The 72,089-nt window shown below is 40.5% G+C and overlaps 1 protein-coding gene across 2 annotated transcripts; it reads right to left on the bottom strand.

Moving 5' to 3' along the window:
* Window positions 1-23,450: 23,450 nt before the first annotated feature.
* Window positions 23,451-39,709, bottom strand: LOC128506584 (uncharacterized). Of its 2 annotated transcripts, XM_053477108.1 has the most exons (8): window positions 39,442-39,709; window positions 38,988-39,296; window positions 38,417-38,749; window positions 38,103-38,159; window positions 30,314-30,370; window positions 26,578-26,676; window positions 26,357-26,394; window positions 23,451-26,001 (listed from the first exon to the last, which is right to left on the bottom strand). In XM_053477108.1, exons 1-8 carry the CDS (start codon window positions 39,488-39,490, stop codon window positions 25,738-25,740), a joined length of 1,206 nt encoding a protein of 401 aa, XP_053333083.1. In that variant the 5' UTR covers window positions 39,491-39,709; the 3' UTR covers window positions 23,451-25,737. The 2 variants fall into 2 exon arrangements, with proteins under 2 accessions (XP_053333083.1, XP_053333085.1); XM_053477110.1 differs by lacking the exon at window positions 38,103-38,159.
* Window positions 39,710-72,089: the final 32,380 nt, after the last annotated feature.

Genomic DNA, 72,089 nt, shown 5'->3' with positions numbered 1-72,089 from the left:
GCTGAGCTCTTATTAACACTTCACACTCTGTTTGTGTTTTCATTTTGCAAAAATACACAGGAGATCTGAAAAAAATTGGGTGTTTCAAGTGAATTATGAGATAGCCTTCAGGATAACCTATCACATCAGAGCAGTGCACTGGACCTGTCAATCAAAATGAAAGGATATCAGTCATTTCTCCAATGATAAACACCTCCACATTCTCTCACTGTTACAGTTCAGCATTAAAATAACTGCAGCACAAAATCATAAAGGTTCCTCCTACTCCACTCTGTAGTTAGATATTTAAAGTGGAATAACTGACCTGAGATCAGGTAGAAGGTGATGATGATAAGGAGCGTGTTCATTCTGTATTGAACTAAAGCTTCACCAAACTCCAACCTACTATTAAGGAACTTTTGTGGAAATGAAATTATGAAAAAAACCTTATCTGTGTAATTTGTACATCTCTGCCTTCAGCGGTCTTGTTAGATAATTTCCTCTTTCTGTGGTATGTGTCCATATTACTAAACTGTATAGTCCCTCCCACTGAACATGTTGAAACACAGTGATCTCTCTGCTGATAAACCAAGAGATAAATCATCAAATTGTGTCATTTAAAAGCATGGACCCTCCCCTTTCCTACTCTCTCTCCTGTTTTTCGTGTGAAATTGTTGCTCAAAACCTTCTGTGATCTTGCTGTTTTTAAAAACACCCTTGTTGGGTTATTTCCTTTTTATACATACACTGATATAAGTTTGCCATTTGTGTATAAGACGTATTTGTGTGTGTCACACCTGTCCGCTCACCGTTGTGCATCTGCATGTTGTCTGTTCTATGTATACAAATAGTTCAGTTTGTTTCCTCTCCAGGACTCTCCAGGAAGTTCTCAGCCTTTTTCTGTTAAAGTTATCTTTTGTTTGTTTACTTGCCTTTATTTTTCTACTCTGCTGCCCACCTGCTGACCCAGCCTGGTTAAGGTTAAGGTCATTAAGGTTGTTCTGTGAGAGATAAAGAGACATTTGGTTATGGCCAGTTATTTCAAGAATTTTTAAAATAAAAGAGAAAAGTGATACCGGGCGATAGTTGTGAACTTCTGATGGGTCTAGGCAGGGTTTCTTGAGGATGGGAATAACCTTTGCCTTCTTAAAAGCAGCAGAAACATGACCAGATGATATAGAATGATTGATGATGGTTGTGCTGAATGGAAGGAGGTCTCGTGAGATGGCCTGTAGCATATATATGCTTTCGTGAAATATCGACCATTCGCCATTCATTCTTTTGTTGATAATCAGCGATATTTTATAAGGACATTTAGGGGATTTCACTTTACTTAATTGTATACCGTTTTGAGAAAATGTATTAGTTTGTTCATTTTGTTAGAAGCTTTTGTGAAATTATCTCTAAAACAATGTAATGACCCCTCCTGAGGATATAATGCCTTATTATTGTGTTTGAATAAATCAGATCTACCACAGCAGATAATAAACTATGCTATGTCATAACCGAAGCAAACACCACGATTATGCCTCGTTTCGTTTAGTGTTGCTAGGCAACGGACCACGCGCCTAATCGGCGGGAACGTGGTTTACTTGGCCACGGTGTATTATAAACCTGCGGATTGTTTCACTGCTTATGTTCATGTAATAAAAGCGAGGGAAATGTGGAAGTGATGTGTGGCCACTGTTGTAATATATTACAAGTTAATAAACTGATCTGCGGTAGCAGAAAAATCCGCTGAAAAGGGACACTACACAATACGGTATTAGATGTCCCTCATGTCTCTGTCCCTCTGCTGGGGACAGAGACATGAATGTATCCATTCACAGGCTGCAGCGTGTGACCATAACCCTAACCCTAACGCACACACACACACACACCTCCCCTGAAGCAGTTGCAGCATTTTTTCAGTTACAACAAGCACAGCAATGAGTCTACGTCCGCTGAATTTGACAGAAAAAAGCTGTATTTTGTTTGTTTATATTTAGAATTTTTATAAGAATACAATAAGGTAACAGCTTGGTCTGTGTAGTTAGTACCCTGGTATAGAATAAATACATTTTTACATTTACATTTAGGCATTTGGCAGACGCTCTTATCCAGAGCGACTTACAAAAAGTGCTTTAATGTTTACATAAGTTTTTTTTTTTTTTCCCCCGGGGGGTAGGTTAGTCCAAGTACTGGAGAAACAGATGAGTCTTGAGTCGTCGTTTAAAGAGTCTCTGATGTACGGACATCTAGAGGAAGTTCATTCCACCACCTAGGTGCCAGAACAGAAAAGAGACGGGATGAATGCCGCCCTCGATCCCTGAGAGATGGTGGGATGAGGCGAGCAGTGCTGTAGGATCGGAGGGAACGTGGTGCAGTGCGTGGTGTAATTAGCGGAGAGAGGTAAGTGGGTGCTGGGCCATTTTTAGCTTTGTAGGCAAGCATCAGTGTTTTGAATTTGATGCGGCAGCTACAGGAAGCCAGTGCAGGGAGCGGAGGAGTGGGGTGGTGTGGGAGAACTTGGGGAGGTTAAAAACGAGACGTGCTGCTGCATTTTGGATCAGTTGCAGAGGACGAATCGTGGACAGAGGCAGGCCTGCCAGGAGTGAGTTGCAGTAGTCCAGTCTTGCTGAGATCCGGGTGGAAACCTGAGTGTCAGAGGGAGGAAAGGAGAGAACAAGTTGGGTGTCGTCTGCATAACAGTGGTATGAAAATCCATGCGATGATATGACCTTACCAAGAGACCGGGTATAGAGGGAGAACAGAAGAGGACCAAGTACTGAGCCCTGCGGGACACCAGTAGAGAGTCTACATGGGGCAGATGTAGATCCCCTCCATGTTACCTCATATGACCTATCTTTTAGGTAAGAAGCAAACCATTGCCACGCTGTAACACAATTCCAAGGCTTGTAAGAATAGATAATAGAATCTTGTGGTTCACCGTGTCAAATGCAGCTGACAGGTCCAGGAGGATGAGGACAGATGACAGTTTAGCAGATCTAGCAGCATGGAGCTTCTCAGTGACTGACAGAAGGGCAGTCTCTGTGGAATGTGCCACTTTGAATCCAGATTGGTTTGGGTCATTAAGGTTGTTCTGCGAGAGATAAAGAGACATTTGATTATAAACAGCTCTTTCAAGAATTTTGGAAGTAAAAGAGAGCAGTGATACCGGGCGATAGTTGTTAACTTCTGATGGGTCCAGGCAGGGTTTCTTGAGGATTGGAATAACCCTCGCCTTCTTAAAAGCGGCAGGAACATGACCAGATGATATGGATTGGTTGATGATGGCTGTGGTGAAGGGAAGGAGGTCCTGTGAGATGGCCTCAAGCATTGTGGAAGGGATTGGGTCTAATGAACAGGTGGTGGGGTTAGATGACGAGATGATCTGTTGAATCTCATCAGATGACAGGTTGGAAAATTCTGCTAAAGGAGGGAAGGAAAGGTCCTGAGGTTCTGCCATAGGAGTTTGGTTGAGAGCGAAGGACTGGCGGATTGCTGCAATCTTCCCATCGTAGAATGTGGCAAAATCGTCAGCAGTCAGAGAGGAAGGGGCAGGAGGAGTCGGTGGGTTGAGTAGTGAGGAGAAGATGTTGTGGAGTTTGCCAGGATCATGTGCAGAGGCTTCCAACTTTTGTCTGAAGAAGGTAGTTTTGGCAGAAGTCACATCACACGAGAATTTGGAAAGAAGAGTCTGGTAAGAGCTGAGATCTGCATCAAGTTGCGATTTCTTCCATCTTCTCTCCGCAGTTCTTAATTCTCTCCTGTTGTTGCGCAGTACATCAGATAGCCAAGGAGCAGGACAAGACGTCTTCCTTGGTTTAGATGACAGCGGGCAAAGGAGATCTATGGATGAGGAGAGAGAGGAGAGGAAAGTTTCAGTCGCAGGTAAAGAGGAGAAGGAGTCTGGGTCTGGGAGGAATGATAGGGTGTATGAAGACACAGAGGAAGGGGAGACAAAGTGAAGGTTTTTGCGAGTAAAAGAGACATTTTGGTGGTTAGGTTTACATAGAATGGGAAGGGTTATGGTAAGGGATACCAGGTAATGATCAGATTTATGAAGAGGAATAGTAGTGATATCTGTGACTGGGGAAGGACGGCAGAAAACAAGGTCGAGAGAATTTCCTGCCTTGTGTGTAGGAGGGCAGCTGTTTAGAGTTAAAGAGAAGGAGTTAAGAAGAGGGAGAAGGAAAGAGGATTGGAGTTTATCAGATGGAAGGTTGAAATCTCCTAGAACAGTGAGAGGAGTGTTAGCAGAAGGAAAAAGACTAAGAAGTATGTCAATTTCATCTAGAAAGTTTCCTAGAGAGCCAGGAGGACGGTAAATAACTAAGATGTGGAGGTTAATTGGAGAGGTTACCTTAACTGCATGAAATTCAAATGATGAAAAACTGAGATGAGACAGGGTGATAGGCGAGAAGGACCATCTCTTGGACAACAGGAGACCCGTACCACCACCTCTGCCAGTTTCTCGTGGAGTGTGAGAGAATACATAGGCAGAGGATAGGGCAGCCGGTGTAGCTGAGTTCTGAGGAGATATCCAGGTCTCAGTTAGTGCCAGAAAGTCAAAAGAGTAATGGGTAGCTAGGGCAGAGATAAAGTCTGCTTTCTTTACAGCAGATTGGCAGTTCCAGAGCCCACCTACCACCAGTGCAGGACAATAAGACAGTACTGGAGGGTAGATGAGGTTTCTGGGAGATCTGCCTCTGCTGTGTGAGTAAAAGCATCTTGGTCTGTGAGAACTGACAGAGATAGGTTGAAGACACATGCTAGACTGAGGTAACTGTCTATAAAAACTTTTTAACAATTATCTGTGCACTACCTTTGTTGCAGGATATTCTTATTAACCGCTGACACCTTCAATATACAGTATGTAGCTAAGCCCTGCCCACAATTCACACCTTAAGGAAGCCTGAAACTACTCTTGATTAATTACCTGAGAACAAATTGCTTTAGACCTACTTCAATCACACTGCAATCAACACTACCAAACAGCAGAAACTAGGTACAGTATACAGTATGAACTAATTGTGTTTTCAAAAACAGTACAAAAGTTAAAAACCTACCTTACCAGTGGAGAAGAATCCAATTTAGAAAACTCAAGCACACAATGAATAACACAATGAAAATAAATGAATAACACATTCCAACCACCTCTCAAGAGAGTACCATAGTTTTGCAAAACATTAGCATACATTGGAGGGAACTTCTGAGGTGGTCAGTGATTGATGGCACGGTCGTTCGGAGGGGGTTGTGATCACACCTACAGTTCTTCTGTTTCTAGGCTGTCGGTCAAATATTGCTCCACTTGAAATGGAAGCACAAAATTGAGGGGCAACATGCAAGGGATTTCAGCATCTTGACGCACAGTATAAGCTGTTTATAAAGAAGACACTGTTTTTTCATTTTGTAATCTTCCTCGTGTTTACCTTGTACTGTACAATGTATATTCATTTTTTTTTAATGAATTGCTGTAAATAAACTACATATGCAGTTGATTTACCAGAAAGGACTCAAAGATCTGAAACATTTTCTACATACACAAAATAACCATATCTTTCAAATATTGTTCACAAATCTGTCAAAATCTGTGATAGTGAGCACTTCTCCTTTGCCGAGATAATCCATCCCACCTCACAGGTGTGCCACATCAAGATGCTGATTAGACAGCATGATTATTGCACAGGTGTGCCTGTAAAAGGCCACTTTGAAAGGTTCAGTTGAATCACACAGCACAATGCCACAGGTGTCGCAAGTTTTGAGGGAGCGTGCAATTGGCATGCTGACAGCAGGAATGTCCACCAGAGCTGTTGCTCGTGAATTGAATGTTCATTTCTCTACCATAAGCCATCTCCAAAGGTGTTTCAGAGATTTGGCAGTACATCCAACCAGCCTCACAACTGCAGACGACGTGTAACCACACTAGCCCAGGACCTCCACATTCAGCATGTTCACCTCCATGATCGTCTGAGACCAGCCACTCGGACAGCTGCTAAAACAATCGGAGTGCATAACCAAAGGATTTCTGCACAAATTGTCAGAAACAGTCTCAGGGAAGCTCATCTGCATGCTCGTCGTCCTCATTGGGGTCTCGACTTGACTCCAGTTCTTCATCGTAAAAGATTTTGACAGATTTGTAAACAATATTTGAGAGATATGGTTATTTTGTTTATGTAGAACACATTTCAGATCTTTTAGTTCATCTCATTAAAAATGGGAGCAAAAACAAAAGTGTTGCGTTTATATTTTTGTTCAGTATATATATATATATTTATGGGGAAAGATTAAGAAACACATTGAAGCGGAATCTGAATGAAACAATGGTAAGTATAAGTATATATATATATATATATATATATATATATATATATATATATATATATAGCCTACAATATGAATCATACTAAACTGCTATATAAACTGCTTCAAAGCCTTTTACTCCGTGACTGTACAGCTTTTTTTCTGTCAAATTCAGCGGACGTAGACTCATCGCTGTGCTTGTTGTAACTGAAAAAACGCTGCAACTGCTTCAGGGGAGGTGTGTGTGTGTGTGCGCGTGCATGCGTGCGCTGCAGCCTGTGAATGCATACGCACAGCAGAGGGACAGAGACATGAGGGACATCTAAAACCATATTGTGTAGTGTCTCTTTTCAGCGGATTTTTCTGCTACCGCAGATCAGTTTATTAACTTGCAATATATTAATTTTAGGAAAATATTAACATGTGCAGACATTTAGTTGAGGGGGCGCTGCCCCTCTTTCCCCTGAATAGAGCCAGCCTCGATTACACACACACACACACACACACACACACACACATATATATATATATATATATATATATATATATATAGCATGCATCTTTATACATTTGGAATCTGCATCTACATTTTCTGTTGCATGTATAGAATTAGTTTCAGCTGAAACTCATGATCAATGGTGTTGGGGTACTTATGTAGTGATAATTAGTTTCTGCCAAATCATTAAAACTAAAAATAGATTATGAGAGGTGGTTGAAAGGTTTTACTATGAATATAAACAAACAAAGTACAGCTTTTTTTCTCAGAGGTAAACGGAAAAGTGAAGTTGTTCAGCTGTTTAGTGTCACTATGTCATAAACAGGGAAACAACGTGGACTCATCGCTGTGCTTGTTGTAACTGAAAAAACGCTGCAACTGCTTCAAAGTCTTTCCACTCCGTGACCGCTAAAATCCGACACGACACCACGTTAGGCTACGTCTTGACTCATTTGCATACCGACGGTGATTGGATGTTGACCGAGGGCTCAGGGGAGGTGTGTGTGTGTGTGTGCGCGCGCGCACCTACTTCTTGTACTTTTATAAACATTCTAAACGTAAACAAACAAAATACAGCTTTTTTTTTTCAGAGGTAAACGGAAAAGTGAAGTTGTTCAGCTGTTTACACATTCCCCTCGCTTTTATTACATTAGCATAAGCAGTGAAACAATTTGCAGGTTTATAATACACTGCGGGAAGTGATCCACGTTCCCGTTGATTAGGCGCGTGGTCCTTTTCCTTTGTCCCCTTAGAGACTCTGTAGTAGGTTTTCTCAGTTGAATATGAAAAAAAGATTTCGCTGATTATCAATGCGGGGATGAATGCCGCATTGTCCAAGTGCAAGTTGATCTTGGAGATAAACTATTTGCTTTGGGTGAAAGCGCCATCTAGCAATCATTGTGTGTCAGCAGCAGCTTCCCATTCAAAACAATAGGCGGTCAAATGACCGCTGAACCGCGTTATAAGTAGGTGACACTGGCGCGGCGCTTCTAGTGTTAAAGCTTCTCAATCATTTTTGTATTAACCCTGTTTTTCATGTCTCGCTGTTTTGGGGTACTGTCACACCTGAGCCACCTCAGTCCCAGGGAATAAGATCTGGTTCTCCGAATTACTGAGCCACCACTTTGTCTCCCCCTAGTGTGTCTGTGTGTACATGTTTTACTTTTGCACTAAATTAAGTTCACCTGTGTTTTCCCTGTGTTTCCCTATTTATACTAGTCGAACCCGTAGCTCCCTGTTCGCCTCCTCGTGCAGTGATCATGACAGTCACGGGGGACCTTGACCCTTTTCCAGAAGGCTTATGGCAACATTCAGGGGTACACCCTGGACAAACACACACACAATTCTCATAATGTTAAATTCATCAGCATAGGCAATAATGCAACAAAAAGCATCACAGTTGTAAAAATATACAGTGGCAAGAAAAAGAATGTAAACCTTTTTGAATTTCATGGTCTTCTGCAATAATATATAATAGTCTTAATATGTACGAGCCCTAACACAGGGGGATCAATGAAACAAGAGTTTGAGAGAGTGCTTATGATATGCACGGGAAGACACAAAACAAACAGAGCTCTGCCATCTACGCGAGACCGGACAGACCTTTGGAATCTAGAAATAAGCTAAAAAGGATAGCATGCCACTTTCTCTCTCGCCTTTCCTCTCTCCCTCGCCGACATCTTAAGGAAACAGAGCCTGGGTCTTTGCATTGTCTCTGGACTTTCTGCGCGCTTGTCTTTTTGTCTTTGTCTTGTTCTTGTCTTTGGCCCTGATACCTTATCGGTGCTACCTAATGATTGCACAGAAGCGGGGGTATCAGAACCTTTAAATACTGCATCTGGGGTAGGGTATCCAGGCTGATTGCTTTGGAATGGTGTTGCCTGGCAACTGTGTGTATAAATGGCTGCGCCTCTGCTTGTTTAAAACTCCGCAGATTAGCAGGCTGCTAAGCTGCCCGTTTTGAACATTGCAAAGTATTTTTGTGTGGCTCTGCCCCTGGTGAGGTTTCGCATTGTTACAAAAATTTGATCTGATCTTTATTTCAAGATCTCTCTATCTTTATCAAATCGAGAGAATCGACAAATATAATGTAATATAATAAAAAATCTGATCTTTCATGTATTTATTAAACACATTCATGTATTTATTGAACACACTCAATCAACATTCAAAATGCTAGTGGAAAAAGTAAGTGGAAGGTGATGATGATAATGAGGAGCAATTTGATTCTGTACTGAACTAAAGCTTTACTGACGTTCACACAAACTCCAGTCCACTATTAAGAGACTTTTGTAAAAATTAAATAAAAAAAAATATTTGTGTAATTTCTACATCTTTGCCTCCAACGGTCTTGTGTTTGATAATTTCCTCTTTCTGTGGTATGCGTCCATGTTACTAAACTGTATAGTCCCTCCCAATGACAATGTTAAAGCACCGTGATCTCTCTGCTGATAAACCAAGAGATAAATCATCAAATTGTGTCATTTAAAAGCATGGACCTTACCCTTTCCTACTCTCTCTCTTTTTCTCTCTCTCTCTCTCTCTTGTTTTTTGTCTGAAATTGTTGCTCAAAACCTTTTGTTATCTCGCTGTTTTAAAAAAACATCCTTGTTGGGTTGTTTCCTTTTCATGCATACACTGATATAAGTTTGCTATCAGTGTGTATAAAATGTATTTGTGTGTGAAATAACTCATTGGATCATATCTTTAGCTCTTTTTCGTATGCACAAAAGATACACCTCTTATCTATATAATTATCTGCAGTAGGCAGTGTGCTTTTTTCCTGACTTGACACAGAGGCCTTGCGATGTCCTGCACAATTCTCTAACACACTGGACACTTAAACATTTGCAGGCTTAGAGCATGTGTAAAAGAAATTGTGGGGAAATTATATCTTTATTAGAATCTACATGTACTATATGCTTAATTGGGTTGGCCATGAGAAAATGTTAAACATTCTGTCATAAATGTATAATCAAAAATAGGTCTTAAATGATAGGATAAGATAAGTGTATACAGAAATCACTGAACACAAACATTATCTTGTTGCTTAATTTCTGGATAAAAAAAAAATAAATTAAATTCTGTATATTGAATTTTAGTTCTTTATTGGTAATGACATTAGTACAGAATAAAGTGTAAGTTTGCCATTTGCCAGTCTAATTTTAATTAATTTTAATTTATTAAATAAAATATTATTTAATAAATAAATTTCAATAATGTTTCAATAAAAAATTATAAATATAAATATAATGGTTTTTGTCTGCATTGCAATACATATTGCAATATTTTTCCATAAGGGACTGCCTACCACAAAGTCATAGTCTGGCTGTAAGGGACTGCCCCTAGAGGGCACTGTAGCTGTGTTATGTTTGTTTGTAGTTTTGTTGGAAAGACCCAGTTTCCCAGAAGGCACCTCGGTCAGGTGGGGAAGGAGCTCACCTGCGCCGAGGCAGCCAATTAGAGACACTATAAGTAGCTGTTAGTTCTGGGAAACTGGGCCGATCTGTGTTGTGTTGTGTTGTGTTGTGTTGTGTTGTGTTGTGTTGTGTTGTGTTGTGTTGTGTTGTGTTGTGTTGTGTTGTGTTGTGTTGTGTTGTGTTGTGTTGTGTTGTGTTTGAATGTTGGGGGTTTGTTAGTACTGGCTCTGAGGGTTTGTTTTCTGTGTTTAAGGGTTTAAGTATGTGTGAGGTTCGCTCATAGGAGCGTGTGTGTAAGCCGCTCGCCAATTAGTCATGATCGACTCTGGGCTGGACCAATTACAGCCGAGGAGGTCAGATGCACCCTCCTGCTTGCAACGGCTCAGCAATCACATATCATTGCTGAACAAAAATGGAGAACAAAAAACGCAAAGCAGCAGGAGGAGCCGAAAAAATTTGCGCCAAAAAGAAACTAGCGCTTCAGACAGATGCTGCCAAATGTGCTAAAATATCACAGTTGTTTGGTGGCTATAGTGGAGCTTCCACTTCAGTAAAATTAGCAAGTGATGGAGGCCAGCAACCGCAGGTTGAAGGGGGAAAGGGAAGGCAGGAGGAGGAGAGCCCCGAGGCGGCCGCCGGTCGGAGTGGCAGAACTGAACCTGAGGTAGCCCAAGTAAAACCAAGTAAAACCATAAAAAAACTTATAAACCAAGTAGGTGTAGCTTATTTTCGTTGTCCTTGCTAACTTTTTACAGTCAGTTACAATAACTCCTACTGTGTACTAGTTAGCATGATGACAGAGTTTCTATGCTGGTGCTATGATGTTACTGAGAGTGAATTATTGACAAGGTTAGTTAGTATGGGTTGTCAAACGTAAAAAATGTAATCGTCCTTTATTCAGAGAAAATATTACGCCTTACGTATTAAGGTGAAAAGGAACGCGATTTGTCCTGTATTTCAGCTAGAATGAAAAAAACAAACAAAACAAAACAAAAAAAACAAAGCTGGAGTTATCCTGTGTCTTTACGATGCGCAGCTGCCTCGGCTTCTCTCATTCTCTCCCCCTCCTTCTCCTGTTGATCAGCTGATCGGTTTATCATCTGTTTGCTGGAGCCACAGCCATAAAAGCTGCTAGTCATGATCGGTTTGGATATGTGAGAGAGAAACATAAAGGTAACACTAGGTGATTCCTTATTGAATCATCATAGTTGAACAGGTGATGGAGAAACAGGTTTATCTTTTAGGTGACATGAATGAGTTGAACTGAAGTTATGAACTGTTTCTGAGAGACAAATAACACCAGGATCCTTTTCTACATAGCTGACAGCTGGTAACTGTGCAGGGGCGGGTCTAGAAAAGTTTTGCCAGGGGGCCAGGTAGGGCATTAACAAGGAAAGGGGGGCACAAAGAAATACTTTTCTTTCTTATTCTCATTGTAAATGTCTAGCTTTTAAATAATTATCTGAATCTTACAACCAAAGTGGTCATTTGATGTTAAATGTATAGAAATCCATTATCATTTATAGTAAATATTAAGTCTAAAAATATGAAGTCTCTGTAAGCCCAGTAAGCTTACCATCTGTGCAGTCTGAAATTATGTCGAAGAAAGATGTTGAATCTATTTAATTATTGTAGAAAAATAATTGATTTCTGTGTTTTGTTGTGTTGTCAATTCTTGTGCCATGTACTGTGTGTAAAATGGCATCGAAAATTCAATTAAATGTTATTCTTTCTCAGCTTTCTTTCTCTGCCTCCTTTCACTTTTTAAAGGTTGCCATGTTTAAAAAAATATTTTGTGCTGCCATGCTGTTTGTTGATGTGGTAAATAAATAGTTTATGAAAATATCACTAAATCTGTAATTTATTAATTTTAATACTCATTAATGATCATGTCTCACCTCTAGTCTTCTCTGTCCTAATTTCAGGTTTCCACCATGTGTTGTAGATAGTTCAGGAGGTTAACTCGACCAAGCAGTCTTTTGTTTTCCGCTAAGTACTGTTTAGAATACCAGAATAGGGAGGATGGTGTAGGTTTAGGTTTATTAGATTGATACATATACCAACAGGACAGTGTACATCGCTGTCAGAACAGCGTTTGTTTTCATTCAAAGGCTTTATGGCTTTGCCAATAATACCTAGTGGGCCGGTCTCTAGTCAAAATGCCCGGGCCGATTTTTTGTCCCAGTCCAGCCCTGCCAGTATGTCCAGAGTAAGCGTAAAAACCATTTGTGTGGGTAAGTACTGTGTGGTGTACTGATTAAGAGACTGTATCACCTGCGGAAAGAAGCTCCTCCTCAGTCTCTCTGTATCGCTTTCCCGACCTCAACAGAGAGAACAGTCCATTGTTGGGATGGCTAAGGTTCTTCACGATCTTCCTGGCCTTCCTGCTGTAGATCGAGTGCAGGTCAGGGAGCTTGGCACGGATGGTGTGCTCTGCTGATCGCACCACCCTCTGTAGGGTTCGTCTGTCCTGCATGGTGCTGTTGCCGAACCAGGTTGAGATGTTTCCCGTCAGGATGCTCTCTATGGTGCAGGAGTTAAAGTTCCTGAGCACCTTAGAGGGCAGTCTGAAGTCTCCCAAGCGTCTGAGGTGGTAGAGACGCTGCCAGGCCTTTTTCACCACGATGTTGATGTGACAGGAACATGACAGGTCCTGCGTGATGTGAACACCGAGGTATTTGAAGCTGTCCACTCTCTCTACTGGGCTGTCAGTGATGACGGGGGTCTGGTAGTTCCTCTCCTGCTTAGTGCTGAAGTCCACTATCAACACCTTTGTCTTACTGACGTTTAGAAGGAGATTGTTCCTCTGGCACCAGTTCTCCAGATTCCCAATCTCCTTCAGGTAGGCCGACTTGTTGTTGTCAGAGATCAGGCCCACCACGACGGTGTCGTCAGCAAACCTAATGATGGTGGTGGAGCTGGTAGTGGCCACACAGTCATATCTGTACAAAGAGTACAGCAGGGGGCTCAGAACACAACCCTGGGGGGCTCCAGTGCTGAGAGTGATGGAGGCTGAGACATGTCCGCCCATCTTTACTGCCTGTGGTCTGCCAGTTAGAAAATTAAGAATCCACTGACACAGAGATGAGCTGAGTCCCAGGTGCTTCAACTTGATGGTGAGTGTGGAGGGAATTATGTAAATAAATGCAAAGCTGTAGTCGATGAAGAGCATTTTAACATAATCCCCCCTTCTAGTGTGCAAGTGAGTGATGTGTGAAGGAGATGAGAGATGGCATCATCAGTATGATTTGGACGGTAAGTGAACTGTAGTGGGTTCAGTGTGTCAGGTAGTGAAGAAATGATGAAAGCGCTCAAAGCACTTCATCACTGCTGAGGTGAGGGCTACAGGGCTATAGTCATTAAGACAAGCAGATCAAATCAAAATCAAATTCAAATTTATTTGTCACGTACACAGTCATACACAGTACGATATGCAGTGAAATGCTTTTTCGACTACCAGTGACCTTAAAATAAAAACTTAAACATAAGAATAAATATAAATGAAGGGTAATACTGTAGAAATTAAAGTTAACTGGTAAAATATACTGTACAAGTAAAAATAAAGACATATTGCAGTAAAAGAAATATTGCAGGAAAATGAAATTAACTAGTAAAAGTAAAAATATACTGTGCTACCTAAGATAAAATAAGAATAAAATATACTGTACAAATAAGAACAAAAATATATAATATAGAAATATGAAAGAAGAAAATAGAAATTTGTCCATAAGTAATGTAAAACATGGCTGAGGTGTGCAAATATGCATAAAGTGACTGTCTTCTTAAAGTGTCTTATTATTAAAGTGCTTTGTGCACTGGTCCATAATGAATTTATAAGTATATAGTGCAAAAATTGTGCATGAATGTGTCCATAGTGTCCATGAATGCATAAATGCAAAAATTGTGCATGAATGTGTATATAATGTGTATATAATTAAAATTCAGGTTTCTTTGGGACAGGAACAATTATGGTCTTTTTGAAGCATGTGGGGATCACCGACTGAGATAAAGAGATGTTGAATAGCTCAGTGAACACAGGTGCTAGCTGGTCTGTGCAGGCTGTAAGGATACGACCTGAGATGCCGTCTGGTCCTGCTGCTTTCCTGGTGTTCACTCTCTTGAAGGCTCTCCTCACTTCATGCTCGGTGATGATGAACGCGCTTCCGGTGCTGGCAGTGTCTTCCTGTCTGTAGCCGTTAGCGCCGCTAGCATTAGCATCGCTAGCGTCTTAAGCTGCAGCCTCGAAGCGAGCATAGAATGTGTTCAGCTCGTCTGCCAGAGTCAGGTCCGCGTTTGTTATACCAGATGTTGGTGCTTTATTGTCCGTTATTGTTCTTAGTCCCTGCCACAGGCTTCTAGAGTCACTCTGTTGGAGTTGTGACTCTAGTTTCCTCCCGTAGCGCTGCTTCGCCTCTTTTATCACCTTCCGGATGTTATATGGCGCAGCCTTGTACGGTTTCATGTCCCCCGACACAAGTCCCGTGTTGTAGGCAGCGGTGCGAGATCTTAGAGCGTCACGGAGGGTTTTATCTACTTACGGCTTCTGGTTGGGAAACGTTCTGATAGTCTTTTTCTCCGCGGTATCATACGCTAGTTTCCCGATGAATCCCACAACCGCTTTCGTAAACACGCTGACATCATCATTGGAGCTGTTTCTGAACATGTCCCAGTCTGCGTCATCGAGTGCGCCCTGTAACGCGGCCACTAATTGGTCCGTCCAGCGCGCGACCTCCCTCTGAACCGGAACTTCCTGTTTAAGCCTTTGTTTGTATTTTGGCATAAGGAAGATGGCGGCATGGTCGGATTTCACAAACGGAGGATGAGATTGTGCCTTATAGCCGTCCTTGACTGTGGTGTAACAGTGGTCCAGTGTCCTTTTGCCCCTGGTGAGGCAGGTGATGTGTTGATAAAAGTTTGGCGCTGCGTGTTTGAGCGTGTAAGTGGAACAACACTCGCGCTGTTGCACCAGCTGCTGTTTACCATTAAACACACGACCCGCCTCCCCTTGACTTCCCCGAGTCCCATGTCCTGTCCATGCGGTGAACCGAGAAAAACTTGGCTGGCTGGATGTCGTGGTCCGGCACTATTGGGTTCAGCCATGTCTCGGTGAAGCAGAGGAGATTGCAGTTCCGAATGTCTCTCTGGAACTTTATCTCTAAGCCCTAAGGTCATCAAACTTGTTCTCCAGTGACTGGACGTTGGTGAGCAGGATGCTAGGATGTAGTCCCCCCTCCTTTTCCTTCGAGAAAGGTGTGTCAAGATTTCACAGTAAACACGCCCATTCAAGCCCTATTTATGCATTTACCTGGTTCCACCACTAGATGGCTCAAGGACACGTTAACACAAGCCAGCAATTTAGCTGCGCTGAGTTGCAATCACGTGATTTTAACAACCCACCCCCACCGAACTGACGCTACCAAACTGCACTAGAGATAAAGATGGCGGCTTATTGGACTATTCACGGTAAGTGGTGTTTTAATTTATAAAATTTCTCGTGCGATGTAACTTTAGATAACTTGATGATCTGTTTACCAAGTCTGGAGTTAACATTACAGCTTACTGTCAATGTCACTCCTCTTTAACTAAAAAAGACACGAAAGCTTCGAAAATACTATTAATGTCCCTATTACAAAAGCTGCACTACCGGATGAAGAGTGTTTGTGCTTTATAAAATTGCCTTTAGAGCCTGAGCCAACTGAGGCGTGTTGTCTGGATAAATTCAGCGTTCAGGAAGTTATAGTTTGGCTTCAGAGATGAACTAATACAGGTCCTTCTCAAAAAATTGGCATATTGTGATAAAGTTCATTATTTTCTGTAATGTACTGATAAACATTAGACTTATATATATTTTAGATTCATCACACACAACTGAAGTAGTTCAAGCCTTTTAGTTGTTTTAATATTGATAATTTTGGCATACAGCTCATGAAAATCCAAAATTCCTATCTTAAGGTTTTAAGAACTCCATCAAAAGAGCAAAGAAACTTAGAAGGAGTGGAAGGTAAGAAACCAATGTCTTGGTCATCTGTTTACAGCGTTGGCTGATTTCGTGATTGAGACCCATGGGTTACATTGAAATATTTTTATTAGTAGTAGTAAGCCAGTCTTTAGTAACCCTGGATAAATCACAATATAAGCCCTCTCTCACACACGCGCTCTCTCACTTTCTCTCTCACATACACACACAAACAAATAAAACATGAAATCGCGTTAAACCAAATGTCAAAAATATATAAGCAGTAAAAAATACAGTATCCTGTAGGTGATTCCTGCCCTGATAACAGGCGCTAACCCTCTGGAACTGTTTAGTTCTGTTAGTATTGTTTTTAAGTGTGAATGTTTATGGGGATTTAATCTGTCTCTGCTGCTGCATCTATTCACCGTAGTGATAAGTGATTAATGTCCCGTCAGATCTTTGATGGGGTAACGTTATGCTGGTTAAATGACTAAAGACAGACTGATCCATATGGGCAGATATTTGTTCCAGATATTATGTGTTATTAATCGATTTGTTTTGCCAATTTTTGACTATCAGCAAAAAAAAAACATCAGCGAAAACATAAAAAATATAACGAAAACCAACTTAAGCAGAAGTAAAATTTTAAGCTTTACTTTGCAGCAAAATGTTATCTACCAGTGTATTAAACGGAAATAGATAAAATACACCGTAATGTAAAATACTGTACATAGCCCGCATTTGTATTCCGTACCTATAACGACTGGTATAGATAAATTACAGATGTTACCGTGTCTTTAAAGATTATTAAGGATGTCGTGAAAAATATTGCAATAAGTAGTTTTATTAATTAATTAATTTAATCATTAATTAAAATAGCATAAGCATCATGGGTTGTGTATTGAGTGATTTAAATCTGTTTTATTAATCGTTTTTTATCTCTCTTTTTTACCATCATCTATTTATGAAACTATGTTGACGTAAATTATGTTATATATATTAAATATAGTAACCGGCTGCTTGGACACTGCGCATGGGGGCGTTTATGGGACGGGGCATAGTTAACTATGTCATCACGGGAGATCACATTCCATGCACGGATCGATCATGGTCCCGTCACGGTCCTGTCATGGACCTTTCATGCTCCAAGCGGCTGTTTGACGTGGCTCCCACTGTAACTTAAAAAACAAAAACACATCTTGTAAAAATCATCGATGTAGTGTGCTATATGTCCAATAGACAGCATTTTTACAGTATTTATACAGGCCTTGATGCAGCACAGCAGTCGCAATTTATGATGATTCCTCTACCATACTTTACAGTCCTGATAATATTTTATTGAAGATTTGCAGTGCCCTATTTACACCAGATTTAGTGCTGCATGTTCTTTCCAAATAATTCAATCTTAGTTTTATCAGTATTTAAAACATTGCCAGAGACTTAGCTTTACAGACATCCAGAGATAGTTCATTCCACCACCTAGGTGCCAGACAGAAAAGACAGACGTTTTCCCAATCTAAACATTATGTTGTCCAATTTTGGTGAGCCCATGCAGGCTTTACCTTCAGTTTATTGTTCTTAGCTGCTGGGAGTTGGTCCCTAGAGATGGTTGTGTTTAAAAATCCCAGTAGAGCAGCAGTTTGGGAAAATTCTGACCAACAACCATGTCACGTTCAAAGTCACTTTGAACGTGACATGGTTCACTAATGGGACTTTTCTTCCCATTCTGATACTCAGTTTGAACTTCAAGAAATCATCTTGACACTTTCTACTCGCCTAAATGCATTGAACTGCACCTATGTGGTTGGCTGATCAGATATTTGTGTTATTGAGCAACCAAACACGTCTACCTAATGAAGTAGCCAGTAACTGTAGGTTTTTTGCAGTGTTGTACTTTTCAGATGTTCACTCAATTAAATATACGTATGATCTTTAGAAAACCATATTTCTATAGAAATATTTTTTGTCTAGTATAGTGGGAAGTACAACTAAACTTAATTAAATTCTATTATTTACTATTTAAAATGTGTTTAATTTCTGAGCATATACTGTTAATGTGTGTATTGTAAAGTCTTGGGTGTATCTGATGGACCATCTGGATTCTCTGCTCTGTCTTCTGTTACTTCTGTGTACGTGCATCATGATATTTAACCATGTTCATATATAAATTAAGAGACAAATCAGAAGAGTCAAGATCCTTGTGGAACTGTAAGCCTTGAGAGAGTTTCCTTGTTAAAGATTCCACTGTTCTGTCAGAGAGGAGTGATTTCATTTGTGTGTGTGTGTGTGTGTGTGTGTGTGAGAGAGAGAGAGAGAGAGAGAGAGAGAAAGTCATGCTACATAGTAGGTCCTATTTCTCTTCTTTCGTCTTATACCAGTCACGATTTTTCTCAAAGGCAAAGTGCAGGTTAATTTGTTTAATTACTACTTCATATTTTGTATGAATTATTTCCAAATGTTTTTGGGTTGTTATATCTAAGTTTCCATTATTTCTTATAGGGGAAATTCACTTTAATACATTAAATTCAATTGTATTTATTTAAATTTACCAATTGTCCATTGTGGCAAAGCAGCTTTACACAGTCAAGGGAATTATTAAAGTTTGTATGAAATGTGAATGTGTATAAATCAAAATGATAAGATTGTCCCTGATGAGCAAGCCGATGATGACAGCGACAGTATTGTACTACAGGCTACGCCGCCTTACAGCATGCCAGGACCATGGGCAAGGTACAGCAAGGAAGAACAGGGCTTGGCCTTTCTCAGGACAAACCCTGGTGGAACAAGGCAACTCCATCAATACGATAAATGTTGGTAGTCCATAAAGTCCGGCAGCAGGAGGAGGCAGCAATATATGTTAAGGCAGTGTCACAAGCCAAACAGGGGCAGTCGATAAACTGGGATGGCATTAAAAAAAGGAGGCTCAGACAGAAGGACATGTGCAAAATGGAAGCAAGTAGAATCAGTTTCCTACTCAGAGTGACATACTGTATGATGTCATCCCCTCACCCAAAAATCTTCATCAATGGAGGGGGTGAAGATCCCACATCCCCTCTGTGCTCAGCACTGGCCTGGACAAAGTAATATTATTTGTCCATGAAAACAGAAACTCCCTTCACTGACCATGGTTGGATTTTTGAAAGGAGCACAAGATTAGAAAATGCGGGCAGATTTGGCCCACTAGCTTTCCATACCATCAGAAATGGTCATCTTAACCTTATGACCAAACCTAGTACTATGGTCAAATGTCTATGCACTGTCTAAATCATAGATCTGGGTTTACCAGATGGAGGATGCCACAGACAAGGCAAATGAGAGAAAGAGGCTGCGATATGCTGATCTAAAGGTCAAGGCAGAGCAATGGAGCTGGAGAGCAACAGTCTACCCAGTGGAGGTTAAATGTAAAATAAATGTAAAATAGAGGTAATTCACATTTTGTCAAGAAACGTGCAGCTTTACTTCAAGTTCAAGTTCAAGTTTATTTGTCACATGCACAATCATACAGAGTACAATATGCAGCGAAATGATTTTTGCGACCACAGAGTCGCGACGGCAGCCACCTAACCGGCGCCATCATAGAAAATAAGGAATAAGATACATTAGGATAACGAGGGTAAAAAATCCCCTCCCAGATTGTGCCTTCGAAAATGGCAGTGTGCGATCAGGGGTACAAAAAATACCTCAGCAACAAGCACAGAAGAACATGTAATCACAAGACATAAACATTGCAACGATGAGGGTACAGGGGATAGGAAATGTCCAATGTAGGCAAACAGCTCCAGTCCCTGCAGCTAAAGAGAGCTGGTCCCGATTCCGCCTACCCACACTGAAGGGAATAAGCACACGAAGGCGTTGGATATGGGGAAGGTAGAGTGTCTATCTGTAGCTGTTCTGTGAGTGCGTGAGTGCGTGCGTGCGTGTCAGTTTGTAAGCCTGTAACATCCCGTAATAGTCTGCGCCAGGTGTCCTTGAAGCGGGTGGGGGGGGGAGGGGGGGGTTGTGTTAGGATTCCAGAGCGTCTCGTTATCTTGGTCTTCGGGGAGTTTGTTATGTCTCCAGCCACGGCCTTGAAATGCAGTAGCTGGAAAGAAAAAGGGCAGCCGAAAAAGAAAAACATATTTTCCAGGTTTCGATCAATATCTGCCAATTTCACAGATATTTAATGTCCATCACTGGTCTCCAGGTCTGTCCAAATCACGTTGCATAGCTGCTAGTCTCACCAAGACGTTATCCAATTTGCGGTCCAGAACCACAGTCTGATTACTGACAGCTCTCGTCACCACTATTTCCCAGCCAGCCAGTCTCTTGGGGTTGAGACTGACTGCTTTTAAGATTTTTCGATATCCAAGTATCCCACCTAATCCAATCAGCAGAATCCCAGTTATCAGAGTTCTGAATAGGTAGATATCTTCAACATCCTCCAGAGACAGTGCGGCCAGGCACACAATGCGCCACTTCTCCCAACCGTCCATCGTGTATCCAGCAGCAAACATCTCAGCAGGACAAGTAGGTTCCCCAGAACCCACATTTCTCATCGAGAAGATCGTGTCAATTGCATTCAGAGACCACTTGATCAAATCCATATTCCTTTTTTATTTTCAAGAGCAAGACGAGGAGAGTCTCTGTATTCACAAGACAGACAAGAGAAGCAAGCGGGGAGCGATAAGGAAGGGAGAGCAGATGCGACCGCCTTCGTCAAGAGCAAGAGAGGAGGGCAGTCGCATTTTGGTCGTACTTTAGTCATGTGGTTTAGGAAAAAAGATTGTGGCTGGGCCCCAAGATATTAGAAACACAAACCCAGGTCTGATCAGCCTGGGTGGCCTGTATTAGCAAAGGGCATAACAACAAAAAAGCACACCTGGAAAAACTTGTGCCAGAAAAACCACCTTTACCTGAACATCAGCAAGACAAAAGCATTCATAGTTGACTTTAGCACAAAGCAGGAGAGGAACTACCAGATCCCCATCATCAACAAGGCCCCCCTGTGAAGAGACTGAACAGCTTCTAATAACTCTGTGTTCACAGCACACAGAACCTTTCATGGTCCCGTCACATCAATACTGTGGTAAAAATGGGGCCAGCAGCATCTCTATTACTTCAGATGCATGAAAGACTTCTGTGGCGGACTTCCAATGTTCTAAGGAACTTCTACTCCTGCACCATAGAGAGCATCTTGACGGGAAACATCACAACCTTTTTCGGGAGCAGGACCATGCAGGACAGATCAGTTGAGCGCATCATCCTTACCAAGCTCCCTGATCTGCACTCAATCTATAGCAAGTGGTGCTGGACCAAGCTCAGAAAGATTGTGAAGGACCTCAGCCACCCCAACAATAAACTGGTCTTTCTGTTGTGGTCAGGAAAGCACTTCTGCTGCCTCCAGGACAACACAGAGAGACTAAGAAGAAACTTCATCCTGACGGATATATGAGCTCTCAACCAAAATACCACAAATCAGATTTTCTTTTGTTTCCTTTACTCAATAAACACACACACACACACACACACCCTACATTCCTACACAGCAGAGTCATGATGGCATCATAATGATGAGGATTACTCAAACATTTCTTGCTCTTGTTTGCATGCTGCATTTATTCATTAAGTGTGAGAATAACTAGAACATGGACAGTCACACTGCTGCTGACACACACATCATTTCATTTCATACTTCATGTTTCAATCATACTGCTGCTGTCATAGGCACACCATATTATTTAAACTTCGGTATTTTTATTTTAATATATAAATAAATAAATTTTAAGATTTCACTTTGCACATTCTGTAAATCTTATGTAATTTATATATTTCTAATTTAATTCCATAACTTTTGTAAATTTGTAAATTTTGAGCTTTGGGGTTGGGGTTGGTGTTGGGGGGCGCAGAGTACAGTTCACCTCTCCCAAATGAAGCAGACAAGCAGGGGGGCTAAGTTATGTCAGTGACACCTGACTTTCTTACAAATAACGCTCATTTATTTAATTGTGCTGTAATTGTATTGAAATGGCTAATAAAAATAGGTAATAAAAAACGATTATGATGTGGCGGTGAATTGGTTTAGTCTTGACTTCTGGTCGTGAGTGACAGTGTTGGGGGAAACCTGTTAATTGTCGAATCGTCGATTACAAAGTAAACACAGCGACGGAGAGAAAAAGGCCAAAGCTGTCAGGTGCCCAATTAAGGGAAAAAAGAAAAGAAGATGAGGAGAAACGGGCAAAAGATAAAGGTATGTAACTATGTTCTCTCTGTATGATTAAGGTATTCATGTTCATTAGTGGTATAACGGTAACTGTTTGTTAGCCTTCTTGCTTATGATGCTTGCTTTGCTTACCTTGCTAAAAAAAAAAAGGGAGCAATAAAAGCCCAATATACAAACCATCACAAAAATTATAATGGTTTCTATTAAATACCATTATGAACCATTAACTGTTTTCAGTGAAACTTTTACAAGATTCCTTAATGTAGTGTCTTCTGGGCACTTTTTCAATAGGATTTACCATCCCACCCACCAATAGAATCAATCCATCATATACCAGCAGACATTGTTGTACTTACCATTAAAACCAATACAATTCCCATTATAACCATTAAATCCATTACATCTTCTATTATTTTTATATTGTTTTTTCAGCAGTCTATACAACATGAGATCTAATTAAATTTAACCCCAAAATTATGCTTTGCAACAAAACTGTTGCAAGTACAGTTATTTATTTGAAATAATTTTTAATAATGTAAAATATTTTTTTAAATTAATATTTGTTTGTACAGAGTATATTTATTTAAGTTATAAGTAGTTTGTTTATTTTTTGCAAAAAATGGTCTGTTACGGAACGACATGTGGTATTACTACAATAAAACCTGTGGTGTGTACAAAATGTAAAGTTTTGTCATGTTTTTTTTGGGGGGGGGATGGCTTCTGGCGCCGGGAGGGAGTCTTGCCCGGGGAGCGATTCAGTGGAGGACCGCCACTGGTCTTAGGTCATGGACAGTCATATTAGCATTTCTCTGAATATTATACTGTGTGTGGTGTTATTTTTATGCTCTTTTAAAAATTTTTATTGTTGTATTTTTTAAATAAAACAAACAAACAAATTAAAAAAAAAATTAACCTGTTGCAGAATGTTTCATTCAACAGGGAATTAAAGTCAGTAAAGGCATTTTATTTCATTTCAGTCGTTTTTAATAAAAGTGTTTGTAACAGTTATTTGATTTCAAACTGAAATTAATTTTTGATATAAAATACACAGATATGCATTCTTATTTTATTTATTTACAGTGGAACCTCGGATTGCGAGTAACGCGGTTTGCAAGTCTCCTCAACACAAGCAAAGATGTTTAGTAAATATTTATTGCAACAATATTAGATATTCCAAGTGTATTTACATTCATGTTGTGCTATATTTACACCAGTCACACGCATGCCACTCATACCACATTCACCCAGCCCATAGCTTTGCTGAGATTTTAGAGTCTTTTCTCTCTCAACACAAAGTCCATAAATCAAATACACAGAACTAGAGAACGTCCCACTCCACGCCCGATGTCCTCAGTGAGTGGCGTCCCTTTAATGGTGGCGCGGATGCAGCCGAATATGCGGCCCCGCGTGCACACTGCTGCCAATGTAGTTTCCCGAGGAAACAGCCAAATGCGTATTGGATAAAAACATATCCCGCATTTGGGTTAACATAACATTTAGCTTTTAGCTATTGGCATTCAGCTCTTAGCTGTGTAATGGCTGCTGTTTCCTAGGCCCAGCCTCTCTTCTTCTTTTATTAATTAAAATTAAAAAGCCCTCACTGCGCCCCCGGCTGGCCGGAAGCCCGTAAGTAGGCAACCGCCTGTTACAATTGAGTATCATGTATCACGCATGCGCTTCTTGTTTTGAGGCAGAGCGTCACGTGATCACAACTGAGCCAACGGTATTTCTCTCTCTTGTGCTGCGGCATTGTGGGTAATCGTCTCCCCTGCTGGGTCTTAGTGAGCGTCTCTTACTGGTATAATCAACATCCGTGCACGTGTGTACTGTTTACTATAACACTGTTTATTTTGCGTCTGTATGCGTGTGTGTACACCATGCATGTACTGTTTATTATAACACACGTGTGTAAAGCAAAAGAAAGTCTCATTAGAGAGGTTAAAGATTTATTTTGTCCATCACTCTGTATCAGCCTTTGCACTGACTCCGTTATGTGTCTCTGCGGGTCATTAGACACCGTGCCCCTTCACACACATCCCTCCTCCTTTTGGCTTTACACACACATACACAACACACACACACATAGTAACAAAGACTCCGCCCTTCGCGATTCTTTTCAAAGGTAAAGTGCAGGTCAATTAGTTTTATTTCAACTTTACAGCAGTAATTCTGTTAGTGTGTCGCTCAATCGATTGTTAGAGACGTTTCTGAGGCAGTGTTTCGGTTAGTGTGTGTGTGAAAACTGTGCTGCACAGTAGTTCCTGCCTACTCTCAAACAGAGGTTACGGTGTAAGACGAGAAGAGGGAGAGGGTGTTAACACACACAGTACATATGCACACAAACACACACATACACAGCGCTTGCGACCACAAACACACACATATACACAGCACGTGCGCAGACAAACACTAATAGAAACACTTATCTGTCTGGATTTATTTTTCCTTTTTTTTAAAGGTAAAGTGCAGGTTCACTTACTCATTCACTCACCGTCTATACGGCTTTACCCTGTATTCAGGGTTGCAGGGACCTGGAGCCTATCCCAGGAGGCTTAGGGCATGAGGCAGGGTACATCCTGGACAGGCTGCCAATCCATCGCAGAGCGCACACACACATACACACTCTCACACACCCATCCACACACTACGGGCAATTTGGAAACACCAATTAGCCTAGCCTGCATACAGTATCTTTGGACTGTGGGAGAAAACCGGAGTACCTGGAGGAAACCCACCAAGCACGGGGAGAACATGCAAACTCCATGAAAGTGCAGGTTAATTTGTTTAATTTTTACTTTATATTTTGTATTTATTATTTTTATGTATTTATTTTTTTAGGGTTGTGGAACGAATAATCTGAGTTTTCATTATTTCTTATAGGGAAATTCTTATAGGGAACTTATGGGGTTTACGAGTGTTTTGATATACAAGCTCACTTCCAGAAAGAATTATGCTCACAATCCGAGGTTTCACTGTATTTGTTTGATTGTTTGTTTGTTCTATATAGCACGTTTAACAATGTTTACTTTTGCAAAGCAACTTTATAAAAAGAAAATTCTGCTTGATATTTTAACCTACAAAATAAAGATATAACTATAAATTGAAATTACCCACCCCTATAAGTGAGTGAGTGAGTGAGTGTGTACTTAAAAACAGCCACATTGTGAAAATACATTGTATTCGAATAAAATGTCTGTTATAAAGACATCAGAAAATTCACACTCTAGAACGACCAAAAATTATTGTTTCAATTTAAGGGATAAACACAACCATCATTACATGCCACATCACTGAATAATAATTTTACCTTAAAATGAATAAAACATAGGATTTTTATGTGCAATTTTTAAAAACAAAACAAACTGTGCAATGTGTATTACAGTTTATTCAGGACTGAGTAATCTCATCTATGCATTTTGCTCACTGTGGCGTACACATTGTGGATTGTGGGTAACTCTGCAGTGGCGTACACATTGTTAGGAGGATCAGAGGGGATTGTGGGTAACTCTGCAGTGGCGTACGCATTGTTAGGAGGATCAGAGGGGATTGTGGGTAACTCTGCAGTAGCGTAGACAGTGTTTAAGGGATCAGAGAGGTGTGAGGATAGTGGAATGATCGAGTAATAGACTGTTGCTTCAGAATCTTCAGTTTTCTCAGAGCAGGCAATCTAAATAAAAAAAAGATTAAACTTTCTTAGAAACCCAGAGATAAATAAACTACACATTCCCACTACTCTCTTCTCTTCATTTCCACTATAACACAAAGGTAAAACATTATCTCTGGGTAAATGGAAGTGTTTATTGGTTTTGACTCTGTTTTAAACTTGTTATTCTCATATTTCATTATCATCATCATCATCATTATCATACAGTGTCAGTTTAGCAAACTTTCACTTAAAAAGGTTCCACAAGACACACTCCTTCAGTCTAAAGTAGTCTGAGACAGAACCTGATATTAAAAAGCATGTGAATATTTTATACAAAAAAAACATATGACTGTTTAATACAATCACAGATACTCACTTCTGAAAGTCTTTCTATTTCATTCGCGTCCAGGCAACCTGTAAAAAAAGAAAAGCATGTATATGCATCTACTGTATTTAAAATACTTTACCAACGCTACTTACTGGGAAAATAGTGTCAGTTTAAATAAGATAAGTTTGTTAATTGTAATCTTCTGACTCAAAATATTTTATGTGTATTTAATTCCTAACACTAGAGGGTGATGCAGTGCTATTAGGTACCTTGTGACTTGCTCCGTCTCTGCTTGTAGATCATCAGCACTAATCCAGCACCCAGTAGCAGGATCACACACACCAGCACAGAGATGATAATAGAGGAACCTGGGGTTAAGATCAGAGAAGTGAGAAATTGATGCTTGATATTCGAGTTCCAAGATTGCACCATTGAGGTCGGCCTCCTTCTCAACTGCTCCGACTGTTTTTTCTTTGTTATTGTTTTTTTTTTGTAGTTGATTTTGAGTAACTTTAAACTAATTTCTTTAGAATGGATTCCATTAGGTATGATATACACTCTTTTATTGGTTTACAATAAACTCACCATCTGACAATTTTAATTTTCAAAATGTAAGCATTTCACTGCATATTATAGTGTGTATGGTTGTGTGTGTGTGTGTGTGTGTGTGTGTGTGTGTGTGTGTGTGTGTGTGTGTGTGAAAATAACATTTTAATTTGAATTAGATGATGATGATGATGATGATGAGGCTCCAGCTAGAAGAATTATGTGAGTGACTTTTACTTCCCATGATGAGACAAACACTGTTGTGAATGATGCTGATGGTTAAAGACAGAACTCATTCATTATCAGTTAATCATTCTTTACGGTTTACAAATGAGTAACAACCTATATTAGCATACTTGGCAACATCCGAGCAATGACCTAAAATGGGATACAAAATCAACTGCCTAACATTTTTTTACAACCACCTTAAATACTATAAAAACTGCTGAGCAACACACTAGAATCCAAATGATAGCAACCTATTGAACAACATCGCCACCACCTAGCAATGTCATGGCAACATACTCGAACAGCATAGCCAAAACCTAGCAACACACTGATTCAGCATAGCCACATCTAACGGTCATATTTAAAAGTCATAACGTAAAGTTATAAAGTGCAAAAAGTTTCTGTTGGTGTATATATTTTTTTCTATGATTAATACCTATTTGTGGTATTTTATGTTTTGTACATCTTTTCAAATTGAGACCTCATTTGTAAGTTGCTGCTGGTGTAAAACAGTGTTTTTATTAAAGGTCCTACACATCATATTTTTCATTAAATGTTAATATGATCTTTAGAGTCCTAATGAAAAGTTTGTATTATACGTTAATTAAAAATTCAAAATTATTGTGTAAAAAAACACTACTTTTACCTGGTAAAAACTAGCTCTGTTCTCAGCAACCTATTTCAGTGCATGTTCCTTTAAATGCTTATGATCTCTGCTGAGCCCCCCACCCCCCCTCAGTTCTGTGGGGCGTGTCTTCACAACACACGTGGGGTATAGCCACGGAAGTGTAGTCCAGTGCGGGCAATGCTTTGGACTGCATTACCCACAAAGCATTGCCCACAACGCAGTGCTTTGTGGGTAATGCAGTCCGAACTGGAAAACGCTGGAATATAGAGCCTGAGCCTGTTTTCTTCAGTCGTTTTTGGTTTGATTTAAGTACGGAACCTACGCGGAAGTTTGTAATATCACCTGACAACGCAGAAATTAAAAGAATGGACATGCATCGACTCGATTTGTCTTTCTCATCACTGCATGGGCATGAATTAACGGGCTGTTACGCTGCCGCGAGCAACAACAACAAAAAGCGGAGAAACTTACTGAGAGAGATACGGACGCGATGTGTTTACTGATGTGTTTACATGACTTCTTAATCTTCGACAGACATCGTTATAAACCATCTAACGTTACAAAGGTAAGCATAATATAGTTTTCCGACTACGTACACAGTTTGCAACTAGACAATCACCTTAATGCATTGTTTATTATAAATGGGCGATTAGGGATTATATAGAGACGGATGTACATAGAGAAGAAGCCATAACCATGTTCTATGAGAGTATAAGTTAACTTACACTCCGCATTCATCGTGATTATTAGAAAAGGCGATCTGCAAAGAGTCATAGTAAAATAAATCACACTCACTGAGCCTGGTGAAGATGAAGCAGGAACACGAAGCGTTAGTACAGATCCATTTTTTAGGAGCAGCTTCCTAGTAAAACCTGCTTTATATTGACCCTCGTTTATAAAGCAGTCTGGTGAGAAATGATTATCGCAAACATGAACGCATTTAGGTAAATCAGCATGGACGTTAGCTTTAAAAAAATAAATTCAGCCACTGCGTCCTCAGTGGCTCAGATACCTAACCCTAGGTAGGTACCCTAGGTCACTTACCCTAGGTAGTGAATGACAACTGCTGTGTTCGCTATTACACCCAACAACTGTACACAACACTCGCAATGGCCGACAGCTTCTTCTCACTCGGGGCGGGTCTTTGCTAAAACACCAGTGTCAATCAACTAGTGTAGGAGCGGCCTCTTGTGGTGTGGCGTCACATCGACAGGCATTTGTGATTGGCCTGATTTCAGAAGGGGGATGTTTGTGTAATAAATGAAAAGAAAACCACTGGGCGGCTCTTTATCATCGTAGAGTGGTTGTGTACGCACTCTCCTAACACACAGTTCAGTCCAAACAGCTTAAAAAAGTGCATGTAGTCCTGTATGACCCCTTTAAATATAAAAAAAAAATCTCTGTTTTATCCTGTTTGTCTTGTGCTTCCTTCCTTCACAGAATTCTGTTGACCGGGGTTAATTATAATTAACCGAGGGTATTTAATAAAAAAAATGGGAGGGGGGTGTTTTAATAAAACGACGTCTATCCGACATGAATCAGACCTTTGGCAGATGAACATCTGATAAACATCGTCTAAAGAGTGGATCAGGGTCGCTTTAATTCATTTACGTCTTAAATACGTAGGCTAGGCGTCGTTCTAACATCGGGCACGGACGTCTCGCCAACAGTTAAGCAAACGCCCTCTGCCAGACATCTGCTAGATAAAAAAGATGACGACATCTGGGATGTGTCTGCTACTTACTGTATGCTCTGTAAAGACTTCATAATGCCTCTAATCTGAGGTGCTGTTAATTGGTCATTTTTCAGGCTGATAACTCTAAATGACCTAGGTTTTGGTCTCGCCCTCCTGGGACGGTCTTCATGAGAGCCAGTTTCATTATGGTGCTGGACGTATTTTGCAAATGCACTTGACAATACTGTTCTCGCAAGAACTATTACAGAAAAGCTGACCTCTGTGTCTTAAAATAACAACTAACTGTTGTTTTTCTTGTTGTTACGTAATTACCTAATCCCATATGTGTTATTTTAAAGTTTTGAAATCCCCAGTATTGTTGTAGAATGTAGAAAATAAATTACTAAACAAAATTAGCATAGCCACCTCCTAGCAATGCCATATCAACCTAATGATTTAGCATAGCCATCTCCTAGCAATGCCTTATCAACCTACTGATTTGGCATAGCCACCTCCTAGCAAGACCATACCAACCTACTGATTTAGCATAGCCACCTTCTAGCAAGACCATACCAACCTACTGATTTAGCATAACCCGGATTAAAGTTTTTTAGCTTCAAATTTGGATCTTTACCCATTACAACTATATAAAACTTTTCAACTTTTATCCTTTACTAGCAACCTGTGTTTCCTGCATGATATTATTATTATTATTATTGTTGTTGTTGTTGTTGTTGTTGCTGCTGTTCTTGCTGTTGGTGATGTTGTTGTTGTTAGTGATGGTAGCAGTAGTAGTAGTATTTTTAATATATATCTTTACAGTATCTCAGTCCTTAAACAAGAAGAAGCAGGAGCAGGCCAGATGTTTCTACACCTAGACCTGATTCCTTGAGAACAGAAGATAAACATGCACACTGTAAAGTCTTACCTGTCTCAGCTGATTCTGATCTGCCTCCTGGATTCTCTGTTGTGTCTTCTGTTCCTTCTGTTAACATGCAGCATGGTGTAAAATCGTGTTAATATATTAATGGAACAGAGAAAGAAAATGCTGAATTACTTTGTTGTTGATTTTAAACATTATGCCATTGTAAATATGTAAATAACAAATAAATATTTGTAAGAGTCACTAGGCCAACAAGGTTACTTAGGGTAACAAAATCTAAGATTTTGTTTCATAAATTTACTACAATATAATTATTAACTGACAAACTAACTCACTAAACAAATAAATAAAAATCTCACCAGTAACTTGGAGCTGAATTTCAGTGAAGAGCGAGTGATAAATGACTTCAGTCTCTTCATTACTGACTGCACAGGAATAAACTCCTCCAACACCACCAAGCAACACCATAGCAACAAACCTATTGAACAACATCGCCACCACCTAGCAATGCCATGGCAACTTACTTAAACAGCATAGCCAAAACTTTGCAACACCCTAGCAGCATAACCACCACCTACTGTAGCAACACGCTTGCAAAATACTGATTTAGCATAGCCACTAAATAGCAATGCCATAACAACCTACTTATTTAGCATAGCCACCTCCTAGCAAAATCATACCAACCTACTGATTTAGCATAGCCACCTCCTAGCAAGATCATACCAACCTACTGATTTAGCATAGCCACCTCCTAGCAATGCCATATCAACCCAATGATTTAGCATAGCCACCTCCTAGCAATGCCTTATCAACCAACTGATTTGGCATAGCCACCTCCTAGCAAGACCATACCAACCTACTGATTTAGCATAGCCACTAAATAGCAATGCCATATCAACCTACTTATTTAGCATAGCCACCTCCTAGCAAGATCATACCAACCTACTGATTTAGCATAGCCACCTCGTAGCAAGACCATACCATCCTACTGATTTAGCATAGCCACCTCCTGGCAATGCCATATCAACCTACTGATTTAGCATAGCCACCTTCTCGCAAGACCATACCAACCTACGGATTTAGCATAACCACGTCCTAGAAAGACCATACCATCCTACGGATTTAGCAAAGCCACCTCCTAGCAATGCCATATCAACCTACTGATTTAGCATTGCCACCTCCTAGCAAGACCATACCAACCTACTGATTTAGCATAGCCACCTCCTAGCAAGACCATACCAACCTACTGATTTAGCATAGCCACTAAATAGCAATGCCATATCAACCTACTTATTTAGCATAGCCACCTCCTAGCAAGATCATACCAACCTACTGATTTAGCATAGCCACCTCCTAGCAAGACCATACCATCCTACTGATTTAGCATAGCCACCTCCTGGCAATGCCATATCAACCTACTGATTTAGCATAGCCACCTTCTAGCAAGACCATACCAACCTACTGATTTAGCATAACCACCTCCTAGAAAGACCATACCAACCTACTGATTTAGCATAGCCACCTCCTAGCAATGCCATATCAACCTACTGATTTAGCATAGCCACCTTCTAGCAAGACCATACCAACCTACTGATTTAGCATAGCCACCTCCTAGCAAGACCATACCAACCAACTGATTTAGCATAGCCACCTCCTAGCAATGCCATATCAACCTTCTGATTTAGCATAGCCACCTTCTAGCAAGACCATACCATCCTACTGATTTAGCATAGCCACCTTCTAGCAAGACCATACCAACCTACTGATTTAGCATAACCACCTCCTAGAAAGACCATACCATCCTACGGATTTAGCAAAGCCACCTCCTAGCAATGCCATATCAACCTACTGATTTAGCATTGCCACCTCCTAGCAAGACCATACCAACCTACTGATTTAGCATAGCCAACTCCTAGCAAGAACATACCATCGTACTGATTTAGCATAGCCACCTTCTAGCAAGACCATACCAACCTACTGATTTAGCATAACCACCTCCTAGCAAGACCATACCACCCTACTGATTTAGCATAGCCACCTTCTAGCAAGACCATACCAACCTACTGATTTAGCATAGCCACCTCCTAGCAAGACCATACCAACCAACTGATTTAGCATAGCCACCTCCTAGCAATGCCATATCAACCTACTGATTTAGCATAGCCACCTTCTAGCAAGACCATACCATCCTACTGATTTAGCATAGCCACCTTCTAGCAAGACCATACCAACCTACTAATTTAGCATAACCACCTCCTAGAAAGACCATACCATCCTACTGATTTAGCAAAGCCACCTCCTAGCAATGCCATATCAACCTACTGATTTAGCATTGCCACCTCCTAGCAAGACCATACCAACCTACTGATTTAGCATAGCCAACTCCTAGCAAGAACATACCATCGTACTGATTTAGCATAGCCACCTTCTAGCAAGACCATACCAACCTACTGATTTAGCATAACCACCTCCTAGCAAGACCATACCACCCTACTGATTTAGCATAGCCACCTTCTAGCAAGACCATACAAACCAACTGATTTAGCATAACCACCTCCTAGCAATGCCATATCAACCTACTGATTTAGCATAGCCACCTCCTAGCAAGACCATACCAACCTACTGATTTAGCATAACCAACTCCTAGCAAGACCATACCAACCTACTGATGTAGCATAGCCACCTCCTAGGAATGCCATATCAACCTACTGATTTAGCATAGCCACCTCCTAGCAAGACCATACCATCCTACTGATTTAGCATAGCCACCTTCTAGCAAGACCATACCAACCTACTGATTTAGCATAGCCAACTCCTAGCAAGACCATACCAACCTACTGATTTAGCATAACCACCTCCTAGCAAGACAGTACCAACCTACTGATTTAGCATAGCCACCTCCTAGCAATGCCATATCAACCTACTGATTTAGCATAGCCACCTCCTAGCAATGCCATATCAACCTACTGATTTAGCATAGCCACCTCCTAGCAAGACCATACCAACCTACTGATTTAGCATAGCCACCTCCTAGCAATGCCATATCAACCTACTGATTTAGCATAGCCACCTCCTGGCAATGCCATATCAACCTACTGATTTAGCATAGCCACCTTCTAGCAAGACCATACCAACCTACGAATTTAGCATAACCACCTCCTAGAAAGACCATACCATCCTACGGATTTAGCAAAGCCACCTCCTAGCAATGCCATATCAACCTACTGATTTAGCAAGCCACCTCCTAGCAAGACCATACCAACCTACTGATTTAGCATAGCCAACTCCTAGCAAGACCATACCATCCTACTGATTTAGCATAGCCACCTTCTAGCAAGACCATACCAACCTACTGATTTAGCATAACCACCTCCTAGCAAGACCATACCATCCTACTGATTTAGCATAGCCACCTTCTAGCAAGACCATACCAACCTACTGATTTAGCATAACCACCTCCTAGCAATGCCATATCAACCTACTGATTTAGCATAGCCACCTTCTAGCAAGACCATACCAACCTACTGATTTAGCATAGCCAACTCCTAGCAGGACCATACCAACCTACTGATTTAGCATAACCACCTCCTGGCAGTGCCATATCAACCTACTGATTTAGCATAGCCACCTCCTGGCAAGACCATACCAACCTACTGATTTAGCATAACCACCTCCTAGAAAGACCATACCATCCTACGGATTTAGCAAAGCCACCTCCTAGCAATGCCATATCAACCTACTGATTTAGCATTGCCACCTCCTAGCAAGACCATACCAACCTACTGATTTAGCATAGCCAACTCCTAGCAAGAACATACCATCGTACTGATTTAGCATAGCCACCTTCTAGCAAGACCATACCAACCTACTGATTTAGCATAACCACCTCCTAGCAAGACCATAACACTTCTTGCAAGACCATACCATCGTACTGATTTAGCATAGCCACCTTCTAGCAAGACCATACCAACCTACTGATTTAGCATAACCACCTCCTAGCAAGACCATACCACCCTACTGATTTAGCATAGCCACCTTCAAGCAAGACCATACCAACCAACTGATTTAGCATAACCACCTCCTAGCAATGCCATATCAACCTACTGATTTAGCATAGCCACCTCCTAGCAAGACCATACCAACCTACTGATTTAGCATAGCCAACTCCTAGCAAGACCATACCAACCTACTGATTTAGCATAACCACCTCCTAGCAAGACCATACCAACCTACTGATGTAGCATAGCCACCTCCTAGCAATGCCATATCAACCTACTGATGTAGCATAGCCACCTCCTAGCAAGACCATACCATCCTACTGATTTAGCATAGCCACCTTCTAGCAAGACCATACCAACCTACTGATTTAGCATAGCCAACTCCTAGCAAGACCATACCAACCTACTGATTTAGCATAACCACCTCCTAGCAAGACAGTACCAACCTACTGATTTAGCATAGCCACCTCCTAGCAATGCCATATCAACCTACTGATTTAGCATAGCCACCTCCTAGCAATGCCATATCAACCTACTGATTTAGCATAGCCACCTCCTAGCAAGACCATACCATCCTACTGATTTAGCATAGCCACCTCCTAGCAATGCCATATCAACCTACTGATTTAGCATAGCCACCTCCTGGCAATGCCATATCAACCTACTGATTTAGCATAGCCACCTTCTAGCAAGACCATACCAACCTACGGATTTAGCATAACCACCTCCTAGAAAGACCATACCATCCTACGGATTTAGCAAAGCCACCTCCTAGCAATGCCATATCAACCTACTGATTTAGCAAGCCACCTCCTAGCAAGACCATACCAACCTACTGATTTAGCATAGCCAACTCCTAGCAAGACCATACCATCCTACTGATTTAGCATAGCCACCTTCTAGCAAGACCATACCAACCTACTGATTTAGCATAGCCACCTCCTAGCAAGACCATACCATCCTACTGATTTAGCATAGCCACCTTCTAGCAAGACCATACCAACCTACTGATTTAGCATAACCACCTCCTAGCAATGCCATATCAACCTACTGATTTAGCATAGCCACCTTCTAGCAAGACCATACCAACCTACTGATTTAGCATAGCCAACTCCTAGCAAGAACATACCATCGTACTGATTTAGCATAGCCACCTTCTAGCAAGACCATACCAACCTACTGATTTAGCATAACCACCTCCTAGCAAGACCATAACACCATACTGATTTAGCATAGCCACCTTCTAGCAAGACCATACCAACCAACTGATTTAGCATAACCACCTCCTAGCAATGCCATATCAACCTACTGATTTAGCATAGCCACCTCCTAGCAAGACCATACCAACCTACTGATTTAGCATAGCCAACTCCTAGCAAGACCATACCAACCTACTGATTTAGCATAACCACCTCCTAGCAAGACCATACCAACCAACTGATTTAGCATAACCACCTCCTAGCAAGACCATACCAACCTACTGATTTAGCATAGCCACCTCCTAGCAAGACCATACCAACCAACTGATTTAGCATAACCACCTCCTAGCAATGCCATATCAACCTACTGATTTAGCATAGCCACCTCCTAGCAAGACCATACCAACCTACTGATTTAGCATAACCACCTCCTAGCAAGACCATACCAACCTACTGATTTAGCATAGCCACCTCCTAGCAATGCCATATCAACCTACTGATTTAGCATAGCCACCTCCTAGCAATGCCATACCATCCTACTGATTTAGCATAGCCACCTTTTAGCAAGACCATACCATCCTACTGATTTAGCATAGCCACCTTCTAGCAAGGCCATACCAACCTACTGATTTAGCATAGCCAACTCCTAGCAAGACCATACCAACCTACTGATTTAGCATAACCACCTCCTAGCAAGACAGTACCAACCTACTGATTTAGCATAGCCACCTCTTAGCAATGCCATATCAACCTACTGATTTAGCATAGCCACCTCCTAGCAATGCCATATGAACCTACTGATTTAGCATAGCCACCTCCTAGCAAGACCATACCATCCTACTGATTTAGCATAGCCACCTCCTAGCAATGCCATATCAACCTACTGATTTAGCATAGCCACCTCCTGGCAATGCCATATCAACCTACTGATTTAGCATAGCCACCTTCTAGCAAGACCATACCAACCCACGGATTTAGCATGACCACCTCCTAGAAAGACCATACCATCCTACGGATTTAGCAAAGCCACCTCCTAGCAATGCCATATCAACCTACTTATTTAGCATAGCCACCTCCTAGCAAGACCATACCAACCTACTGATTTAGCATAGCCAACTCCTAGCAAGACCATACCATCCTACTGATTTAGCATAGCCACCTTCTAGCAAGACCATACCAACCTACTGATTTAGCATAACCACCTCCTAGCAAGACCATACCATCCTACTGATTTAGCATAGCCACCTTCTAGCAAGACCATACCAACCTACTGATTTAGCATAACCACCTCCTAGCAATGCCATATCAACCTACTGATTTAGCATAGCCACCTTCTAGCAAGACCATACCAACCTACTGATTTAGCATAGCCAACTCCTAGCAGGACCATACCAACCTACTGATTTAGCATAACCACCTCCTAGCAAGACCATACCAACCTACTGATTTAGCATAGCCACCTCCTAGCAAGACCATACCATCCTACTGATTTAGCATAGCCACCTTCTAGCAAGACCATACCAACCTACTGATTTAGCATAGCCACCTCCTAGCAATGCCATATCAACCTACTGATTTAGCATAGCCACCTCCTAGCAAGACCATACCATCCTACTGATTTAGCATAACCACCTCCTAGCAAGATCATACCAACCTACTGATTTAGCATAACCACCTCCTAGCAAGATCATACCAACCTACTGATTTAGCATAACCACCTCCTAGCAAGATTATACCAACCTACTGATTTAGCATAGCCACCTCCTAGCAAGATCATACCAACCTACTGATTTAGCATAACCATCTTCTAGCAAGACCATACCAACCTACTGATTTAGCATAACCACCTCCTAGCAAGATCATACCAACCTACTGATTTAGCATAGCCACCCTTCTAGCAATGCCATATCAACCTACTGATTTAGCATAGCCACCTCCTAGTAAGACCATACCATCCTACTGATTTAGCATAGCCACCTCCTAGTAAGACCATACCAACCTACTGATTTAGCATAGCCAACTCCTAGCAAGATCATACCAACCTACTGATTTAGCATAGCCACCTCCTAGCAATGCCATATCAACCTACTGATTTAGCATAGCCACCTCCTAGCAAGACCATACCATCCTACTGATTTAGCATAGCCACCTTCTAGCAAGACCATACCAACCTACTGATTTAGCATAGCCACCTCCTAGTAATGCCATATCAACCTACTGCTTTAGCATAGCCACCTTCTAGCAAGACCATACCAACCTACTGATTTAGCATAGCCACCTCCTAGCAATACCATATCAACCTATCGGATTAAAGTTTTTTAGCTTCAAATTTGGATCTTTACCCATTACAACTATATAAAACTTTTAAACTTTTATCCTTTACTAGCAACCTGTGTTTCCTGCATGATATTATTATTATTATTATTATTGTTGTTGTTGTTGTTGTTGCTGCTGTTCTTGCTGTTGGTGATGTTGTTGTTGTTGGTGATGGTAGCAGTAGTAGTAGTTTTTTTTAATATATATCTTTACAGTATCTCAGTCCTTAAACAAGAAGAAGCAGGAGCAGGCCAGATGTTTCTACACCTAGACCTGATTCCCTGAGAACAGAAGATAAACATGCACACTGTAAAGTCTTACCTGTCTCAGCTGATTCCGATCTGCCTCCTGGATTCTCTGTTGTGTCTTCTGTTCCTTCTGTTTACATGCAGCATGGTGTAAAATCGTGTTAATATAATAATGGATCAAAGAAAGAAAATGCTGAATTACTTTGTTGTTGATTTTAAACATTATGCCATTGTAAATATGTAAATAACAAATACATATTTGTAAGAGTCACTAGGCCAACAAGGTTACTTAGGGTAACAAAATCTAAGATTTTGTTTCATAAATTTACTACAATATAATTATTAACTGACAAACTAACTCACTAAACAAATAAATAAAAATCTCACCAGTAACTTGGAGCTGAATTCCAGTGAAGAGCGAGTGATAAATGACTTCAGTTTCTTCATTACTGACTGCACAGGAATAAACTCCCCCATCATCTTCTCCCACATCACTGATGTTCACACTGAACTCTTTATTCCTCGTGTCATCAGAAATTGAGAATCTGGCGTCCTGATGCTGTTCTGATCCTCTGGTTCTGATCACTTCAGTTTCAGAGAGACGATTCAGTTTGTAAAGGAACTTCATGCTTTTTGCAAACACTACTGGATAGGAGCAGCTGATTCTCACAGTCCGTCCCAAATAACCTTTTACTGTTTTTCTCTGACTACAACATGGATCTGTCAATCAGACACAGTGAGTTAGTGTAGAGTTATGATTAGATTTGTGTGCACAAACAGGAGACAAATATCATTGTGATTAAACAAAACAGGAAACATAAACAGGCAAAATCTCTACATGATTTTCTTATTATTTTTGATCAGCAAAACCTGCTGTTTATTTTTTATACTGGATTATGTTAAAATGTTTTTTTAACAGCTAAGGTACCCAATGTCAGAGATTGTAAACATGTCTCACCTCTGTTCACTTTCAGGTTAAAGTTCTGACTCCACACTCCAGTCTCTCCACCCTGATACACTCCTGTATCCTGTAAACTCAGGTTTCTGAATATTAATATAATGACTTCCTCAAAGGTAAACAGAGTAAATCTGTCCTGATGAACCCCTGTGTGTAACTGTTCTCCCCGAGCGACTATTAAATCTTTACACTCTGTTTGTGTTTTCCTTCTGCAAAAATACACAGAAGATCTGAAACTAACTGAGTGTTTGTAGTAAATTATGAGACGACCTCCAGGATAACCAATCACATCAGAGCAGTGCACTGGACCTGTCAATCAAAATGAAAGGATTTCAGTCATTTCTCTAATGATAAACATCTCCACATTCTCTCACTGTTACAGTTCAGCATTAACATAACTTAAGGTTCCTCCTACTCTACTCTGTAGTTAGATATTTAAAGTAGAATAACTGACCTGAGATCAGGTAGAAGGTGATGATGATGATGATGAGGAGCGTGTTCATTCTGTACTGAACTAAACCTTCACTGATGTTCAACCAAACTCCAGTCCACTACTGAGAGACTTTTGTGGAAATGAAATTTTGAAAAAAAGCATATCTGTGTAATTTCAACATCTCTGCCTCCAGCGGTCTTGTGTTTGATCATTTCCTCTTTCTGTGGTGTGTGTGTATATGTTACTAAACTGTATAGTCCCTCCCACTGATCATGTCGAAACACCGTCATCTCTCTGCTGATAAACCAAGAGATAAATCGTCAAATAGTGTGTTTTTAAAGCATGGACCCTCCTTCCCCCCTCCCGCCCCCTCTCTCTCTGTTTCCTTTTTGTGGTTGTTTCAAAACAGATTCTCAAAAAAACAGACAATTATGTGGTATTTAACTGGTGATGAACACATTTCCTGTGTCATGCATACACTGATGTAAGGACTTTATATCTCTCATTTTTACTGCACCTGCTACATCTATACTCCCACACTGCTGTCATTGATCTTTTACTTCTATTATAATTGAATAAAATCACAAACAAGAAATGAATCGACATTTTTATATCATTTAACTTACCGAGTACTACTCCGTAACTGTTAAACACTTCAGGGTTTTCTCAAAGTTTCGTTAGCGGAGCGCTCGCGCGGCTGTGTGTGCTAGTGTGGAACAGGACGCTGTTGCTGGGCAAAAGTCAGGGCAAAGTGGGGAAAATGATAGATACGGTTCTGAATGTTTATCTCCCAAACTCCTATACAGTATACCTACCGTTAGCTAAACTCACCTCAGTAATGTCAGCATGCCTCAGTATAACAATAAGCAGAAACACAATGGTGTTTTATCAGTTTCTCCAACTTGTCAGAATTTCTTACTGGTAGAAAAAACAAATACTTATACCTATCGGTCTGTCCTATATTATCCAAATTTTCTACTTATAATTTAAAATGGACATAACACTGCAAAAAATGCAATACTAAGTTTTAACATGGGCAGCAGCTTCTGACACATGATGGTACTTCATCAGAATGTGATTCCTATAGTGTTAACATAGGAATAAAATCTTATTAAAGAAAAGTTATTTTAATCACAATAGTAACTCCAGAGAGAAGTCTGGCTTTACTGTATGTTTAATTTATAATGTTTATACACAAAAAAGTTCCACACACAAACTGTATTTACATAAAAAATAGAAAAAAGTCCCCTCCGACGCACACTTTTTCCACACACAAAATGTATTTGCATTAAAATGTGACAGTTTAGTGTTCCATCCATTTTGCACACACATATGTTGGCAGGTCTTTTTGGTATTTGGCACATTCAAAATGTGCCCACCTTCTACAGAGGTCACACTGCACCTAAAGCACAGACATCATAGGATAAGTTGACCATTTGCTGAATTAGAATATTTCTATCACAAAGCCCAAGTATACATTCGAATACATTAATGGTTAGTCAATGTAAAAACAATACAATGCTAATAAAATTGTTATTTTTACATGTCTTTTTTTATATTTTAGACATATAGATATGAACCAAATGTGTGGGATGTATATGATTCCTTACCATTTTAATAATGCTATTTTCAACATTACCTTCTTACATGGAACATACCACACAATAGTCCTTTACATTTCCTAGAACACATTGATTGAAACTGGCTCTATTAAAATGAACAAAACAATCCATATAAAGTTCATCCAATTATAATACAAAATATTTAAAGTTGGATTTAAAAAAATGAGACATGTCACAATCCATAGTGTAACAAGGAGTAGGACTATAATTTGACTATAATTTTTTATATATATATTTTTTGTAAAAGTCCAGCATAGTTAATTTTTTCGTATTTTTTACTTTTTTGTCAGCTATTTAAGGAGTGTCTTGTATCGTACATTTGATTAATACTTTTTTAAACTTAACATTTACAATTGAGTAAATGTGCCTAAACTTACCTTGGTATTTCAGCAGTGCACATGCAATTTCCATTCTTGCCAAGGATATAGCACTTTCACTGGTCTTCACATCTTGAACATTGCCCTTTAAAAGGCAAACTGCAAAATAGATTAATACAAACCGACCCCCCCCCCTCCAAAAAAAAAAAAAAACAGCCCAGTATAGGTTTTTAAAAACACCATCACAGTAAGAACTCCAACTCCAGTCTTGTTGATTTTTATGTGGGAGCATTTGCATTTGATATGCAGCACTGTGCTTATCATAACCTCGCTTCAAAAAGTTGCTTAAAAAGTTTTTTTTATACGTTTTTTAGTTTTGACATTAAAACATTATACCTTCTATTCAAAAGTGGTTTTATGATATGTAGGGTTTCCTTAAGTTTCACAAAACTTTACGTTCATACACATTTTTCTTTCCCAGTGGATCTACGATTAAAATGTTCTTGCTGGTCATGTAGATGATCCTTAAAAAAGGGGTCACAATTCAATATTGCAATGATTTTGTAAGTAAAGATTCAATAAAAATGTAATAAAAAAAGATTTGATATTACATAGGTTATCACACATACCATAAGCATCCAGAGTGCTCCAAAGTTTACAGGGCATAGCCAAATGTCCTCTAAAGAAAATTTCATCTGTGGGATGATCATTTGAATCACATCATGTAGTTACATGCTATGTATTATGTTGCAGTTATGTAATTACCATCAACTAGTTTTACAGTCGCGCAGATGAGGACTCATGTGCATCAATCTGATATACAGTATGCTGGAGAAACTCACAGGTGGGATGACACTGCTTTGTGCAGTTAACATCATAGTTAAAAAAAACTTTAAAACAAACAGCAACAGCCTCCACCGAAGAGTCTGGAACACAGGATGCGTCACACAGCCGCGGTATATTATACTATAAGCATATTATACCAAAGAATACCAGTTATACCCAACTACTCAGCGGTAGTTTTCAGAAATTATTTACAAGGTGAGGCTGCGGTGGGCCGGTGTTATGCATAGAGCGTCTGAAAATTTCCTGAAAATCGAATATTTAAGAATTAAGCATCTGTTTTATGTGGTTAAGGACTTAAGTTAACCCTGAGTTAACCCATTTATGTGTGAGTATGTTGCGTGTGTTTGTGGTCCTAGTGTTTCATGTTAATACCGTTTGTATTCTCCTGTGTTTGACCAAAGCTCTAGGCCTTGGTATGCTCTACGAGTGCCGCTCTGAGGAGCGTGTGTGCAAGCCGTTCATAGGAACGTGGATGCGTGAGGTTCGCTCATAGGAGCGTGTGTGCAAGCCGTTCATAGGAACGTGGATGTGTGAGGTTCGCTCATAGGAGCGCGAGTGTATGAATGCCGCTCATAGGAGCGCGAGTGTATGAATGCCGCTCATAGGAGCGCGAGTGTATGAATGCCGCTCATAGGAGCGCGAGTGTATGAAAGGCGCTCATAGGAGCGCGAGTGTATGAAAGGCGCTCATAGGAGCGCGAGTGTATGAAAGGCGCTCATAGGAGCGCGAGTGTATGAATGGCGCTCATAGGAGCGCGAGTGTATGAATGGCGCTCATAGGAGCGCGAGTGTATGAATGGCGCTCATAGGAGCGCGTGGGTGTGTGGGAGTCGCTCGTAGGTGTGTGGGAGTCGCTCGTAGGTGCATACCAGGGGTAAGTTTACGTCTAGAAGCTTTGGTCTTATGTGTGAGTCTTGTAGAGTTTGTCTGAGGTTGTGTATATGTGATTTGTTAAAGGGGGGCCTTGGGGCCCTGGTCACGGCACCTAGCTACAGCCGTGCGTCTAACACAGAGTAGAGCCTAAGTATGTGTCCCAGGTATTAGAGCCTAAGTATGTGTCCCAGGTATTAGAGCCTAAGTATGTGTCCCAGGTATTAGAGCCTAAGTATGTGTCCCAGGTATTAGAGCCTAAGTATGTGTCCCAGGTATTAGAGCCTAAGTATGTGTCCCAGGTATTAGAGCCTAAGTATGTGTCCCAGGTATTAGAGCCTAACGGTCTGCCTGTGTTAGAAAGCCAAAGTTCCATCACTAAGCGCCAGTTAACCGTGACGGGTTCCCAGAACCCCAGTATGTCTATTCCCTGTATTCCTGTGTGTGTGTTTAATTTCCAAAACCCTTGTGTGTTAAGTTTACAGAGCCAGTATTTTGTTTATTTAGTTCCACTGTGTTTGGTTATGTTTTGTTATTAAAAGACTCTTCCTTTTGAAAAGGACCTCTGCGTTTTTGCCTGCCTTTTTAAGCCCACGGCTATACCATCAGCCCTTGGTCCCAGATCATGACAGTTTGTTTTTAAATATATTTCTGTCTAAGGACTTTATATCTAAGGATCTGTCATGTTCACTGCACCTGCTAAATCTTGGAATGATATTAAATTCAATAAAATTTTATTTATATAGCGCTTTTAACAATTGCCATTGTCTCAAAGCAACTTTACAAAATCAAAAGAATATTATGGAAATGTGTAGAAGCGAGAAAAATTTGTGTAGATCATAGTGATCAGATTGTCCCTGTTGAGGTTTTAAAAAGTCCAAAGTGACTGTGGCAAGGAAAAGCTCCCTAAGATGGCAAAAGGAAGAAACCTTGAGAAGAACCAAACTCAACAGGGAACACATCCTCATTTGGGTGATAACAGATAGCAGGGATTGTTTTGCAGACATACTGTATTAAGGAGCTGGAAGTTAATATAACAGAAGATGTATAAGTTAACCTGGAGTCCAGGATGAATCAGACAGGTGCAAAGGGCAGAGGGTATCTGGATCACTGGGAGTTCAGGAGCAGCATGTGTATCTCCAAACCATCAGGAAGCAGAATCCAGGTGTAGCTTGTCCTCCTCTGAATCAGGATCTTCACAGGTTTGGCCTCTGTCTGAAAGAAAAAACAAACAAACAATTGGAACATATTAGCATAGCTAATGATATTAGCAGCACTGCTCATGATATTAGCAGCACTATATGATGATGTGCATTTAGATGTACTGGAGTATGAGGTTATGGGATAAAGTATGTGCCTGGCTAAAGAGATATGTCTGAAGTCTATTTTTAAACTGCGATACTGTGAGCCCCGAAGACTGTCTGGAAGGCTATTTCAAAGCTTAGGAGCTTAAACATGAAAACGCTCTACCACCTTTTGTAGATTTTGATATTCTGGGAGCTACTAGAAATTCAGAGTTTTATGATCTTAAGAATCATGGTGAATTGAAATGTGTCAGAAGACTAGATACATAAGAGCTAAACCGGACAGGTAGCAAGTGAAGGGATGATAGTGTTGGGATTTGCATTGTGGACTAACTGTAGCTTGTTAATTAAGAATGCAGGACAACCACCTACAGTAATAATGCATAACAGTGTTCCAGTCTGGAGGTCATGAATGCATAAACTAGCTTTTCTGCATCATAAACAGATAAAATGTTCCTAAGCTTGTCAATATTTCTAAGGTGCAGGAAGGTGTCATCCGGATTGAAGGACAACCCACAGCGCTGGGGGGGGTTGGGGATTAGATGGAGGTGACGCCCCTCACCTAGGCTCGCGGGCGAAGGTGACGCCCCTCACCGAGGCTCGCGGGCGAAGGTGACGCCCCTCACCGAGGCTCGCGGGCGAAGGTGACGCCCTCACCGAGGCTCGCGGGCGAAGGTGACGCCCTCACCGAGGCTCGCAGGTGAAAATTACGTCCTCACCGAGGCTCACGGGCAAAGGTGACGCCCCTCTGCTATGCCTTGGGAGGGTCAAGCATTCTGTCATGGTTGGGTGGTATTGGCTGTTAATTCCGTGGGGAGAAAAGGGCAGGCATAGGCGCAGAGTGGTGTTTTTGAACAAAAGAGTCTTTATTCAAGATATAGCCAAAACAGAACTCCCAAAAAAACAAAACAAACAAAGAAACAAACACTTAAATTATACAACCCATAACTGACGAATACCCAGTCTATAGGACAATACACAAAACAAGCATTATGCTGATATACTTGGTTAACTGACAAGACACAGACTCTAATACACCAACTACACATGACTATAAGCATTATGTAGAGACACATTCTTAAAGACACAACACAGGCTCTAATACCCGTTACTCAAAATATAAGCATTATGTAGACACAACATAGACTCAAGCTAAGCATGGAGCTGAAAACGGGGACAAGACAAGAGACTCGAAGAGACTAGAGACAGGACTGAGGCTAAAGACATGGCAATTATCTAAACATGGTCATTAGCTAACCATGGCAGTCAGATACACATACATCTAGCTAAGCTTTTCTTTAGCCTAACATGCACATAGCTTCACTTACCTTATAGCTAAACATACAACTACAGTAGCTACACTTACCAAATAGCTACCACAACACTAGGGACTCGGGACACAGAAACAGAGAGGCTAGGCCAAGGGACACTCAGAGACTAGGCTAAGGGACACACAGAGGCTAGGCTAAGGGAAACTCAGAGGATAATTAATTACCTATTCTCTAACAAACAACACAACATGATTCAACACCGAATCAGCTCCACACACATTTGAACACACAAGATGTACAGTGGTGTGAAAAACTATTTGCCCCCTTCCTGATTTCTTATTCTTTTGCATGTTTGTCACACTTAAATGTTTCTGCTCATCAAAAAGTGTTAACTATTAGTCAAAGATAACATAATTGAACACAAAATGCAGTTTTTAAATGAAGGTTTACGTTATTAAGGGAGAAAAAAATCTCCAAATCTACATGGCCCTGTGTGAAAAAGTGATTGCCCCCCTTGTTAAAAAATAACTTAACTGTAGTTTATCACACCTGAGTTAAATTTCTGGAGTCACCCCCAGGCCTGATTACTGCCACACCTGTTTCAATCAAGAAATCACTTAAATAGGAGCTACCTGACACAGAGGAGTAGACCAAAAGCACCTCAACAGCTAGACATCATGCCAAGATCCAAAGAAACTCAGGAACAAATGAGAAGAAAAGTAATTGAGATCTGTCAGCCAACCGATTGAGGACTCCAGCGAACCACAGTGAGAGACATTATCCACAAATGACCAAAATTACCCCAAGATCGCAGAGACAACTCATCCGAGAGGCCACAAAAGACCCTAGGACAACATCTAAAGAACTGCAGGCCTCACTTGCCTCAATTAAGGTCAGTGTTCACGACTCCACCATAAGAAAGAGACTGGGCAAAAATGGCCTGCATGGCAGATTTCCAAAATAACCAGGATGGGTCAGACAGGTCCGGAGGGCAGAGGGAGTCTGGATCACTGGCAGCTCAGGAACGACATGTGTAGCTCGACAGAGAGAGAGAGAAAGAGTGAAAGGGGGAGACAGGAGGAGAGGGGAAAGAGAAAGAGGGGGGAAAGAGAAGAAGAGGAGAGATGGCAGTTAGGTATGGTCACAGTCACACAATGTATAATGTGAATGTATATTAACTGTAGAGTGCAAGCAGAGAATCCGGCAGGACTAACTATGACAGCATAACTAAAAGGGAGAGCCAGAAGGAAACACAAACATGAGGGCTTCCTGAGATGTAAAGCAAACAATCACCTCACCGTCAGCAAACCTGAGTGATCAATGAGAGTGAGGAAGACAGCATCCAAACATACCAGTTCACCATAATACTCTACGTCCATGAGTCCCCCAGATCTGCTCCTTTACCTATGGCAAATCTATTTATAAAAATGCTTGGCTAAATAAATAGGTTTTTAGCCTGGACATAAACACTGAGACTGTGTCTGAGTCCCAAACACTATTTGGAAGACTATTCCATAATTTTGGGGCTTTGTAAGAAAAAGCTCTGCCCCCAGCTGTATTTTTCATTATACGCGGTACTGACAAGCAGCCTGCATCCTTTGATCGAAGTAGGCGTGGCGGATCGTAAGACACTAGCAGTTTGCTCAGGTACTGCGGCGCGAGACCATTTAATGCTTTATATGTCAAGAGTAGTATTTTAAAATCAATGCGAAATTTCACAGGGAGCCAATGGAGTGAAGATAAGATAGGGGTGATGTGCTCATATCTTCTGGTGTGAAGAAGAATAGCGTGATCAACGGTGTCAAAAGCTGCACTGAGGTCAAGTAATACAAGCATAGTTACACAACCCTGATCAGAGGCCAATAGAAGGTCATTTACTACTTTAACGAGCGCTGTCTCTGTGCTGTGATGAGGCCTAAATCCTGACTGATACAGTTCATGTATGCCATTTCTATGTATATATGAGCATAGCTGCTCCGCTACTATCTTTTCCAGAATCTTAAAGATAAAGGGGAGGTTTGATATTGGCCTGTAACTGGACAGCTGACAGGGGTCGAGGTCAGGTTTCTTAATTATTGGTTTGATAACTGCTAATTTAAAAGATTTTGGAACATAACCAATGCTGAGTGAAGAATTAATTATTTTCAACAGGGGTTCTGTTATTGCTGGTACTATCTGTTTAAGAAAATGTGTCGGTACAGGATCTAATATACAGGTTGATGAATTTGAAAAAGAGATGAGTGAAATTAATTCATTCTCTTCAAGGGGAGTAAAGTATTCTAGGTTCTGATCGGACATGGCTAGATTAACATCTGCATCAATTACATTGTTCGGTTTCAAAACCTCAATTTTATGCCTAATATTTACAATTTTATTATTAAAAAAGTTCATGAAGTCCTCACTATTGCATGATGTTGTTGTGGAGATTTTTGCAGTGGTCTTATTTCTGGTTAATTTGGCTACAGCATTAAATAAGAATCTAGGATTATTTTTGTTATTTTCTATAAGAGTGGAGAGATATGTTAATCTAGCTACACTAAGAGCTTTTCTATAGGTCAGGATGCTCTCCTTCCATGCTATTTGAAATACTAGTAATTTAGTTTGACGCCATTTACGTTCTAATATCCGAGCAGTCTGTTTTAAAGTGCGTGTGTGATCGTTATACCAGGGAGCAAGTTTCTTATCTCTAATAATTTTTCTTTAAACTGGAGCTACATTATCTAAGGTATAGCGAAATGTCGACTCTAAATATTCAGTCGCCTGATCGAGTTCTGTGGGGTCAGACGGTGATCTAATCGAAGTTGGGAACTCTGGGAGATAAATGTTTATAAATGTTATAATGTATTTCACATTGTTTTGGATAGCTTTAGATTATGGTTGCTAATATGTATTTGGCTCCGTTTTGGTTAGCTCATAACACTGTTTTATATCTTTATCATTAATCTGCCATTATACCTTAAATCCTATTAACTATTGGAAAGCTAAGCAAGAATCAGTATGAAACATGAAAACGTTTCTAAAAGTTGCCAATAAATTAATATTGTGATGTGAAATTATTTTTCAGATTGAAAGGGCTCTGAGGTGTTTTGCCAGGCAGAAGCGTGGAGAGCAGCCCGCCTTGCCACCTCTGCTACTGCCATGGTGCGGAATCTGCTGCTGGGCACCTTTGACTTAGAGACTTTGCTGCACCCTGAATGGTACAAAAATGTTCCTAATCTCTTCTGTCCTTGAAAAAAAAAAAAAAGTCAGTCATATTCTGGGAATAAATTATGTTACTTGGCATTTTTGTATTTTCTTGGACCTCAAGAAAATGTGATGTGTATATAAAAAAACTCTTTCTTTCTCCACCTTTATTTTACCCCCCTTTAATAATAATTTTAAAACATTACTTTAAGGTGGGAAGCCAACCAGAGGGGATGGGGAGCAGCTGGTCGCATTTATTAGGCATTGGAGACTGCATAAGGTAGGGCACCCATTATTGTTACTGTATCTGCTTGGGACCTATATACTAATTCATCGTTTGCTCACTTCTTAATCCTACCTTTCCTCTTCTAAAGCCACATTTCTGGGGTATTGCGCTGTAAGGTGTGTAGTCTTCTATTTTGTAGAACATATAGTGTTGCAATTAACCTCGTGGCACTAATTGTTGTCACCTGAAGTTTTAATAAATAATCATTTATTATTATTATACTGTCTTATTATACAGTATTTGTCTTCTCTAGATGCTACATTGAAGAAGTGGCCGGCAGCCACCTAAGGGCAGATAAGCACATCTATCAATTCAAGGCTCACGGAGCTGAGAAGGTCCTCAAAATATTTTTTTTTCCTTCCTGTTCAGTTTTTTGTCTTATTTTTATTCTTGTACTATATTTTTGTTCTTTAACTATTTGATTGTTCTTAAGAAAAAAAAAATTATACATTTTGGGCTTTTATTTATGTTTTCTAGCAGCTATGGATTTTAATAGTTTTACTAAAATCTAGGTAAACATATAGGTGCATATATGCACATAGGTACATGTGCGCATGTAAATATGTGTGCATATACAGTATGCACCTATATGTTTACCTAGATTTTAGTAATGCGTACATATATGCGTACATATATATGCATACATGTACCTATATAGGTATATATGTGCATATATGTACATATAATATAGGAAAACGGCCAATTTTATATATGTCACATATATTAAAAACCTATATCAAAACCTATATTAAAACATATATGTTTATATAGGTTTTTTCCGTGTGGGAAAGTTTCGAAGCAGGAGTTAACGACTTTAAAAGCTTTTGAATTGCAACACTATAAAAATAAACAACTATACTCAATTTATTGCAAATGTTCTATTTAAAATATATATTTTATATTAAAATGGATACATTTTAACTACAGATGAAGTACTTTATAATCTAAAACAAATAAACTAAACTATAGTTTGCAACTATTTAAAGTATGTAAATGAAATGGCATGCAATGAAAGACTATATAAGAAAATCAGCAAAACCAACTGCAAAGACGATTTAATTGCTACCATAGAAAAGTTCTGGTTTGAAGAACTAAGAGATACTATATGTAACTGTCATGGCTTCCATAGGGAGGAGACGAACGCAGGTGCAGGTTTAAAGAAAAACAGAGGTTTATTTGAGAAAGGAATAACACAAAGCAAAAATTAAAACAGAAACAAACAAAACAAACACTGGATGGCTTAGTAGCCGTATTCCCAGGCTGGGTCTGCAGGGGGCTGTCTAAAGTGCACTTGAGAATGCGTGTACTCCCTTCTTTCACGGGAGATATACCACAAAGCTGAATGACTTTCCAAAAATAAGTATAACCTTAATGAAGGTGCTTTTTTTTTTTTCCACCGCCACTTCCTGCAGACGCCACTCAGTCCTGGGAGAGAGAGAAACATACAAAGGGGTGAGAGACAATATAACGTGCACATCAGTGACCAGACGAGGTGGTATGGGTTCGGCTGGGTTAAATAGTGTGACACAGGAGGTAGACACAGGTGACTTCTGTTTTGATTAACTTAATGGGGAACAATACCGACATAGACACACTAGGGGGAGACAAAAGCCACGGTTCAGTAATCCGGTGAGTGCGATCTTACTTCCCGAGGCCTGCTGGGATGGCCGGCGGGCGGGTCGGCCCGAAGGTCGCGGAGCTGGGCGATCTGGCCGCTCTCGATGGAATTCTGAAATGAGTTCTGGGCTTAGGATGTCTGTGGCCGGGACCCAACTGCGCTCCTCTGGTCCGTACCCCTCCCAATCAACGAGATATTGAAGGGAGCCTCCTCTCCTCCGGGAGTCCAGAAGTCGTTGGACTCCGAACAGCCCCAGGGAGCGACGGGTTTGTGACATCTCCGTCTAGGGGCCCCTGGACCACTGGCCTGAGAAGAGAAGCATGGAAGACAGGGTTACTACGTAAGTGATTTGGTAGTTGTAACTTAAAAGAAACGGGGTTGACTTGTGCAATAATAGGGAAAGGACTGATGTATTTAGGGGATAATTTACGACAGGGGAGATTAAGGGAGAGATCCTTTGTCAAGAGCCAAACTCGATCTTCTACCTGGAGCGGAGGACTTTCTCCTCGCCGTCTATCGGCGAATTTTTGGAACCGGTGAACTGCTTGGGAGATGTTAGTATGAGCATCTTCCCATACTTTCTCCTCCCTGTTGAACCACTGATCCACCATGGGGAGATCGGTGGAAGTGGCATCCCAGGGACAGAGCAGAGGTTGATGTCCGAGCATGCATTGAAACGGCGTTAAGCCGGTCGAGGAGTGTTGAAGTGAGTTTTGCGCATACTCCGCCCAGAATAAACAGTCTGCCCATTCATGCTGTCGACTACTACAGTATGCGCAGAGGTACCTCCCGAGGTCCTGGACAGTCCGCTCTGCCTGCCCATTAGACTCGGGGTGATAGCCCGACGTTAGGCTAACAGTGGTCCCCAACTTCTGGAAGAAAGCTTTCCAGACCTTTGCGATAAATTGGGGACTACGATCAAAAACAATGTCCTCCGGGATGCCATAGTAGCGAAACACTTTAGTGAATAGGGTTTCTGCCACCTGGAGGGCGGTTGGGAGGGAGCGAAACGGGATGAACCGACAGCCCTTAAAGAAACGGTCCACTACTACTAGGACCGTCGTGTACCCTCGTGATACCGGCAGGTTCGTCACAAAGTCCACCGCCAGGTGTGACCACGGCCTGTTCGGTATCGGAAGGGGCATTAATTTACCAACAGGTAGATTTCGAGGGGTTTTGGTTTGTGCGCAAACTGCGCAAGACGAAACTACTGTTTTTACGGTTTTCCACATATTCGGCCATCAGAACTTTGGTTTTAGCAATTTCCCGGTTTTTAATACACCGGGGTGACCGGAAGCCAAGTTGGTATGCGCTTCGATTATCACGCGTTCTCGTAATGTCTCCGGTACGTATGTTCGGCCTGGAGAGCAGCCAGGCAGCACGGGTTGGGACCGTGTAGCCTGCGTGATCTCCGAGTCGATGTCCCATACAATCAAAGACACTACGAGTGACGAGGGCAGTCTTGGTCCGGCGTGGGAAAGCAGCGGGAAAGCGCGTCCGCATTTTTATTCTTTGAACCGGGACGATAAGTGATGATGAAGTGGAAACACGTGAAAAACAGCGCCCATAGGGCTTGACGAGAGTTTAGTCTTTATTGCTTGTTGGAGGTACTCTAGATTTCGGTGATCTGTTAGCACCGTGAATGGATGTTCGGCTCCCTACAACCAATGCGTCCACTCCTCTAACGCCGCTTTTATTGCTAACAGTTCACGATTACCGATATCATAATTGAGCTCGGCAGGGGTTAGTTTACGAGAAAAGGAGGCACAGGGGTGGAGTTTCTCTGGGTGGCCATGGCGCTGTGACAGCATCGCTCTAAGTCCTACCTCCGACGAATCGACCTCAACTACGAAGGGCTTGGTAGGGTCGGGCAGTTTTAAGATAGGCGCGGAGGTAAAAGCTCGTTTTAGGTGCTGGAATGCGGTGCGCGCCTCCAGCATGAGCGCACCTAACCTTTGGGGTTTCCCCTTTAGCAAGTTAGTGAGCGGCGCTGCCGAATGAAGCGCCTATAAAAGTTGGCGAACCCAAGGAAGCTCTGTAGTGCCTTTACTAATGTGGGTTCCGGCCATGACTGCACCGCCGTTACCTTGGCGACGTCCATTTTGACCCCCTGTGGTCCTATGCGATATGCCTTTGCATAGAGCCCATGTTCGCGCAGTCGACGTAGAACGGCGGTTACATGATGGACGTGCTCAGCATATGACCGAGAGTATACCAAGATATCATCTAAGTATACTATGACAAACCGGTTTAACATATGCCGAAACACGTCATTCATGAACCCCTGAAACACCGCAGGTGCGTTTACCAGTCCATAAGCCATTACGTTGTATTGGTAATGACCTGATGTTGTGCTAAACGCAGTCTTCCACTCATCGCCCTTGCGAACACGAACGAGGTTATAAGCACTGCGGTGGTCGAGTTTTGTAAAGATGGACGCGCCGCGGAGCTGGTCGATAGCGGTCGGTACCAAGGTAGCAGTGGGTGCTTATACTTTACTGTAATAGTATTGAATCCCCGATAATCAATACAAGATCGAAGACCCCCCGCTTTTTTCTCGATTAAAAAAAAAACCTGCCGACGCCGGAGACGTGGACCTGCTGATGAGTCCCTGCCGGAGAGCTTCACTCACGTATTCCTCTATTGCCTGTGTTTCTGCCACAGACAATGGATAAATGCGCGAGCAAGGCGGTGTTTTCCCCCGCAGGAGCCTAATCGCGCAGGTGAGGAGGAAGTCGTGCTGCTGCCCTAATACTAAACACGTCACTGAAACTATCGTACTCAGATGGCACCGTGGTAGACATTAGGGCGATTGGCCTTTTAATGGTGGTAGTTTGGACCTTCAACATGGATAGTTTACAGAATTTTGCTCACCTGGGGGACCAGGAAGTGATGCGTGAACCTGCCCAATCAAAATTTGGATTGTGTGAGCCATGGGAGACCCAGCATGACGGCTTGGTCCATCCACAAAATCACAAAGAATTTGAATTCCTCTGAGTGACCAGGGAAAATTAACCGCAGGGGCACGGACAGAAGGCGATTGTTTTAATGGTTTGCCATCTAGAGCTTTGATTTGGATCGGGTCTGGAAGCTTCGACACAGGAGCTCGCAGCGCGGAAAGGAGAGAGGAAGAAATGAAATTCCCAGCCGAACCAGAATCTATTAAGGTGTAAACAGAAACAGAGTGGTTATGATATGAGAGTGATGCACGTAAACAAAAAGTATGATGTGCGCGTGGGGGTGTGTGTGCAGTTACTCGAATAAGGGGACAGTCTTTAAGGAGGTGCGTGCCCCCTCCGCAGTAAAGACAAAGTCCTGATGAAATCCTCTGGCGTCTTTCCTGGGCCGACAGGCGAGAGGTCCTGACGTCCATGGGTTCGACCGAGTTCCCCTCGCGCGGTTCGACGGGGGTTTTATTGAGGCTGTCCCTGTGTGGAAAGTCAGATTTTCCCCCTACGCCTTTAGAAAGGGGGGGAGCGCCATCGTCCCCGGAGGTGCTGGTCCAGTTCAATCGCAAGCTCGATGGTTTCCTCCAGGTCGAAGTCCGCGTCTTGGCAGGCTAACTCTATCTGAAGTTCTGGCTGCAATCCATCCCGGAAGCGTGCAAGTAAACTTTTCTCACACCAGCCACTCTGCGCTGCGAGGACCCTGAACTTGACGGTTTAATCCGCCACCGAGAGGTGTCCTTGTTTTAGCCTCAATAGCTGCTGTTCCCCCGTCTTACCGTGATCCGGATGCTGGAAGACCGTGCGAAAGGCGTGGAGGAACCGGCCGTAGTGAGACGTCACCACTGGGGTGGCTCTAGGTGGTGATGGTGTGGAGCGCTGTGGAGGAGAGGCAGGGGCAGTGCGGTTAACAGCAATGTCTTGCACGCTGCAAGCCAAGTCGCTTACTGCCCTGGCCAAACTGTCCATCTGCCCCTGTCAGTGTACAGAGAGTACAGCAGGGAGCTCAGAACACAACCCTGGGGGGCTCCAGTACTGAGAGTGATGGAGGCTGAGACATGTCCGCCCATACTTACTGCCTGTGGTCTGCCAGTCAGACAATTGGAGATCCACTGACACATGGATGAGCTGTGTCCCAGGTGCTCCAGCTTGGTGGTGAGTGTGGAGGGAATTATGGTATTAAATGCAGAGCTGTAGTCGATGAAGAGCATTTTCACATAATTCCCCCTCCGAGTGTCCAGGTGAGTGAGAGATGTATGGAGGAGTTGTCCTTAATCTGTGCCACAGGCTCCTAGAGTCACTCTGTTGGAGTTGTGACTCTAGTTTCCTCCCGTAGAGCTGCTTCGCCTCTTTCACCGCCTTCCGGAGGTCCGTGTTGTAGGCAGCGGTGCGAGATCTCAGAGCGTCGTGGATGGTTTTATCCACCCACAGCTTCTGGTTGGAAAACGTTTTAATAGTCTTTTTTTCCACGGTATCGTCTGCTTGTTTCCCGATAAATCCCACAACTGCTTCCGTAAACACGCTGACGTCATCATCGGAGCTGTTTTTGAACATGTCCCAGTCTGCGTCATCGAGTGCGTCCTGTAAGGCGGCCACCGATTGGTCCGTCCAGCGCGCGACCTCCCTCTGAACTGGAACTTCCTGTTTCAGCCTTTGTTTGTATTTTGGCATGAAGAAGATGGCGGCGTGGTCGGATTTACCAAACAGTGGACGAGATTGTGCCTTGTAGCCGTCCTTGACAGTTGTATAACAATGATCCAGTGTGCTTTCGCCCCTGGTGAGGCAGGTGATATGCTGATAAAAGTTCGGCAGCATCCCGGTGTTGTGTCTGGTGCTGTGTGAGTGCCTCATGCAGCTCGCATAAGGCAGTGTCCGTGTCTGCTTGTGGTGGAATATAAACGGCACTGATTATGACTGATGTAAACTCCCGAGGTAGATAAAAAGGACGACACATGATGGACAGTAGTTTCAGGTTGGGTGTGCAGGACCGTGTGAGAGGAACAACGCTCGCGCTGTTGCACCAGCTGCTGTTCACCAGCAGAGGAGATTGCAGTCCCGAATGTCTCTTTGGAACTTTATCCTGGCCCTGAGGTCATCGAGCTTGTTTTCCAGTGACTGGACGTTGCAGTGGTCGAGAAGGATGCTAGGCAGAGGTGTGCGGTGTGCACGGGCTCTTAGCCTGTTCCTGACGCCGGCTCGTTTCCCTCGGGGGCCGCCGCTTCGCGTCGCGTCCTTTGTTCTTCCTCAGGATCTCACTCGGCCAGCTCGGATCCGGAGTTAAAAACGTCGAATTGTGAGTACATTGTATACCAATAAAAACAAGAGTGTCTCTATCATAACTAATGTACTCCATGGTGGTAATTTGACTGGTTTTAAAACGCTAAAAACTAAATTAAAGAACAAAAACAAAGAAAAGGTGGTCAGAGCAGTCGTGACGGCAGCCGACCTCACTGGCGCCATCTTGGTCTGCCCCTGCCACCACCGTCATCAAGTTTGCTGACGACACTGTCGTGGTGGGACTGATCACCAACAACGATGAGACAGCCTGTCTGGAGGAGGTTGGAAATCTGGAGAACTGGTGCCAGAGAAACAATCTCCTCCTGAACGTCAGCAAGACAAAAGGAGCTGATAATGGACTTTAGTACAAAGCAGGTGAGGAACTACCAGACCCCCCATCATCAACAGGAGCCCAGTGGAGAGCGTGGACAGCTTCAGATACCTCGGTGTGCACATCACGCAGGACCTGGCATGGTCCTGTCACATCAACACCGTGGTAAAAAAGACGCCCGGCAGCGTCTGTACCACCTTAGACGCTTGAGAGACTTTAGACTGCCCTCCAAGGTGCTCAGGAATTTCTACTCCTGCACCATAGAGAGCATCCTGACGGGAAACATCACGACCTGGTTCGGGAACAGCACCATGCAGGACAGACGAGCTCTACAAAGGGTGATGCGATCAGCTGAGCGCATCATCCGCACCGAGCTCCCTGACCTGCACTCAATCTACACCAAGCGGTGCTGGACCAAGGCCAGGAAGGTCGTGAAGGACCTCAGCCACCCCAACAATGGACTGTTCACTCTGTTGCGGTCTGGGAAGCGATTCCGCTCCCTGAGGGCCAACACAGAGAGACTGAGGAGGAGCTTCTTCCCGCGGGCGATAAGGTCTCTCAACCACACCACTATGCAGAATTAACACAATATTTTCATAATTTTCACAATCAATCAATCAATCTTTATACATCCATGGACACTATGGACAACTCCACGCACATCTACACTACATGTTTACGTTTACATTCTGGACCATTGCACAAAGACACTTTAATAACCTTTGCACAAAGTCACTTTTTCTATGCATATTTGCACACCATTATATTTCTATTTGTACAGTACATTTCTATTTTCAGTTTCTATTTTTAGTTCTATATTTCCTAGTTAAATTTTATTTTATTTTTATATTTAAATTCTCTATCATATTTCTTTTATTTATATTTATTACTTATTATAAGCTATAATTCTCTTTTTAAGGTCTTGTAAGCATTTCACTACATTTCGTACTGTGTATGACTGTGTATATGACAAATAAAATTTGAATTTGAATTTGTTGCCGGTGGATGTAATCTAGTATAGGGACTTCATCTTTTGGGAGGGGGGTCCCTGCTGTGTTCTGGAAGGTCTGGTCATCTGTCATGACTTCCATAGGGAGGAGACGAACGCAGGTGCAGGTTTAAGGAAAAACAGGGGTTTATTTGATAAAGGAATAACACAAAGCACAAACTAAAACAGAAACAAACAAAACAAACACTGGATGGCTTAGTAGCCGTATTCCCAGGCTGGGTCTGCAGGGGGCTGTCTAAAGTGCACTTGAGAATGCGTGTACTCCCTTTTTTCACGGGAGATAAACCACAAAGCTGAATGACTTTCCAAAAATGAGTATAACCTTAATGAAAGTCCTTTTTTTTTTTCCACCGCCACTTCCTGCAGATGCCACCCAGTCCTGGGGGAGAGAGAGAGAGAGAGAGAGAGAGAAACATACAAAGGGGTGAGAGACAATATAACGTGCACATCAGTGACCAGACGAGGTGGTATGGGTTCGGCTGGGATAAATAGTGTGACACAGGAGGTAGACACAGGTGACTTCTGTTTAGTGTTTGATTAACTTAATGGGGAACAATACCGACATAGACACACTAGGGGGAGACAAAAGCCACGGCTCAGTAATCCGGTGAGCCCGATCTTACTCCCCAAGACTGAGGTGGCCCAGATGTGACAGTAACAACTACATAAATAGACTGTTTAAAGTTCTTCCAGTCATGGTTACGAATCAGGGTGGACATACCGGAATGTAGTAGACATACAAAACACAAATTTAAGTGTAATCCGTCTTAATCTGTATTTCTTCCTATGTAACCACTCAATAAAAACCTTACAGTAATGAAAACGAGGTCTGATTTTATTAAATAGAAATTAAAGTAAAAAAGCATCTTCAGCTTGCTCTTTTAGTTGGAAAATAGCATATTAACACTAGAAGCGTCGCGCCAGTGTCACCTACTAATAACGCGGTTCACCGCCTATTGTTTTGAATGGGAAGCTGTTGCTGACACACAATGATCGCTAGATGGCGCTTTCACCCAAAGCAAATAGTTTAGCTCCAAGATCAACTTGCACTTGGACAATGCGCCATTCATTCCCGCGTTGATAATCACTGTATCTTTTTTTAATATTCAACTGAGAAAACCTACTACAGAGTCTCTAAGAGGACAAAGGAAAAGGGTAAAAACGGCAGAAAAAAAGCCATGTTTTGCATTATAACCCAAAGTGTTTGGCATGACATTTTTCTGTCGTTTTTTTCTCCTCCTTTGTCCATCTAGGGGCTTCGTACTATAACAAAAAGAAAAGCTCTACTTAATTTTATATCGTATGGAGAAAATGTATTAGTTTGTTCATTCTGTTTGAAGCTTCTGAACGTTTCGGATGGAGCAGGAGCAGCGATTTAGTTTTGAACTCGCTTCCGTGAAATTATCGCTAAAACAATATTAAATTTGAATAAATCAGATCTACCACAGCAGATAATAAACTATGCTATGTCATAACCGAAGCAAGCACCATGATTATGCCTCGTTTTATTTGGTGGGAACATGGTTCACTTGGCTGCGGTGTATTATAAATCTGCTTATGCTCACATAAGTATCATGTAATAAAAGCAAGGGAAATGTGGAAGTGATGTGTGGACACTGAATGAGAACTAAACCAAAGATTTTGGTAACTACACTGAGTGTAACATCTGCATAGTGACACTAAACAGCTGAACAACTTCACTTTTCCGTTTACCTCTGAGAAAAAAAAGCTGGATTTTGTTTGTTTATATTTAAACAAAAAAGTACACAAAGTAGGCGCGCGCGCACACACACACACACACCTCCCCTGAGCCCTCGGTCAACATCTAATGACCGTCGGTATGCAAATGAGTCAAGACGTAGCCTAACGTGGTGTCTTGTCGGATTTCAGCGGTCACGGAGTGGAAAGACTTTGAAGCAGTTGCAGCGGTTTTTCAGTTACAACAAGCACAGCGATGAGTCCACGTTGTGTTACTGGTTATGACATAGTGACACTAAACAGCTGAACAACTTCACTTTTATGTTTACCTCTGAGAAAAAAAAGCTGTATTTTGTTTGTTTATATTCAGAGTAACACCTTCCAACCACCTCTCATAGTCTATTGTTGGTTTTATAATGATTTGGCAGAAACTAATTATCACTACATAAGATAAATATATATTTATCTTTCCCTATATATATATATTACAGGCTCAAACAAAAATACTCGACAACACGACAACATAAGATAAATATATATTTATATATAACAACATAAGATAAATATATATTTATCTTTCCCTCTATATATATATATATATATATATATATATATATATATATATATATATTACAGGCTCAAACAAAAATACTCGACAAAAATATATAAGATAAGAATCATATTTATAATAAGATAATTAATTAAATGATAAAATGATAAAAAAATAAGGACTTTATCTAAAAGCCAGACCAACCAAATTTCTCATTCACTGCTGAAGTAGTTAAATATGCCTATACTGTAGAAACAAAGGTTACATTTACAAAAAGGTACAATTGCAAGTAAATTACAAACTGCATAAAATAACCAGTATGTAAAATATGAATAAAAAATATGAATGAAACAGTAGTGTAAAATATGAATGAAACAGTATTAGACACAAATATATGATATGGTAGTATATATACAATAAAAAAGCTATTTACACATGAGTGCCCAAATGTAAAGCAAACGCAATTATTAATTTATTGTGTGTATTTAACTTCATTCAGCCTTTTAAGTTATATGAAAAATAACGTGCCTACCAGCCCACTATTATTTTTGTTCCAATTTAAAGATGCCTGCACGTGTGTGCAAAAAGATGAAGTATAAGAAATTATTCAAAAGTAAATGTAAATAATCTTTAATAAAGTTAGCCTAATACAATATTGTTTCCAATGCTAAAGCAAACATGATTTTGTTTTAGTCTATTCACTACTCAGCGAAATAATTTGTTGATGATGTAGGGGGAGGGTGGGCTATTTTGAGCGCAAAAATAAACACATTTTATTTTAAATTTAGAATATCAGCCTATAAATATATCACCATAGGGGCACGGCTCCGGAGCCGCAGGTTGGCGACCCCCGATCTAGGCTATATATTTAAATATATGCATATATATTAAAAGAAAGATTGACACAAACATAATATAACACGACCTAAATCCAATCTAGTGTTTTTTTCTAACTAATGTGTATAAAGGCGCTGTCCCGCATGCACCCGACTTTGCAACCAATCTGAAGCGCTGCTATTTTAATGTTATGACTTTTAATAGCGTTTGTTTTTTGTTTTTTACAATAAAACCTCACAATATAAAGTTATAATATTAAAAACTGAAAATATTACAGTCAATATGATTTCCAAACGTTTACTTTATTAGTTTGTTTTAATCTGCGCCTGAGAACTGCCACCTGAAACATCACTGCCACCTACTGGTCTGAGACATGGCGTCTCTTGAAATCTCGCGCACTGCCGCAAGTCGCCATGAGATTCCTGTCCCTCCGACACGCATTTTTTAATGCCCCATCTGTAACACAGGGCCAACTTATGTTGGAAAGAATTTATAAACGTTTTGTGAACGTGGGCTATTGTTTTTTTACTTATAATATTTGTTAATTTAATTAAAATGAGGTTTGGGCTCAGGACTTCGATTCGGCATCGTGATCCCCCTCTTTAATTTACTACGTGGTCTAAATCAGCGTTAAACCGCATGCATGAAGTTTTCCAGAGCGCACCGGCAGAAGTAGACTAATGATTATAAATACGTCTGGAAAACAGCAAGCAGACTGACTCTGAACATTTTAAAAAACGTTTGCGTTCATTTTATGACGCGCTTAAGTTAAAAACAATACAGAACAGCGCACCTTATTTGCTTTTAAACATTTACAAAATCATAACGTTTTTTCGTTATTGTTAGTGCGCTTAAATAAAAGTTGAGTCTTATAAAGGCTATGTAGTCGTATATAGTTTTCTTATATAGTTTTTGCACATTAATCTGTGTCCTCATCTGTTACATTTTTGAGGACAATAGTTTTTTTAGCCTGTCACGGCGTGCGCCCAAATCAATATCGCTCCTCGCTCACTAGTTACACTAAAAAAAATTACACTTTAAAATCAACTTTAAAAAATTGCTTCAATTTGTTACAAGCAATTTTTTAACTTTCTCTCAAATCAAATGTCATAAGTTTATTTAAGGTTTAATTTTTATTTGATGTTAATATATTTTTTAAGTTTCCCCAAAAGCAAAAATAAATTCATCCATCCAAATCAAAAACAAAAGGGCCAGCAAAATTAATTTTTCGACTTTGTAACAACTTACTTTTAAGTAAAAATGATACTTTGGATTAACTTCAAAATAAAAATTTCAAGTTGATACAAGCATTTTTTTTTCTTTTTCTCAAATTAAACGTTGGAATATTATTTAGGGTTTAATTTTTAATTAAATATAAATAGATTTTTAAGTTTTTCCAAAGCAAAAGAAATTCATTCATCCAAATCAGAAACAAAAGTTATTATAATGCCTTAGGCCAGTCAAACTTATTTTTCTACTTTCAAACAACTTGATTATATCACTTTAGAAAAACCTAAGATTTAACATTATATTAAAGTTTAGTGTTTACCTTGAAAGAAACAACTTACATTCATGTAGTATAAAGTAATAGGAGTAAATTGTAGTAGTAATCTTTTTCATTAATCTCAACTTAAAAATATGATTACGTACAAACTTAATTTTATGAAATATACAATATATAGTCTTTTTCTGAAATATTTTTTTATTATCTCTAAAGCAAAAAAGTTCATTCATGTAGCGAAGTTACATTTATAAACGAAGTAAGCCCTTAAAAAAAAACGTTCAAAAATGAAGATAATAAACACACAAGTTCTCCTCCAAAAACATTTATTACTATCCTTTAAACGATACATTACCTTTTCTTTTTGTTGTATTATTATTTCTCCAATTAAAAGACAGAAAACAAAAATAAAATAAATAAAACAATGCATTTTTAATAACTTAATCTTAAAAACTGTATAAACCTATTTGCCAACCATGTAAAAATCTGACAATTGTTTGACAAATGAAGTGACCAAAATTTTATAATTTACTGTCAATAAGCTATACGTTCCCTAAATATTTTCAACAGGGCCTCAAAAGTGTGTTTGAGTTTACCAAGATAGCTCAAGTTTAGCGCATAGATGAGGCCAAACAACATAGAACATTCATGTGCGACTGATAGAAACTCAACAAGTCAAAATCCCGATTTCATGTGGTGGCTAAAAACAGTCTTCTTCCTCCCTGAGGACAAACAGGGTTATTTCTGCCTGAGCGTCATCTTTTTGAACAACCTAATAAAAGAAAAGACATTTGTTAAACAAGTTGCTCTGCTCGTCTGATGTATGAATGTAAAAATAAATAAATGCTCCATATAAGTGCAAAAAAACGACTGATTGTAAAAAGTATACTGATTGGAAGCTCACAGGTTCAAACCTGAGCACCACCAAAGCTGCAACCTGGACCTTAGAGAAAGGCTAATTTATCAATTCAGTAATATTTTTCAGATTGAAGTGCCTTATGAAAAAACACTTACCAGTGCTTAATCAGTTGGTCCACATCTTCCACTAAATACACCACAGGCATTTCAGGAGATACTCTCTTCATACATTCACCTCCAGGCTCTAAGCATGTAAAAACAAACATAGTATTGTTGGTTATGTTAGGCTTGTGAAGCGTGATAAAATTAACATGGCAGACATTGAAACCTGTATTCAGACAGCATACACTAACCTGTGAACAAGTTAAACTAAAATGTTTTATTCTGCTAGTAATTTAGTGCGTCACAGCCAACTTGATTTGGATGCCTTGCTCAGCTCCTGTGACTTCCATACACAATACAGTATATATATATATATATATATATATATATATATATATATATATATATATACACCAAGCTAATTTCTGCTTTTTTGAGCAAGTACATACCAGATTAAGAACTTGAAGATGAAGATTATATCTCTGGTCTTCTCTCTGACCATTCCTCCCTTGTATCTCAATAAGTTTGTAGTGTTGCTTGTTCGAGGAAACCAGCAATCTTGCTTGAAGTGGAGCAGTTATAATTCTCAGAAACTCATTACTGATCTTTAAAAAAAAAACTGAACCAAAAAAAAAATCTTAGCAAACCCCCCCCCCCCCCCCCAGACACACAATTTTAAAATAACTGCATTCTGTTGATTTGTGCTCACTACTGATAATACAATAAACCCATGAACATAATTCAGGTCCGCAGGAAAACTGAAATTATTCTCTGATAATATCAGATAATTTAACTACTAATTTTCAGTGCTTCGTCATTTTCAGAGAGTTTATTTTAGGATATTTAGATTACACTGACATTTACTAAATTCACGGCAATTCTATTGTATCATTTCCATTTCAAAATTTATCCACATAATGTTATTATTTGTGCATTTTAGGACTTAATTTCTGTAGTAATGCCCTTTCAGAAAAGCTAAAAAACCTGTAAACACAAAAGTGAATAAAGATTTCATGTTTACTTTTAAGCTTCATGACACAGTAATGTCTAACCTCAGCTTGTTGGTCTGTGTAAACACTAGCTGAAAGTGGGACAGTGCTCAGCCCATTAATCCAACCTAATACTACCAAGCAAATTGGAAGTTTTTATATAATTGCATATATAAATAATTAACAGTTTTGAGTTTTATTTCATGGTTATTTAATTTACATGGTTAATTCAATCGGTTGGCCTGTTGTACTTGTAGTAACGTTTAATCAACGTGTAAAATTGCTGCCAGTGTTTATATACTGATAACCTTAAAAACGTGTCATAAAGTGTTACCAGTATGTCAGGAACATGTGCTAATGCCCCGTTTCATATGAGGGAATATAGTTTTAGCGATATTACATTACTTACATGTTAGCATGTCCAGAAGGTTTTAGACATTACTATAAGTACTACAAACAGCACTCACTTCAAACTGGCTTGTTCTGTGTTTAGGTCACTTTCCTATTAATTTTTCACGGTACTTAAATATAATTAATTTCATGTTATTCTGCAAAGCAGACTTAGCGTAGAAACTCTGATGTTTTTGAAAATAACCACGTTAGTTCGCTAATGCTACTGTAGGTAATATAGGTGTTTTTAGCTGGTAAACACGGACACAAAACTCAATCTAGCAAACACAGACGCAAAACTCAATCTACAAAGTAGTTGTTCCTGACATAAATTATAAATTTGCTCATGGAAGAGATACATTTAACATAAAAATGACGAGTTTGCTTTCTTACCTGTTATTTTCTTTGAAAAACGATGGCCGCCAGCAGAACGGGATTCAGTCCGCGATAATACTACGCCATGAGGTCACGTGACATGGCGAACTTTTGGTTTGAAGCACAAATGTCCTTTGATTCTTTTGCTCAAAAGAAGAAGCTCTTTTGAGTGAACAGATAAATTTAAGTTTAAACAGGGGCTTCGATGTTTGCTTTCAAGCAACGTAAAAATATCAGTTTCGTATAGGAAATCAAAAATTTCCATCAGATCAATGTAGAAACATACTTTATATCAATGACACAGCAGTTTCACTTTTTTCAGTGTAGGCATCCTCCCCTTCAGATTTGCGAAGGAGCGGGGCAGCCCGAATATTTTATAGCGCGGGGTGCAAGCCCGGGATCATTAGCAAGGATAGCTGACCAGCCATGCCTAATTCCGTCATGTCATGTGGGCATTATAAGATTTGTATTAAAAACTTCTAACTAAAAAGTGGCAGGTGGCACTATGGTAGTAATTTCTATTTGGTTTTATGTGATTTCATTTACTTTTAGGTACCCATTGGAACATAATAGTCATTCTCTGTAGTCAATTTGAGAAGTGCTTGCCTAGGAATCCAAGCTATACATAGGATGGGGAATCGTACGTGCAAAAGCTAACCATATACAGCCTCCTGGAATGTGCTTGCCCAGGAAGGTGAGGTATACATAGAACGGGGAATTTAAAGAAACCCAGCTGTTGTGGAACATCACTGTATACTGAATACTCCATTGTATCAGAGGGTATTTAAACGAAAAGCGTTCAGAGTTCAGTGTGACACTGCAGTCTCCCCCGGCTGTTATTGCATGATAAATAAAGGTCGTTATCTTCTGAAAACCAAAGCCTGAGTCTTCAATTAATTTCCACGACCTCTTGGCGCTGCAAGCAGGGTGGAAAAGGGGCAAAGGTGACTGATCAGCATGGGCTTCCTTGGCGAGCAGCACAAACATGTGGCCACGTACAAAGGTAAGCAACTTTTGCTTATGTACTTAGTTTGTGTTGTTCGCTGGGATCACCCGTGTTGGTAAGAATGCCTTTAAAGACCTCTCCAAATTAAGTAGGTTTGGATGGGCTTTGTTTTCAGGAAAGAATGCATGCATCAGCTTATAGTACTAACTGTTATACTGATAGTAATTTGATAAATTAAGCATTGCATTGGTCTGTTATGTTGTCAAGAGGGCTTTGATTAGATGGCAGCATGACAAGACAAGTATGAGAGAGCGCATTTGAGCATCTATTTGTGTTAAAGAGAGAGAGTGGCTCGGTATTAATCTGTACCCATTGTCAAGAGGGCCTTGATGGATGGCAATGGGGAAGAAGCAGTTAATAAGGAATTGCGCTTAATTAGTTAAACTGCTTGTGTAAGGGTACACAGCAGCTAAATATTTATAAACAACGTTTTATGAGGAACGTACAGATGTATGTCGATAATGTGTAGCCACCGAAAAAATTTTTGTATGAGGCTGGTGGTGAAATTTTATATAAATATCTTTTTATGAGCAATATACAGATGTATATGAATTTATATTAATATCTAAGTATGAGGAGCACCGCTGTGTGCCATAAAGTTAAAGGCAATTGCAATTGGTTGTGTCTAATTGATGTTGTGTTGGTCTAAAACTGTCTGAATGCAAGGGAGCTCTTTGTGTCCTGTGAGAAAGATAGAGAGAGAGAGAGAGAGAGAGAGAGAGAGTCTAGTTTAGTGATATTATAAGCTATGTCCAGTGAACAGGACTTGACCCCTGAGCAGAGGGGGGACAGCTGCTGCCAGACCGGAGACGCCTGTGTGTATGAAGGACTTATTAAAAATTAATAATATATAAATAAAAATAGTAAATAAATAAATAAATAAAAATTAAATAAAATAAATGGAAAAAGAAAAAGAAAAGTAGAAATAATAAAGAAAGTAATGAGCCCTTATTAGAATATAAGAGACAAGTATGGATGAATTAGCCCTAATTTCTAGAGAAAACAGGGACAAAGTACGAAGTATAAATATATAAATAAAGAAATACAGTGGAGTTGTCACTGTTCTATGAATAAAGAAATATTGTGGAGTTGTCACGGTTAATTGTCATGCGTCCAGGCTCCATTTTGTAAGTTTAGATTCCTTTTGTGTTTCTTCGGTTCTAAACTTCATTTCTTAGAATGCACCTCGGTCGGGTGAGCGCTCACCTGAGCTGAGGTATTATCAGTCGATTATAAATACATTGTGTTCTAGTTGTTGGGTATCTGTTGTGTTTAAGTGTTGGTTAGTTAATTGGTTGTTGAATTTCCTCTGTGTCTGTCTGGTTCATGCCATTTCCATTGTTCCTATGCCATTCAATTAAGCTACTTAAACTGATTGAATGATATGCTTCATGTATTAGGTTGTTCTAGTGTCATATTCTCTTTGTTTCTGGATATAGTCTGTTCTGGTTAGCTCTTATAAGTTATGGTTAGCTCTTATGTTTAGGATTTTATGTTTCTCTCCTAGTCTTGTAAGCTCATGTTATATTTAGGTTCTTGTGTAGGTTAAGCTCCTTATTTAGTTCAGCTTCTGGTTAGTTTAGCTCTGGTTACGTTAGCTTCTCTTTGCTCATGTTCTATTTCCTTTATTAAAAGACTTTTCCAAAGCATTCACCTCTGCACATATACCTCATCTAAATCCCACACATAGCACTGTGTGACAGGAGTGGTGAATGTGTCTGAACCAATATTAATACTGTGGCATTAATCGATTATAGATAAAAGTATTTACTGTGTTTAAAAATAGACTGTACTGGCTGGCAAGTCCTATAGTAAAATATTGTATATTAGAGGGTGGTTATCATTGTTGAGTTTTGTTAAGAAAGGAAGATAAATCTGTGATTATACAATATTGTATGCTGTAAGTAAATTTAGACACTAAGTAAGTGCATAATCAGAAAATAACGCAAGAATATCTAAGTTGTGGTGACATAGACTATCAAGCATAATGGCAGCCTCCGAGGTGAATACATTAGTATTGAGGCATCCGTTTCATGGAAATACCATAACTAAGATTGCAAATGAATGGCAAAAGAGAACTAAAGAGATAATTACAAAATGGCCAAAGGAGGGAGCATTTGATGTGGCACTGTGTGGATAAAGAAACTTTGGAAAAATTATAAGACGGCGGCAAAAGAAAAAATGTTAAAGAGTTAAAGAGACAGCAGGAGTGAGAAGGGTTAAAGAGACAGCAGGAGTGAGAAGTCCTAGCTCTGTTTAAGAAAGAAGGAGAGGAGTTGATACAGAAGAAAGAGAAAGGATAGGAAAATGGACAGAGAAGAAAGCACACTGTTAGATTGTTATGAGGAGATAAGGGCAGATCTACAGAAAGTAAAAAAGGTATGGGAAGCAAGTGAAGAGAGGTTAGTCAAGGGCACTATAAAACCCAGACAAGTAAGAAGTAAAATGGATACAACATTAAGGAATCGGCATAGATCTTTCTACAGTGGAGAGTATGATGGTAAAAAGGATTTGTCATTTAATATGGGCAGTGGGAAACAGGGAAGGAATACTGGGAGACTTAGGCACCTAGCTCTACAATTCACAAGTTAAATTAAAGGTGCACAGAGATATTATGTACCGTGGGCAACTCAAGATCTCAAGGGACTTGTCAACTGCCTTCCTAACATTCACGAAGGGGCAGGAAAATTGATTAAGGTCTTAGAAGAGAAGACCTCAGGCAAGCTTCTGTCGGTGGGAACTATGAATGCAAGAGACTAAATAACTCAAAACTGTACATTCAGAAGCAGTTAAAAAGGTGAAGCAAGAAACTGAAAAGTGATCCTGAGGAAGATGCACTGTTGTCTACACTATTCCGACAAATGCCATGCCTCAACTGGTGAAAAGTAAACTGGAAGATGTGGTCGGCTTGATCTCTAAATCATACAAAGAGTTCTGTGATCACAAAGAGATCTGTGATTACTATGAGCAGAAGTTAAGAACTCAAGAACTTAAACTGTACAGAAAACTGACTCAGTTACAGCTCGAGGAGCTTATAAAGAGAAATAAAGGAAAAGTCCAAGTTACCCTGGTAACAAAAGAAGCAGGGCAAATGTCTGTGAGAGGCCCAAACCCTTTACTAATGATCCAGCCAGCAGCAGTCACAGCAACGGCAGCATCAGCGGCACTTCCCAAGCTCACACATTTACATTTACATTTGGTCATTTGGCAGACGCTCTTATCCAGAGCGACTTACATTTTTATCTCATTACACATCTGAGCAGTTGAGGGTTAAGGGCCTTGCTCAAGGGCCCAACACACCAGATGCCTGAACCTGACACTCATGCGAACTTTGCCCCCGGAGTATGTTGGGGGTGTGGACAGGCTGGACATAACCGATACATTTGCCTAACACATCCAGGGCCCAGCCCTCGAGGGGTGTGATGGGAGGGGAGTTGCAACAACCCACTCGAGATCAAGTTCAAGGCCCTATAAACCCATAGGGGGGGATCCAAAACAGGGGTATTAGGGGTGCCCAGAGAGTGCTACAGGGGAAAATCAGTTAGCTAGTTTAATAACTAATGCTGAACAAGAACCCATGTTACACATTGAGGTAGATGGAAAAAATACACCCATGTTAGTTGAAACAGGAGCAGTTTATACCTGCTTAAATTTAAGAGATGCCCGCCCAAGTCCGTCTACAATTAACAATAAGTGTAACCAAATCTGTATTAGGCTTGGGTCAGACACCAGTTAATTAATTAAGCAGAGATGCATTATGTAAATTTGGACTTCAAATATGGTGTTCTCTAAAAGGTGTACTGTATGTTGACCTGAAAAGTATTAAAATCAAATGGCAATGGCAGAACCACAAGTAAATGTGTATTGGATAGGGGAGCTAGAAAGGGAGTTAAGTCAAATAATTAATAAGTGGGGAAGATTCATTAAATCACAAATCCTGGAGGTACCCACTGCGGCTTTTCACTGAACAATGATGTATGACTCAACTAAGAATACTGACTTAGAACAAACATGGCAGGAAGAAACAAAAGAGCACAAGGTTAAATTAGTTACACTGTACATCATCATCGGTCGACAAGGAGCAGCAATCAGTGTACATGAGTGATTTTGGGAAGAGGTGGTTTAATGTAACTGATTCTGGTCCTCAGGTGACATTATATGTAGGACAAAATGGCAGATCAAAGGACTTAGAACCAAGGATGAAGGAAGCTAAAGAAGTCCAGTGGAAGTCAACCATAAACCTGTTGATTTTCATTCTGCAGATGAAAACCTGTATCAAAATCTTGTGTGGTAATAACTTGATTGGTATTCCTTAGAAGGTTGTAGTCAGCCACAAATCACAAACATAAATGGCATCAGCATCCGAGGTAGTTGAGACTGTTGAAGATGAATTGTTTAGGGAAATGAAGAGTCAGATCCCACCTGATTTATAGTCTCGCTATGATACAGATGTAGACCTAATTAAATCAGCCAGCCCGGTTCAAGAACAACTTAAACCAAATGTAAAACTGCCCAGAATAAGATAATATCCTTTGCGCCCTGAAACAGAAGCTGGCATAAAATATTCTATTAAAGGCCTGGTAAAAGCATCGGTACTAGAAGAAACAACCATATGCTGTAATACTCCAATTTTCCTGGTTATCAAGCCAGGTAAAAATAAATGGCGTTTTGTGCATAATTTGTAAGCAATTAATAGTATAATAGAGGATTATCCAGCAGATGTTCCAGATCCACACACTGCTAACCAATGTCCCACTCGAAGCCAAATATTTTTACTGCAATTGATCTTTGTTCAGCCTTCTTCAGTATTCCAGTGGCAGAAGAGAGTAGATATTTATTTGCATTTACATATGCTGGTAAACATTATATGTACCAAAAATGCCACGGAAATTCAAACACTCACGGCATATATTTCATCAGGTTTTAAAAGCTGATTTAGCAGATTTAATGATATACGGTAACCTTCTCTAGTTTATGGATGATTGCTTAATATGTTCGTCATCATTAGAAACATGCCATAGGGATTTCATTCAAGAGACTCAGTAAGTTAGCAAAAGGAGGTCAGAAAGTGTCTACAACTTAACTTAAGTTGAATATTTAGGGCGGCTAATTTCACATGGTACAATAGCCATAGCGCATACTCAATTAGAAGGAATAAGTAAAGCACCATTGCCACAAACAGTAAAACAGTTCATGACCTCTCTAGGCTTAATAGGCTTCAATCCTAACTCAATTGGAAAGTGTGCAGTAAAAACGTAATGAGAGAAGAAAAACTGCAAGATTGTGCTCCAGTTAAATGGAACACAAATACGGTTAGCATTTGAATCACTTCAAAAGAAAAGTAGACAGCACCAATTTAGGTATACCTGATTATACCAAAATGTTCTATTTGTATGTGGCTAACCGAGCTGATGGATATGCCTCAGCTGTGTTGATGCCGGAAACCTGCAGTAGAAAAAGGAAACACCCCCTAGTTTACTACAGCACTAAGCTAGATAATGTAGCGCAAGGTTACCCACCATTCCATCAGCAGGGACTTGCAGCAGTACATTATGCATATGACAAAGCATCTACATTGACTATGGGTTACCCAGTAACCATTTATACACATCATAAGGTTGTAGAATTAATAGAACAAGGGAAATTGTTCTAACTCAAGATTGCATTCTAGCATATTCTTCACTGCTCTCATTCTCTGACCTTACTATAAAGAGGTGTAACACAGATAACCCATCTAAATTAATTTCTTTAGCATATGAAGGAGTGTCTCATGATTGTGTGGCAAATTCATTAGCATTTACTAGGTTACGACCTGATCTTGAGTCTAAACCGATAACTGAAGGAGAAGTCACTTACTTTGTCGATGGTTCTAGTTTTAGAGACCATGGAGGAAGTCACACAGAATATGCAGTAATAAGGAAAGATGGAGAAAACTTTAAACCCATCTTATCTTAGCATACTTCACAACCATGTTCTGCTCAGTTACAGCCTATCCACATGGGGTAGGTCATCTGTTTAGAACAGTGTGAACGTAAGAATGGGTTAAAAGGAGTGACAGAACTCTCATTCAGCATGTTGAACAACCAAGTAAACTAATGTCTGTTAGGATGCTACCAAGACGGTTACACACCATAGCAGACTTACAGTAGAAGCAAAGCAAGCATCAAAGTGCCAACTAGCAGTGCACGTGCCAATAGTCCTTAGAACCGCAGCCTAAGTTAAAAGATATTACTCAGGTTCAACATCAAGCAGGTCCATACGAGCACTCGATTTAGCTCCAAAGGGGAGTTCAGAAGGATGCACAAGGTATTTGGCGTTTACATGAAAGTCTGATCATAGCACCCACAGCACGGTTAAACATATTTAGTTTCAGATGTTCTGGATTTGACCATTGTGCTATAGAAGAGGTTGTGAGAAAAATCAAGCTGTATGCTATAGATGATGAGTGTCTAGCTTCATGTAAGATATGTGCTAAGCATAATGTC

The sequence above is a fragment of the Clarias gariepinus genome, chromosome 18 (assembly GCF_024256425.1).
Source record: "Clarias gariepinus isolate MV-2021 ecotype Netherlands chromosome 18, CGAR_prim_01v2, whole genome shotgun sequence".
Lineage (NCBI taxonomy): Eukaryota > Metazoa > Chordata > Actinopteri > Siluriformes > Clariidae > Clarias > Clarias gariepinus.
This window is presented reverse-complemented; position numbering and strand designations above follow the sequence as displayed.

Coding starts and splice junctions, on each gene's coding strand:
- LOC128506584 (XM_053477108.1), bottom strand. CDS start 39,490: ATGAACACGCTCCTCATCATCATCATCATCACCTTCTACCTGATCTCA. Junction 30,371..38,102: donor ATCGGAATCAGCTGAGACAG/GTAAGACTTTAC, acceptor GCATGTTAACAG/AAGGAACAGAAGACACAACA. Junction 26,002..26,356: donor AAATAGAAAGACTTTCAGAA/GTGAGTATCTGT, acceptor TTTTTTATTTAG/ATTGCCTGCTCTGAGAAAAC.